Source organism: Equus caballus, chromosome 20 (assembly GCF_041296265.1).
Source record: "Equus caballus isolate H_3958 breed thoroughbred chromosome 20, TB-T2T, whole genome shotgun sequence".
Lineage (NCBI taxonomy): Eukaryota > Metazoa > Chordata > Mammalia > Perissodactyla > Equidae > Equus > Equus caballus.
In genome coordinates, this window is record NC_091703.1 from 53,328,672 (window position 1) to 53,400,760 (window position 72,089).

A 72,089-nucleotide genomic window follows, 5' to 3' on the forward strand; every position below is an offset into this window, starting at 1 on the left:
ATGGTATGTAAGCCTCTGGGTCTAACCATGTCTTTGGGTCTTCTACGAAGTCCTCTGTATGCATACATAATAAAGCCTTTCTCCTGTTAATCTGTCTTTTGTCAGGTTAACCTACAGGGCCCCAGATACTGAACCTAAGAGGGTGGAGGAGAAAGTGTTTCCTCCCCGACATCACCTTCACTTCCTAATAGATCAGATGAGTTGCCCTAAAAATTATTAATTAAAGGGAGATATTTTGGAGAAGATAAAACTTACAGACATAGAATATTATTGTCAAATATTTGGAAGTTTTTTAAAAGGGAGATTGGACTGTCACCAGAAGGTCACACCAAGGCTTGATGAACATCTGGTGTTGACATTCCAGAGGGCAACCGTACAGCAGGAGGCTGTTTGGACTGGACCATCTCCGAAGTCTCTTCCAACTTTGGAATCCCATGAAAACCAAAAACAGTATTGATATTTTAATTAAACCATACCCATAATCTCAGTCTTGGGAGTAGGGGTGTGTGTGAGTGCACACGCATGTGCGTGTTAGTGTGTGCATCTTCTGCTGTCTTCAGTTTTTTTCTCCTTCCTGTGAAAAGCAATCATATGACTCCAAATGCTAAAAATTCTAAGTGTCTTAACTGTATGTTTCCCATGAAGATCCAGGTTAAGAAGAGATTAAATCGGGGGGTGGGGGAAAAGAGGACCAGAGAGAGAGCACTCAAACATACACACTTCTGAGAAGTTTGTCACTTTCACTCCTGCATGGGACTGACCCAGGAGGATAAATCTCAGGTTCTCTTAATTTTTGTGGAAACACTGTGGAATAACAGGATGAAATGGGTTTCCTGTGAGGGAGGTTTCTTCATCTTTGCAGAGGTGAAGGATTGGAGGATGTATTAAGGAGAAGGTGGAGGAAGAGGAAACAAAGAGAAAGGAGAGGGGAAGACACGGAAAGAAGTGTGACCTGTGGGAGTAGAGAGCAAGTGCTCCCGATACAGCAGGGCTCATTCCACTGCTCTCTCTGCTGCATCTGACCCCCAGGGAGATCAAAGGAAGGTGGATGGGAAAGACATCAAGGGAATAATAAAGTCTCTGAGAAGGTTGTTGGCCACGCAGACCCCCAGACTTATTTAAGTGGGAGAGAAAGCTTCCTGTAGATTGCACGTTTGTGTTAGTTACGCAGGTTTTACGCTAAGCAAATAACCTGGAGGAGAACACCACTCCTGACATTCTCATCCTGTGACATCTCTCCCACCCTCCAGGTGCATGAGTCCAGAGCACCCTTTTGTCTAGCACCCAAATTAGTCATTAAGGCAGGGCAGATATCTCTTTATCTTTGCTCCATCAGATTTCAGGAGCTACACGTGTCTTCAGAGATAATCTGGTCCAAGCACCTCTCTGCTGATGATGGAGGTTGGATGGCTTTCCCACAGATAATCTCTGGCAGAGAGGCCCGGCCTGAACCCAGGCCTTCGCACTCCCTCTAGCTCCCATCTGCAAATAAAGGGATCCCTCTTTTCAACTCTCCCAGGGCCATTTTTCTCTTCAACAAAGTGCTGCCACGGGAGAAAAATGATTATAATATTAATAGCCTTACATTGTAGATAAAGCTATACGGCTCACAAGGCATGTTCATATACATTATTGTATTGATTCTCACGACAATGCTCTGAGGAAAAGATAATAAATCTCTCCATTTCACCAATTAGGAAATTGAGACTTAAAGAGAGCACGGAAACAGTCTAAAGCCACACAGCTATGAAATAGCAGAGCTGAAATGCAAACCCAGGGCTTCTGATTCTGGGCCCAGAGAAGGAAAAATAATTTTCCCCAGATGCAGGCTGGAGAATATGTGAAACAAGATGCCCAGGGCATGGTGGAAAGGGGAGGGGCTGTCAGAGGAGCAGACTTGCCAAGAGAGCAGCATCTTCTAAGTGACGTCTGAACTGGAGTCAGGGCACCTGAGCGACTCTGGCTGTTCTCTGAAGATCATGAGAAATGAACCCAGTCTTTGCTTTTCTGATTCCGTACCCATTTCAGCCTTTGCACATTATCTTATACACACTTGTCTGTGTATTCACAAGATAACATTATCTGATCTGGAAACAAGACCAGGCCAGATGGTTTCAATGACGGCTCTTAAGATCTCTTACTCCACCAACTTTTCACTTCCAGTTCTCAAAGATTGTCTAGTGGTGGAAAGTTGCCTCTTCTGCGCTTTCTATATGTTAACGATAGGAAGAATTTTTAAACCGCTTCTTTGAATAGCAGGTACTACCGAAGTTACTGCGTGAGCAGTGCATGGTGTGACATCTTAAAAATAAACTTACAATCTTATTCAGACTAAATTTGACAATTTTCAAAGATAGAGACGAGGATGATACCAAGTGTCAGCAAGGATGTAGGACAAAGGACATGCTTCATACGTACATGTGGGGATAAATATTGGTAATTTAGTGAAATACATCTAAAACTTTAATAATGTTCATATTTTTGATCCAGAAATTACACTTCCAGGAAATTATCCTAAGAAAATATCCTAAATTATCCTAAGCAGGTGCCAACTATTTAGCATATAAACAGATGTATCTGGGAAGAAAAATCCAAGGTACATTTTCTCTCAGAAACTAGATTACAAGTGTGTCTATTTACTTCTTATGGTTATTTTCTAGTGTTTCTCTAATGAAAAGATACTGTTTTCGTAACAAGAAAAAATTATATTTGAGTTTAATTTAAAAAATTTTAAACAGGTTCAGAAGAGTAGAGTAGCATCATAGCACAAGCTTTGTGAGATGACATGAAATAGCAAACACCAATCACTGCCAAATAAGCCTCTTTGCTTTGAGGGCACGGTGCCAAGATGGCTCAGAGAGCATTACCAGCCATGGAAGGTCTTCAGTTTCATCTCTGCACACTGGCACCCACAACCTTGTCATACCAGGCTTACTCAGAGATATAGCTCTGAACACCTCCAGTTCCCCGGAACTCTCTTGGTCCTCTGAAGCCCTTTTAAGGACCAGCACAGTATGGCGGTTAGAACATGGTAGTGAAGAATCGAGATAGCCCTGAGTTTGAATCTAGAATCCACCACCTACTAGCTATGAGACCCTAGGCAAATTACCTAACCTCTCTAAGCCTACTTCCTCTTCTAGACAATTGGGATAATAAAACCCACCTCACGGGATTGTAGGGAAGATTTAATGAGATCATTTTTATGGTGCTTAGCACTTAACAAATGATAGCTAACAGCAAACCACCCCTTCTCACCTGCCCCAATCACTAGGCGCATGAAGAAGTCGTTTCTGGGAGTCAAAGTTTGCTGAGGAGCTTGGAACCTGTATACAGGCATGTGTTGCTTAACAACAGGTATATGTTCTAAGAAATGCATCATTAGGCGATTTCACTGTTGTGCGAACATCATAGAGTATATTTACACAAGCCTAGATGGTGGAGACTACTACATACCTACACTATATGGTACTACTCTTATGGGACCATTGTCACACATGCAGTCTGGCATTGACTGAAGCGTCGTTATGTGGCACACGACTGTACAACCTCCCTATGTTATCTTTAATCTGCTTAGTTTTTATCATCCATCAGAGTTAAATGTGACATGTGAATGCTTGTATTTTTTCTTCAGGATGGATTTTCAGAAATCTGACTTTAAGTTCAAAGTTTCAAAAACATTCTTAGTTCCTAACCTCCTACAGATTATTATTTATCAATCTCCACCTCAAATGCCTAATCTGTAACTTACTGATCCCACTGGATATATAGTGAGGTGTCACATTTAACACTGGTGTTGAAGTTCACCAAAGAAAAACTATAGTAGTTGTATTAGGGTAGTAAGATAATTTTTGTTCTCTGTTTTCCTAAGGAGTCCAAGTTGTACTTTATTAGTCATAATAATACTTTTTAAAAATAGAACCCATGCACATAGTTAAATTCCAACTTTAGGCTATGTTTTTGGAGACTGTCAGGTTTTATTACAGCTGTCATTCAGGACTACATCCACTTAAATAAATAGACCAGCAGCATACCTATACAAGATGGCATGAGCTGACCCGTCTCCATCAAGGTTAAATGTCAGTACTTAAAGACAGGAAGCCTTAGCTTGCTACAAAAAGTAGCTGCTGGGAGAACATTAACAGAATGGTAAGTCTCAGCAGAGGCTTCTATCCTCCTACAGGCTGTGGGAACATCCTCAGGATTTAATAGTAAAAAATATTTAGAAAAAGAATTGAGAATCTTAATTCTCTCCCTTGTGGCAAGACTGAAGAGAATAAGCTAGGATTAGATGCTGGTTAATAATGGACCGGAGAGAAACAAGCACTCATCAATGAGGCATCAGACCTAAAAAAGAAAGTGTGCTAGGTTTATATTTCAGCAAATTAAGATGGAGTTAAACAAAAATTGATTTCGTTCTAAAATTTCTCTAGGAATTAAATAAAATCCCTTAAGATATTGGAATCCTCCCAGAGTTCCACCCACAAAATAAAGCAACACAGACATCACTACTCTCAAAAAGGGACTTAACAAGATGATAGAAGACTCATGCTGGCCTGTGGTCAAGTGGTGCCAGGTCTAACGTGTCTTGTGGGTAGAACTGACACTGGGGATTAAGAGTCATATGTATTACCAGAAGGGACCTCAGAGATCACCTAATTCAACCACCTCCTTTTCCAGGTAAAGAAACCAAGCACTTCCCTCTAAGGAAGTGGCTCACCCAGGCTGGCACGTTAACTCCGCCACGTAACTGTCAGACAAGGAACTCGAACGAACACAGCGCCCTTGCTTCCCAGAGCAGGCTCGCTTCCCTCTGCCAACTTTTGGCTCTCTGGGGAGATTTCCTATACAACTGGTGCAAAACCCTCCACCTCTTCACTTCCCTTCCTGTAAAGCAGAAGCATCGATCCCTGGCTCCAGAGAGGGAAGGAGAGAAGATGGCAGGGAAGAATACACACAGAGCTGTTGTTAGGGCTGAGCAGCCAAGGCAGCCAGCACACAGGTGACGGTCACACCTGCCTTATTGAGTTGGCCAAACCCTTTGAGTAGACATCACCTCAGAAAAAGTCTGGAATTATTAGGACAACTGGTACAGTTTGAAAACTCAGGGAAAATGAGAAGGGGATAAGCTATGGATTCTTGGGTTTCTGGGAGCCTTTCTCCTCTGTATCTTCCTCTTCCATGTTGTCCTAAGGACCTGACCTCACAGAGCTGTGATGAGGATTGAGGTAACACTGCCCACATTGGCAGATCTCAGGCCTGGGGAGAAGGCTGAAGAACCCACTGCCACAGCTGGAGGTAAGTGTCCTCCCTGTGAGAAGAGCTTGATTCAGAGTCACACTGAGTGAGGACAGGAATGGCAGGGAAGGGACCAGAGTTCAAGAACTCAACAAAGGGGAAATCATTTTAAATGGCTTTGATCAAAGGATTTTTTGTAAACATTTATCAAAATGAATCTTAAATCTGCTCTTAATGGCCTATGCACAGACCCACTTAACCCAGAAACCAGCACAAAAACACCAGATAGTAAAGTGAATAGTCCACTAGTAAAAGAGATTCACTTACAAAGCTCAGAGGGAATCCCAGAGAGGCAGAAGGTGGCAGGGCCCATGCCTTAGGGACAGAGACACTGGTGGCATCCATTATTGTGATCTGGTTCAGTCGTGTAGACACAGATGCTGGCAGGCACCATTTGAAATCCCTCCTTTAGTATGTTAACACAGGGGTCTGCCCCACCCACTAGAGTGCCCAAGGCAACCAATCTCAGCCAGGCAGCAGGTGTTCTGCCCCAGGGACAAGTCCTGCCCTCCAGCAAGCCTACAATGGGGGTATGTGGGCCTGCAGCAGACACGGGGGCCTACGGCGGACATATGGGCCAATGGCAGACACGTGAGACCACAGCTAATTTGCGCTGCTGGCTATCACAGGGTTGAGGTGGGGGGGGGATTGGACTGCAGCAATTGTGTGCCTCCAGGCCTAGAAGCCAGCCACACTGGGGACTTGACTCACCAGCAAAACTGCAGTAGTTGTGTGCTACTGACCTCACAGCCAGCCATGCCAGGGGCTTGCCACATCCATTAACGTGTCCATAGCAGCCACACATGGTCAAGCCTAACAACCAGTAGGCCCAGGGGCCAGCCTAGCCTACCTATGTGCCCACAGCAATAGCAACGTGACAAATAAATGGCAAGCAATAGGATATTGGAGTATATGAGGAAACCATTTGGTATAAACCTAATTTGGCCTGACTTTGTTTTTCCAAAAGGGCCTGACATGGCCACTGAGCATGCATTGTATATCTGCTTTAAGCATTTGCTATGTCCCAAAGACAAGAACAAATGGCTTTAAGATAAAGGTGCAACTTCCCCCTCATTGGCATTTCCTTAAGGATAAGCATCTTTCCCTAGACAAGGAATTGATTGCTGCACTCACCTGTGACCACCCAGCTCAAGACAACAGACCTCCTACCTGATGTGTCCATCAATTGCTGTGCTGACAGAGCAGTCTCGTGACTATTGTAAAAGGGACATTTCAATCATATGTGAAACATGCTCTTTGAGGGTATATAACCACTCTGTACACCCCACTTCTTTGGTGCAGGCCCTGGGCTATATAGTCCTCACATTTGGTTCAGAATAAACTCACTCCAATTTTGACTTACAGATTTGTTATGGATTATTTGCAATGACAAACATCACAACAATAGAAGGGCACACACAGCCCACACAGGAGACACCCCAGGAGCATTTGGTATAGGTGATGAGAGGAGAGCAAGCTGCTGGGCCCTATAAGACATCTCTTACATAATGTCACATTTCCAAGATCAGGGAACATAGCTTATCTACCTAGTTTAAAGAAGTAGGCAAAATGAGGAGACAGAAGAATATGTTTCAAATAAAGTAACAGGACCAATCCTCAGAAAAAGAAGTGAACAAAACAGAGATAAACAATCTACCTAATAAAGAATACAAACTAATAGTTATAAGGATGCTCACTGATCTGGGGAGAATAGATGAACACAGTGAGAATGTCTACAAAGAATTAGAAAATATAACAAAGAACCAATGAGAGCTGAAAAATACAATAATGGAAATGAAAAATTCACTAGAGGGAATCAACCTCTGGTTGATTGACAGAGAAGAGATCAGTAATCTGGATGAAAGAGTAAAGGAAATCACCCAAGCTGAACAGAAAAAAGAATTAAAGAGGACAGTCTAAGCGACGTCTGGGACAACATCAAGAATACTAACATACACAATATAGATATCCCAGGAGAAGAGAGAGACAAAGTGGCAGAAAACTTATTTGAAGAAATAATAGCTGAAAACTTCCCTAACCTGGGGAAGGAAACAGATACCTAGGTACAGGAAGCACAGAGAACACCAAACAAGATAAACCCAAAGAGGCCCAAACCAACATACATTATAATTAAAATGTCAAGAATTAAAGATAGAGAGAGACTCAACAGCTGCAAGAGAAAAGAACAAGTTACATACAAAGGAAATCCCATAAGGCTATCAGCTGACTTTCTAACAGAAACCTTACAGGCTAGAAGGGAGTGGCATGATATACTCAAAGTGCTGAAAGGAAAAAACCTACATCCAAGAATACTCTACTTGGCAATGTTATCATTCAGAATCAAAGAAGAAATAAAGAGCTTTCCAAACAAACAAAAACTAAAGGAGTTCATCACCACTAAACCAGCCTTACAAGAAATGTTAAAGGGATTTATTTAACTGGAAAAGGCCACAAATAGAAATTTTAAAATTGTCAAAGAAAAAATATCACTAGTAAAGTAAACAGGTAGTGGGTCAACCACCTATAAAGCTAGTATGAAGGTTAACAAACAAAAGTACTAAAATCATCTATGTCTATAAGAGGTTAAGGGATACACAAAAATAAAAAAGGTAAAATATGATATTTAAAAAACCCATAAAAATTGGTGAGGAGGAGAAAAGTGTAGAGCTTTTAGTAAGAGGTTAAACTTAAGAAATCATCAACTTACTATAGATTGCTATTTCATAGGTTATTATATATAAACCTCACAGTAACCACAAACCAAAAACATACAGTAAATACACAGAAAATAGAAAGGAATACAAACATAACACTAAAGCAAGCCATCGAATCAAAAAGGGAAAAGCAAGAGAAGAACAAAGGAACAGAGAAGTACAAAACATCCAGAAAAAAAGTAACAAAATGGCATAAGTACATACTCATCAATAGTTACTTTAAATGTCAAAGGACTAAATGCTCCAGTCAAAAGACATAGGGTGGCTGAATGGATTAAAAAAACAGGACCTACACAAATGCTATATACAAGAGACACACTTCAGATCTAAAGACACTCACAAACTGAAAATGAAGAGATGGAAAAAGATACTCCATGCAAACGGAAATGAAAAGAAAGCTGGGGTAGCAATACTCATATCAGACAAAATCAATTTTAAGACAAAAACTATAAAAGGGACAAAGAAAAGCATTACATAATGATAAAGGGAACAACACAACACAACAAGAATCAACATTCCAACACAGGAGCACCTAAACACATAAAGCAAATATTAACAGACATAAAAGGAGACACTGACAGTAACACAATAGTAGCGGTCTCTAACACTCCATTTACATCCATGAATAGATGGTCCAGACAGAAGATCAATAAGGAAACATTGGCCTTAAATGACACATCAGACCAGATGGACTTAATATACAGAACATTCCATCCAAAAACCACAGAATACACATTCTTTTCAAATGCACATGGAACATTCTCCAAAACAGATCACATATTGGGCCACAAAACAAGTCTGAATAAATTTAAGATTGAAATAATATCAAACATCTTTTCTGGGGCTGGGCCAGTGACGCAGCAGTTAAGTGCATACCTTCCGCTTCAGCAGCCCGGGGTTCACTGGTTCAGATCCCGGGTGTGGACATGCACCGCTTGGCAAGCCATGCTGTGGTAGGCGTCCCACATATAAAGTAGAGGAAGATGGGCATGGATGTTAGCTCAGGGCCAGTATTCCTCAGCAAAAAAATAGGAGGATTGGCAGCAGTTAGCTCAGGGCTAATCTTCCTCAAAAAAAAAAAATCTTCTCTGATCACAATGATATGAAACTAGAAATCAACTACAAGAAGAAAACTGGAAAAGTCACAAATATATGGAGATTAAACAAAATGCTACTGGACAACTATTGGATCAATGAAGAAATCAAAGGAGAAATCAAAAAATACCTGGAGAGAAATGAAAATGAAAATATGACATACCAAAATCTGTGGTATACAGCAAAAGTGGAACGAAGAGGGAAGTTTATAGCAATACAGGCCTACCTCAACAAACAGGAAAAATCTCAAATAAACAATCTAGCAATACATTTAAAAGAACTAGAGTAAGAAGAACAAATGAAGCCCAAAATCAGTACAAGGAAGGAAATAATGAAAGTCAGAAAAAAATAAATGAAATAAAGACAAAAATAAAACAGTAGAAAAGATCAATGAAACTAAGAGCTGGTTCTTTGAAAAGATAAACAAAATTGACAAACCTTTGGCTAGACTCACCAAGAAAAAATGAGAGAAGGCTCAAATAAAATCAGAAACAAAAGAAGAGAAATTACAATGGACATCTCAGAAATACAAAGGATTATAAGAGAATACTATAAAAAGCTATACACCAACAAATTGGATAATCTAGAAGAAATGGATAAATTCTTAGAATCATACAACCTTCCATAACTGAATCAAGAAGAAATAGAGAATCTGAATAGACCATTCACAAGTACAGAGATTGAAACAGTAATCAAAAACCTCCCAGAAAACAAAAGTCCAGGACCAGATGGCTTCTCTGGAGAATTATACCAAACATTCAAATACATATCCTTCTCAAACTCTCCCAAAAAAACTGAAGAGGAGGGGATCCTTCTTAACTCATTCTACAAGGCCAACATTACCCCATTAGCAAACCAGACAAGGACAAACATAAAAAAAGAAAACTACAGACCAATATCACTGATGAACGTAGATACAAAAATCCTCAACAAAATACTAGCAAATCAAATACAACAATACATTTAAAAGATCATATACCACGATCAAGTGGGATGTATTCCAAAGATGCAGGGATGGTTCAACATCCACAAATCAATCAACATGATACACCACGTCAACAAATGAAGAATAAAAATCACATGATCATCTCAACAGATGAAGGGAAAGCATTCAACAAGATACAGCATCCATTTATAATAAAAACTCTCAATAAAATGGGTATAGAAGAAAAGTACCTCAACATGAGAAAGGCCATATGTGACAAACCCACAGCTAAAATCATAGCAAATGGTGAAAAACTGAAAGGTGTTCCTCTAAGAACAGAAATCAGGCAAGGATGACCACTTTCACCACTCTTAGTTAACAAAGTATTGGAAGTCCTAGCCAGAGCAATTAGGCAAGAAAAAGAAATAAAAGAGATCCAAACTGGAAAGAAAGTAAAACTGCCACTATTTGCAGATGACATGATTTTATATACAGAAAACTCTAAAGACTTCACCAAAAAACTATTATAAATAATAAATAAACACAGTAAAGTTGCAGGATACAAAATCAACATACAAAAATCCATTGTTTCTATACACTAACAATAAAATAGAAAATCAAGAATACAACCCCATTTACAATCACAAAAATAAGAATAAAATCTAGGAGTAAATTTAACCAAAGACATGAAAGACCTGTACACTGAAAACTATAAAACGTTGTTGAAAGAAATTGAAGAAGGCACAGAGAAATGGAAGGATATTCCATGCTCATGGATTGGCAGAATTAACATAGTTAAAATGTCTATACTTTCTAAAGCAGTTCACATTCAATGTACTTCCTATCAAAGTTCCAATGACGTTTTTCACATAAATAGAATAAAGAATCCTAAAATTTATTTGGAACAATAAAAGACCCCAAAGAGCCACAGTAATCTTGAGAAAAACAAACAAAGCTGGAGGTATCACAAATCCTGAGTTCAAAATATACTACAAAGCTATAGTAATCAAAACAGCATAGTACTGGCAAAAAAACAGACACGCAGATCAATGGAACACAATCGAGAGCCCAGAAATAAACCGACACACGTATGGACAGCTAGTTTTCAACAGAGAAGGCAACAATATACAATTAAGAAAGGAAAGTCTCTTCAACAGTGTCAAGAAAACTGGACAGTCACATGCAAAAAAAGGAAGGTAAACCATTATCTTATACTATACACAAAAATTAACTCAAAATGGATGAAAGGCTTGAATGTAAACCCTGAAACCATAAAATTCCTAGAAAAAAACATAGGCGGTACACTTTTTTTTTTTTTAAAGATTTTATTTTTCCTTTTTCTCCCAAAGCCCCTCCAGTACATAGTTGTATATTTTTAGTTGTGGGTCCTTTTAGTTGTGGCATGTGGGACACCACCTCAGCATGTCTTGATGAGCAGTGCCATGTCCGTGCCCAGGATTCAAACCAGCAAAACCCTGGGCTGCTGAAGCAGAGGGCACAAATTCAACCACTCGGCCACATGGCCAGCCCCCTAGGCTGTACACTCTTTGACATGAGTCTTGGCAGTATGATTTTGAATATCATGTCTCCTCAGGCAACAGAAACAAAAGAAAAAATAAATAAACGGGACTACATCAAACTAAAGAGCTTCTGCAAGACAAAGGAAACCATCAACAAAACAAAAAGACAACCTAACAACTGGGAGAATATATTTGCAAATCATGTATATGATAAGGGGTTAATAACCAAAATATACAAAGAACACATACATCTCAACAACAAAAAAACTAACAACCAGGGGCCAGCCCAGTGGAGCAGCGGTTAAGTTTACACGTTCCACTTTGGTGGCCCGGGGTTCACTGGTTTGGATCCCGGGTGCAGACATGGCACCGCTTGGCAAGCCATGTTGTGGTAGGAGTCCTGCAAATAAAGTAGAAGAAGATGGCCATGGATGTTAGGTCAGGGCCAGTCTTCCTCAGCAGAAAGAGGAGGATTGGCAGCAGATGTTAGCTCAGGGCTAATCTTCTCCTTCAAAAAAAACCAAAACCAACAACCAGATTAAAAAATGGACAAAGGATGTGAAGAGACATTTTTCCGAAGATATATGGATGGCCAACAGGGACATGAAAAGATGTTTTCAACATAACTAACAGCTAGAGAAATGCAAATCAAAACTACAATGAGATATCACCTCATGCCCATCAGAATGGCTTTTATCAAAAAGACAAGAAATAATGAGTGTTGGAGAGGGTGTGGAGAAAAGGCAACCCTCATACACAGCTGGTGGGAATGTACACTGGTTCGGCCACTACGGAAAACAGTATGGAGATTCCTCAAAATAGTAAGAATAGAACTACTGTATAATCCAGCTATTCCATTCCTGGGCATTTATCCAAAGAACACAAAAACACTAATTCAGAAAAATATATGCACCTCTCTATTCATTGCAGCATTATTCACAATAGGCAAGACTTGGAAAAGACATTAAGTGTCCATCAATGGATGAATGGATAAAGAAGCTGTGGTGTATAAATATACACACACAATAGAATACTACGCAGCCATAAAAAAGATGAAATCTCACCGAATTTGTGACAACATGGATGGAACTTGAGGGCACTGTGCTAAGTGAAATAGTCAGATGGAGAAAGCCAAACATTGTAGTATTTCACTCATAAGTGGAAGATATTAAAAAAAAAATTAATAGACACAGAGAATAGATTGGTGGTTACCAGAGAGGAAGGAGGGGGAGGGAGGGCAAAAGAGGTAACTAGGTAAATGGGTATGGTGACAGACGGTCTAAGATTTCCCCTGGTGAACACAATGTAATCAACACAGAAATCAAAATATAATAATGTACACCTGAAATTTATATAATGTTACAAATCAGTTATCTCAATAAAAATAAATTAACTTTTTAAAAATGAATCGTTTGGGGGGCTGGCCCCGTGGCCCAGTGGTTAAGTTCGCGTGCTCCGCTGCAGGCGCCCCAGTGTTTCATTGGTTCGAATCCTGGGCGTGGACACGGCACTGCTCATCAAACCACGCTGAGGCAGCGTCCCACATGCCACAACTAGAAGGACCCACAACGAAGAATATACAGCTATGCACCGGGGGGCTTTGGGGAGAAAAAGGAAAACATAAAATCTTTAAAAAAAGAAAAATTAATCGTTTGGCTTTAGTGAAACTCGGAATTGCAGTAAGAATGGAGGTATCAGGGAGTAGTTTCCATGCCAGCAAGCACTTACCACCTGCTGTTATGTCTCACAAACGCCCTATAAGGCAGTAACTATCCCCCTTCTACAGATGCAGTAACAAGAAGCTCATCACTTAACCGAAGTGATTTGGTGACAGAGACTCAATTCCCGTGACACTTACCAAACTGTCTTTTTTGAAAACTCTCCTTTCATACTGACATTTCATGTATCCAGGAGAGTAAGGAAGAAGGTAGCAATATTTTTCAAGGTACGATTTCTGTCTCTAAGCCCCACAAATTATTTTGACTATTTCAGATGGCAAACCTAAATGTAAACAGACTTCTCCTGCGGAATGGAGCATGCTTGCTTTTTTTCTGGTGAATCCAGGTCGTCAGTGTAATGTTGGCACCGTATGGCAACAGCGATGGCCTCAGGGGCAACCGACCTGCAGATCCCTCAGCCCCTGCCTGCTCTGTCTCTTTCAGGCTCCTGCAGCAGCAACAGTGGACCTCGACAGTGAGTTAAGAACCTATTCTTGAAACGCTTACCAACTTCTTTCACGTTGCTCTAAGCTGGGAAACTACATACACACGTTTTTAAAAACTCAGTGTAAAGATTCTTTGAGTTCCCAAGAGTAAGTTAAAACAGTATCTATTGTGGCTGCTGAATACACTGTCTTCTGCCTTCTCATTAGTTTGCAAAGTCAAGCTGTCAACGTGGTAGACTTGATACTCCAAGTATTACCAAAACGCTGGGTGCACCTAGTTCGTTTCCCACTCTGCCTCAACTTCCTTAGGAGTGAAGGATAGAAAGCAAGAGTCTTACTGACAGAACCTTCAGTCTTTTGGAACAGATTGAGGAGACCCCTAAAAACCCCTAGCTTTTCTTCATACTAATACCCCTCAGCAACTTCCACCCTTCCCTCCCAATACTCTCATGGCCCCCTCAACTCCTCGAGCTCTTATTTTGCATGCCCTCATTTGGTATCTAATTATACTTCATATTTTTAGAATCTTCACTGATACGAGACACACTATCCTCAACCTGTAGACCTCAAGAGCATAAAGTCCTACTTTTGCAGCCACTGCTGCACCCAGGAAAACATCAGACTCATTGCCAGTGCTCAGTGGTTTTTGGACGGGGGAGTTTTGTTTTTGTTTTTGGTGAGGAAGATTAGCTTTAACACCCATTGCCAATTTTTTTTTTTTTTTTGGCTTGAGGAAGATTAGCCCTGAGCTAACATCTGTGCCAATCTTCCTCTACTTTGTATGTGGGATGCCTCCACAACACGGGTGACCAGTGGTGTAGGTCCATGCCTGGGATCTGAACCCATGAACCCAGGTCACCAAAGAGGAACGTGCAGAACTTTAACCACTTGGCCATGGGGCCGGCCCACCAGTGCTCAATTAATGTCAAGTTCGTCTTTCTAGTACTCCTGCCCTCTCCTTTGGAACTATGCTTTCTAGATCACTTCCAATAGACTCAGACTGCACATTTGTGAAAATAAGTCACAAAGATGAAACTGAACTCCCCAACGATTCTGCCTTCCCTTCAAAAAACCCAAACTACGCTTATGATGAGGAACCACAGTAAATCTGCCTCATGGCTTCAAGACGACGGGCTCCTCCCAGCAAAAGGGAAGAAAGAAGTACCTCCCCAATCTTACAGGTGAGGACCGGCACAGTCTCTTAGTTTCAGAGCAGCTTCCAACCCATGTGGCCCAGGCCCCCCTCAAAGTCGTGTGTATTTTGTTCTTCTTCTTATTTAAGTGGCTTAAACCTTCTTCAGAAGCTATTCAACCCCTACAACGGTAGAAGAGAACGACTGGCCTGGCCGTCTAGAAACTTCTGCGCAAACCAACTAACAAATCCCCAATGGCTGGCCACCCAGGTGTAAGGTTTCACAAAAATCCTCTAAGGGGATCTCTTTATGGGTAAAACTCACAGGACTTTGAAGGGTCTCATATATCAGGTATTATTTCTCCATGAAAGGGCTTTGATTCAGGCTCAGAAACGCCAGGCAGTTAATTCTCCTGGACTTTCACTCCCTGCCCTCCTGTGGCCACATAGCTACTTCAAATCGGCAGCCTTTGGTTTGCACAATTTTAACTGATAAATGCTGGTGTCACTGAGGAAGAAAACTGCCTAAAGAGAAGACCGAACCCCCCGAGAGCATGGCAGCCTGCTGCCACCTTGTGGTGGCTTGGTGCAAACGTGGGAGCAGCGAATACAAGGCAGACCTTTCAAGCAACACAAAATGGAACGCGTCTGTGAAACCACATAGTGTTAAGGCCACGTCTATAGCATAAAAATGGGTAAGTTTATTCAATGTCTTGGATATTCAGGTCAAAAGTATGCATTAGTCTTAACTGATGCTACTGCACATAAGCTTTTTTGGCCTCCATGACTTGCCTCAGAGCTTCTCTCCAGCAGCATAAAACAATCCAAAGCCTATTCTGGACCAAAGTGCTCGGGAGGAAGAAAACAGCCAACGAACACAGAAAGGATAAACAGAAACCAAGGTGCCCCCGAAATTAATCAGAAGTCATATGTTATTTACAGCAAACAATGGTTTGGTTTGTTTGGGGATGGGAAGCAGGCAGTGTGATCCAGTCTCTTGCAATGAAGAAGCAATAGTCTTGGTCCTTCCTACTTTCTTCTCTTTACCTCACGGCAGCTTTCATTGCCCATTCCCAAGGCTTCCACCGACTCCTGATCGGCGTCATCACATGTCTCCCAACTCCAGTTCAATTAAACACTCTTATTCAGGGAATAAAGGCAAAGACTTGGGGGCAGGGCGTATGCGGTGGGGGAAGAAACACGGGAGAAACCTTCTTGGCTCAACTCCAAAGTGCAGAGATGAGGCCTCCTCAGATGAGGAAGACAATGCCCTCAGAGACCATGACCTGGTTGTCATCCTGCATCTTGCTCAGCGCAGCCTGGATCTCCGCTGAAGAGAAGGGCTCTTCTTTGTTCTGGTTGATGGATTCTGTGAGGCGATTCATGCCCACTGACTGTGCGTGAGCTTCCTGGAACACCTCCAAGAGGGCCACCTTGAATGCCTTCAACCTGACCCAGAAAGGAAAAACAGAGGAGGAGGAGTAAACAAACCCGATGCTTTCAGGCAAAATCTACTCTGGGAGAATGCAAGGTCTTAATACAGTGTAGGTGTCCCCTATATTCACACACAAATACACACACAGACACACCGCCCTGCCTCTGACGGCTGCTCCATGCCCAAGTTTCCCCTTTTGAAGCTAAACTGTTGTATTATAGAGTTTCCTGCACATTGGAAATAATAGCATTTTAAAAATCAGAGGACTTTGAGGGTGTGAGAATTGGCATTCCCATACACTGTTGGTAGAAACGTAAACTGGGATGGCGTCTTCGGGAGGCAGTCTACCAACACGTACTAAAATTTTAAAGTATAGGGGCTGGCCCCATGGCCGAGTGGTTAAGTTCGCACATTCTGCTGCAGGGGGCCCAGTGTTTCCTTGGTTCGAATCCTGGGCGCGGACATGGCACTGCTCATCAAACCACGCTGAGGCAGTGTCCCACATGCCTCAACTAGAACGACCCACAACGAAGAATACACAGCTGTGGGGGGGGCGGGGGGGGCTTTGAGGAGAAAAAGTAAGAAAATAAAATCTTTAAAAAAAAAAAACAACATTCAAAGTATATCCTGTGACCCAGAGAGTCCATTTCTAGAAATTAGCTTTACAGCTACACTTGCATCAAGTGCACAATGATAAATATAAGAATGTTTTCCAGAAAATAGCAGATTTACGGAAACTAAATGACCATCATACAAACCATCAACAAACTTTTACGCATCCATACTATGGAAACCCTGCAGTCCTCAACGAGAGAGCCAAGTGAGCTGACTCCAAAAGCGCTTGCAGAGAGAGTTCAATGGTTGTCTCCAGGGGGTAGAATTACAATTAATTTTCATGTTTTTTCCTAAATACTTTTTAATGTTTTCAAATGTCTTCAGTTAACACATCATGTTGTATGTGTATTTTAGGTATTACAGGAAAAAAAGCAAACCTTAGCCACGGAGTTTCTTTGGTGCCCAGTAAACATAAAATTTATAGATAAACTGTTTCTGAAACTTTGGTAGGAAAAATTCTTCATCTCAAAACAAACGACAATAATTTAATAAGAGAAAAAAATATATATATATATATATAAAATCTCCTACTGAGAAGAACTGAAGGTTACAGTGAGACACCAGCTTTGCCCTTGCTCTAAGCCTCTTCTCCTGACCTCACAAGGAGGTCATATGTAAAATGTCCACAGAGAGAATTATTTATAAAGCAAATGGTAAAACGTAAACAACTGGGGATCCTGGGTAAAGACCATACAAGAATTCTTTATGCTATTTCTATAACCTTTTTTAAATTTGAAATTACAATCAGAATAAGAAATGTTTTAAAATCCCCGGGCCTCCAGTTTGGAGCTCCGTGAATAAGCAGCTTGTTCATACCCTCTCCCTGGGAAGAAGGCCTGGCCCCAGCAGCACGTGGAACGCCCTTCCCTCCTCACCTGGACTCGCTCAGCTCCACCTTCTGGGGCTCCTTGGTCTCCTGGGAGTCCACCGTCTTTGGAGTGTGCACTTGAGAGGATAAACGGTTGCAGAGAGTGGGAAGACAAGGTGAAGCCATTTGCACGAACACCAGAAACTGATCTTCTCCACTCCCCAGCCCTCGTGACCCGCTCAACACTCATTCCCTAGGGCTCTCATGGGGCCAGGCAGGACAATTAGGATCAAGGACTTGAGTCAGGCAGGAGACCTTCCACAGACGTTACCTAGAAAGCTTACATCAGGCTTGGCAAAGAGTACAGTGCACTAAGGAGAAAGCAAACAACCGAGCAGAGCTCATTCTCCCAAGTTTTCACCGTGGGTTTCCCCTGAGGTTCTCTTGTGACAAACGTCTTGGACGCAGGGCCCCAAGCAGGGAGCCAAAAGCGGGCCCGCCAGCACGCAGTGCACAGAGCAACTACAAAAGTCAGGAGCCAAAGGAACCACTCCCTTGTCAAGAGGGGATGCTCACTCACCTTGAGGCATTTCCTCCTCTGTGTCACTGAAGTCATAGGGGTCATAGGAGTCCCCATCTTTGGCATCTGAGTGACGAGTCTTCCTCCTAAAATACCCACAGCAGTTAGGAGAAAGGCTCTGGGGAGACCCATCCTGTGCCTCCAACCACAGAAAAAAGAGATTAGAACCATCTGCAATCAAAGTGAAATACCAGGCCGAGGCCCATACAAGCTTACTTCTTCTCAAACAGACCGAAAGTCTCTAGACCAGAACACAAACAGGCCCTGCATCCCAAGGCTCTTTCTCCTCACCACCCACCACTGTAAATTCAACCACAGGCCTGAGAGGGAAAACTGCCTTGAGGAAAGGATTCTGAAATGTATCTTCAAAACCTCTGAGTGGGTTCCTGCTCCTGCTACTTAGCATTTCTTTAGCAGGAGAGAGGTCAAATGCACCCAATGGAGGGGCGCGCTCACTCTCCCCTCTGCCTGGGTCACCTTCACTCACACACCCTGCAGGTCTGGACAGACACCTTTTCCCGAAAGAACCAGATGTTACCCAGCAGCGCTTGATCCACCCTCCACCTCTCTCCCCAGCCCTAACTGGAAGTCTGTTTATCTCACTTCTCTTTGCCCCACCTTACCTCTTCCTCCTCTGCTCTTGGTCCTCCTGGCTTTTCTCCTCTTCATCTTCCGTCTCCGATTCATCCTCATTTCGCTTCTTACGTTTCTTCTCCTTCTCCAGAACCTAGGACCAAGCCAAGTATGGGTAGGCAGCGAGGTCACTGACCCCAGGGAACTGAGTTACAGCCCTTCTGCACCATCAGCACAAATGCCTCCCACGGGTCTAACGACTCACTTAGCCTCTCTTGTCCCCGAGTCCCAGGACCAGGGGCAGGGGGATAGGCTGCCACTCATCTCTAAAAATGCTGGGAAGTCTCAGTCTTTCACATAGTAGGTACTCAATTGAGTGTTTACTGAATAAAGAAAGGAATAAAAAAAAAATTCCAGCCTATAATGGTTAAGGGGAAAACAATTCATTTCCTTGTAAATTAGGTGTTTAATTGAAATTTAAGACAACCCCCTTCCTAGCAAAGAGAAAATGCCAGGAAAAGCTTAGCAGACCCAAAACTAAACACCAATGGGCTATAATTTACCAGATTGGTGAGAGGGTGGGCAACGAGGAAAAGGGAGTCAAGACGTCAAGGCTTGGTGTCTTAAATGACAGAGATGCAATGTCACAAGTAGAAACAGGGAAACAGGATGAGAAGCAAGTTTGAGAGGTCAAGTTTTGACGTGAGTTTTTGAGGTGCTAACGGGACATCTGGAGAGACTGCCAAAGGGAAAGGTACAGAGGCAAAAGGAAGATTGTCAAGGTCAATCCTTTGGAAACACCTACTTTTTCAAGGGCAAAGGAAGCAGGAATAGAAAGAGAAGCAGTTGACTGAAGGTCAACACGTCAATTAAACCAGAATCTCTGGGGCCTCTAGGAGCTCTGGCATCAGTATTTTAAAGCTTTCCAGCTGGTTCTCACGTGCAGCCAGGATTGAGAGCCACAGGTGCCACAGGTCCCAGAGAAAGGAGAGAAGCCGACTGCACAGTGGCAGACATGCTACCGTCTGTGGATGGGCCGAACGCTGTGAGGCCTGAGCACCAACGGTGTACTCAGAAGAGCCTCTCACGCCCAAGCATCTGAATCCTCACCTTCTTGAAGTAGGCGTACTGGACCAACTCCACAGCTTCCTCGGCGTCCTGCAGGTCCACCGTCTTGCTCATGCGAGCCTTGGCATGGGCTGTGGCTAAGCGAATCAGAGTTTCCAGCGTCCGGGCTGTAACTGGAGATGTCTGGGGGTTAGAGAACAAGGGCAGATTATATTTCCAGAATGCGCTAGGCAAGCCCATCACTCCAGCTGCCCGGAAAAGGGAATAAACACCACCAGGAAAGAAAGGATTCCAGAGCTCTGTGTTCTCTAGAAACACCACAGAAAATCCAGAAAGATAAAAACGATCAAATACGTGTGAGAGTGTTGAGGGAGGGAGCAGCAGGTGACAGGGAAAAAGAAAATGAGGCAACTTGCAGCTAGAAAGATAAAAGGCTAGAAAGAGTACAACAGTGAAGGAAGAAAAATCATTCTTTATCACAGGCCTACAATGCACCGAGAACACTGCTTTTATATTCCCGTGTCATTTAACGCTCTTAAAAACTTAGAGAAGTTTTAGACATGAGGAAAATGAGACTCAAAAGAGCTCCATGGAATTTGTCCAAGGTCACACTAAGGGAGGGGTGTGAAAGGGGTCATCTGAGGACAAATCTTGAAAATCTGGGTAAACTCACTTAGGTCAAGAAGAGGAGCACAACTCTGACATGTTCTTATCAAGTGGTTCTCACGGGGGGGCCGGGGGGGCAGGTATAGACCAAACTGGGGCACTTTCATCTTTTCCTATGCTCTTGTCTGAATGGCATCCCCGGCCTAATGAATCAGGATGTCTGTGTTCAGACCACGCATCTGCACTTTTCAAGTTTCTGGTGATTCTGACGTGCCATCTTAATTAAGCATCCCTGACATCATCCAAGCTTCTCATCTATGGATAAAGAAACTGTGACCTGACAGGTGAAAGGATCTGTGCAAGGCCCTAAAGTTAGCTGAAGACCTGGGATCAGAACAGGGGGCTAGTTCCTTCCACCACACCTCCCCGTCTCCCACTGCATGACACTTCAGTGATGTTATCTGCTAACTAAAAAAATTCACCAAATCATTTAATAATTTAGAAAGCTATCTGGAAAAGAAAAAAAAAAGATTAAAAAGATGGCAACAGTTGTTAGCTCAGGTGCCAATCTTTAAAAAAAAAAAGAAAGCTATCTGAGTTTGGAAGTTATACACTCCATTATAAACTCCGGTTTTTGAATCACCTAAAAAGCTAGTGAAATCCTAGCCTGCACTAGCAAAACGAGAGAATCCAAATGGAGGATTTACCAAGCCCACTAAGACCACAACTAAAACAGTGTACTGAGTTCAGTGGGAGCCTTTGACACACTGGAACACGTTCACGAGAGGAGAAACAGTGAAAAAGAAAGGGGGAAGTTTAATCTGAAGAAGACAAGTCATACACAATCTCCAGAAAACAAAATTAAGACCCACGGATAGAAGTCATGGGAAAGCAGGTTTAAGCGCAATACACAGAAGAAAATTCTAACATTTCCATGCAGTGATGTAACAGGCATACTGTCACTGGAGGGTCAAGAACTCCAAGCTGGAATTTCAGAAGGTAGAATTCCTGTCCTGAGTGTGAGCCTGGAGTAGGTGATCTGGGACCAGGTCTAAATCCAAAAGCCTGTGTCTCTGTCACAGAGGAGGGCTTTGGACTTGGGTCTGTCTGCTGTGAACTGTATACGAACTATGCTGCCTCAAAAGATTCAGATAAACCCATGAGCAGCTACACTAGGTTTCTAGAAATAGCTTTGGATAACCATCACAGCTGCCCAACTCCTAACCATCTGTCAAAGTGCAGCCCAAACATCACACTCTCTGGAAATCGTTTCCTGACATTCACACCCGCTTCTGGAAAGTCTAAAGGAAAAATTAATGGCTTCTTTATCTGTGCTCCAATAGTCTTTCACATTCAGTCCTTTTTAGGTACACCATGGTACATATTTACAAATATGTATGTCTGATCTTTCCATCTACCTTTCTGCCTCCCCGTTCCCGATCTGAGCTCTTTGAGGACAGCTCTTATTTTAACACTGCATGTAAAAACAGGGGGCCAGCCTGGTGGTGCAGCGGTTAAGTTTGCACGTTCCGCTTTGGCAGCCTGGGGTTCACCAGTTTGGATCCCGGGTGCGGACATGGCACCACTTGGCACGCCATGCTGTGGTAGGCGTCCCACATATAAAGTAGAGGAGGATGGGCATGGATGTTAGCTCACGGCCAGTCTTCCTCAGCAAAAAGAGGAGGATTGGCAGCAGTTAGCTCAGGGCTAATCTTCCTCAAAAAAAAAAAAAAGAGACTAGTCCAGTTCCCAGAAGTCACTAATATGTTTGCTGAATGAATTACAGCTTCTGGAGGCCAATGTCTTTTGAAGTAATCAGACACATGTTATCTCTGGGGTTCTCATTTCATTTTCCTTTGCAAAAGGAAATGATTAAAATTGTGTTAACAGGAAGCCCTTCGAACCAGAACGAAAAGGTAAGCAATCACTCTGTGAAAATGCCTTCAGCGCTCTCAGATGGTAGAGACTCCTTCCCCAGCCATATACCTAAGGGACTCCCAGGTCCATCCTCCCTCTGGGGACTCACCCTGGCGGTGTCCGAGCTCATGCTGTCTTGGCTGCGCAGGCGGGAGTACTCTTCTGCAATGTAAGCAGCTGACTCCTGTGTTAGGATGGGCTTGATGATTTTGGCCACGTGGATGTACTTCTTCATGAAAGCTGCATTCACCATCTTCTCCCTGGACCCATACACAGTGAATTCCACTTCCCTGCCACACCTCAGCCCCTGCCTGGGGAGTAGCTTTGCCTCTCCTCAGAGAAGTCAAGGTCAAGAAGCAAAGCAGAGAGACAGCCTAGAACCCATTTTCATAAATCCCATTTAGAAGGCCATGTAGAAGGCCCTTTCACATATTTTTAAATAATTCTACAGGCATTACTTAGGTATTATTTGTGAGGTAGGGAGTTTAGGTATTATTTGCCCTATTTTATAGGTGGGAAAAGTATGGCTCAGAGAAGCTAAAATGGACTCGAATTCAGTTTTCTGACTCCAGATTCTGTGTTCTTAAACTAACAGGTCTGAAGATTATGCTATGCTTCTTACCGTACCACAGCCAAAAAGAGGTCCAGGATCTCACATTTCATGCTGTGAGCACCTAATCACAAGTCCCCTTTTTCCAAATCCACTTGCAAAGCCTCCAATGCTTGCTGTCTACTGACCCTTCACCATAAACTCAACACAAATAGCTATGTGACTTATGTAGTCCTTCCTATGTGAGGGTGACATCACACACCCACCATCAGTTAGGCATGTCGTCATGTTCTATTTTAGGAAAAGATCAGAACCTAAGCTTAATCACCCACAAACATTTACAAGGCAACTGGCCAGGAAAAAGGGGGTATCTGTGGATCCAGGAAATACAACAGACCCGCAAGGTGATTCCAAGCATGACCTTTGCCGGGGCAGCATATATATGCACACTCTAATATGACACAACATTATATATACACGTGCTCTAATATGACACATTATATTATATATACACGTGCTCTAACATGACACATTATATATACACACACGCTCTAACAGGACACATTATATACATACACACATGCTCTAACATGACACATTATATACACACATGCTCTAACATGACACAACATGTATACACACATGCTCCAACACGACACAACATGTATATGCACATGCTCTAACATGACACAACATGTATACGTGTATGTTCTAGCATGTCGCCACATATACACATGCTCTAACGTGGCACAACATGTGTACACACGTGCTCTAACATGACACAACATGTATACACACATGCTCTAACATGACACAGCATATATACACACATGCTCTAACATGACACAATATATATACACGCATGCTCTAACGTGACACAAATCGCAGGTTCCTGCAAGGGAAAGGTATGAGGAATGCTCACTTTTTCTTCTTGGTCCCATGCAGAAGGTTGTCATGCTTCTCATAAATCTGGGTGTCCTGCTGGTCTTCCTGGCTAAAGTTGGGATCGTCTGTAGCCAGGATATCCACAGCACTACCCAAAGGCATAGCTAGAAAACCCAAGTCGAGAGAAAGGCAGAGTAAGAAAGAGCTTAACCCAGGGGAAATTGCTTCTTCTATAGCAAAGGAAGGGAAGAGAGACAAGACTCACAAAGCAAGGACCCAGAAGGAAAGAGACTTGTGGAGCACACAAATAAGGAAAGTGGAACCACCTGCCACACAGAAGATGCTCAAAGGTGTTCCCAGACCCAGAAATAGACAAAAGACACACCTTAGGATACCCTCTAGTGAGCAAGAAGAGGAGGTGGCCAGGTAGACAAAGGCATCTTCAACATCAACCCAGACACTAAAATGCCCACCAGCTGGGTTAAGCCAGAGATAACAGCCCTTCCTTACTCTTCTCATGGCCTCACCATCGCCATCCTGCTCCCCAGGTGCCCTGTAACGGTGCATCCTAAGGACATGGTCCGAGATCTCCCGATCCTGCTCAGGGTCCATCTGATCCAGCATGATGAAGAGCAAGTCAAATCGGGAGAGCAGGGAGTCCTGCAGCCCGATGTTCTCCATAGGGGTCTTGTACTGATCATACTGGGAAACATAAAATAGGAAAAGTAGAGGGATATCAATAGGAAGAAAGGACAAGGAGGCTGGAAGGATTCTGGGAGTGAGAATGGAAGACTAGACCTTAAAGAAAAAAGACAAGAAGCAGTGAAGTATTTCAAAGCTATTAAAATATTTAATTCATCTCTTCTACCTGCAACCGTTTTCTAACTGAAGCTCAGGTGACCTGAGCGAACTCAGAGCGCTGCTCCTTCTTCCAAACAAACAGAGCCCCACCTCCTTGCTTAGTCGCTGCTAAGAGGACGAGTGAGGGTCTCAAAACCAGCCTCCTCCTTCCCAATGCTCCTTTCATTCCCAAGGCAGCATCAACCCCGAAAGATGATTCCCTCTCCCCTACCTGTTATAAAGGCAAGACAAGCTGGCCACACCAGAAGCACCTGGAAACTTTGGAGTCCCTTACTCAGAAGGTAGTGACTAAGATCTCGACGAAAATGGTCAATACAATACCCATTGTGAGGATGGAAAGAGTTGATAAATATAAAGTATTTGTAAGTATTAGTATTACTATGGTACAGTCGTTGAAGAGGACAATTTGGCAATCTCTTCCAAAATAGAAATGAATACGACTCTTGATCTAGTAATGCCAGTGCTGGGTATATCCCTAAATGTGTAACGAAACACAAATAAGGGGGATGTTCACTGCAGCTTCATCCATAATAGCAGGAGGGATAAGGGGAAAACACCAGTGCCCATCAAACGGAGACCAGCAAAACAAATTACTATAAATCCATACAGTGGAATATAGCTGTTCAAAAGGGAAAACTCATCAAACCTCAAGTGGGATAAATATTAAAGATTACACCAAGCACATCATAGCCACACTAAAAAACAAAGATAAGTAGATGAATTCTTAAGGAAGAGACTGTGTATGTGCTGGTACATGTTTAAGTTTTTGTTTCCTGAAACACTCAAGAGTTGTTAGTGGCTATCTCTTGAGAAAGGAATAGGAGGGAAGGCTTTCAATGTCCATGCTATACCTCTCCGCTCTGTTTACAATCCTCCTACCACGTGCACGTGGTACTTTTACTAATGTCAATACAAGTTACCTGCGTTGTGAGACTGCAGAATATTTTTGTTTTCTTTCTTGTATTTTTAAAAAGTTATCTTAAATGAATAACTTCCCAGGGGATTCTGACGTGTACCAGTGCGTGAGGTGGCCCTAAACCAAGGACAGTAATAAGATGACAAGCTTACTTTTGTCTTTGGCCTGTTATTCCCCTGGGTCACCTAGAATAAACTTCTCAGCCCAGTTACTCAGCAAAACTCAATGAAAGTGAAGACAATGGTTAATGGCCCGATTCTGCTCACCCTGCCATAGACGGGGTTGGCAGCTGCTAAAACACTGCAGCGGGCATTCAGTCGAGCATGGATGCCAGCCTTGGCGATAGTGACTCGACCCTGCTCCATCACTTCGTGGATGGCCGTGCGGTCCATGTCAGACATCTTGTCAAATTCATCGATGCAAACCACACCTCGGTCAGCCAGGACCATGGCCCCCGCTTCCAGACGACGCTCCCCTGGGAAGTGGGGAGATAGAAATGCATGCCACTGTCCAGGTTGTAGGGGACAGAGAGGAGAGATTTCAATTTCCTCCCACACACTTCTCACTATTGCACAAGAGACACAGCGGTCAGCTCCTAGAGACTTAGAGGAAACCCTGGTGGGTCATCTTTTCAAGCTCCAGTCTGAGTCCTCCTTGTTGCACTTTGACCCCAAAGCAGCTAGACTCTGACAAACTTCCTTCAAAGATTTCCTCTCTTCATCCTCATCCTTAAGTGATTTCCCAACTACATCTCTGTCTCTTTTCACAAGTCTTTGGGGACGGCCAGTGGTGCAGCGGTTAAGTCGCACGTTGTGCTTCTCGGCAGCCCGGGTTCGCCAGTTCGGATCCCGGGTGCGGACATGGCACCGCTTGGCACGCCATGCTGTGGTAGGCGTCCCACATATAAAAAGTAGAGGAAGATGGGCACAATGTTAGCTCAGGGCCAGGCTTCCTCAGCAAAAAGAGGAGGACTGGCAGTAGTTAGCTCAGGGCTAATCTTCCCTAAAAAAAAAAAAAAAGACCCTCAAAAAAAAAAAAAAATAGAGGAGGACTGGCAGCAGTTAGCTCAGGGCTAACCTTCCTCAAAAAAAAAAAAAACAAATCTTTGCATCCCTTCCTCAAATTTTTAAAATAGTACAATCTTCATTTTTATTTTCCTTCCAATTTGCTAAGCTTTCTCCTTTGAAACACTTTTAAATAACTCTTTCAAATAGCCTTCTAGGAGACATTCTTGTCAACAGAGGGGCATCCAGAGACTTAAATAATTCACCTAATGCCAGACACTCACTCCTCTATAATCTGGCCCAATCTAACCTCTCAAGTGTATCTTCCTAACATGAGCCGGTGCCAAGTTCAGGGAATTATGCTCCATCTCACTGCTGGACCGTAGCCAAGGACACGCGACCTTTACCTGTTTCCTGGTCCGTGGTGACAGCGGCCGTCAGACCCACTCCAGAGGAGCCGCGGCCAGTGGTGGGGATAGCCCGGGGTGCGGTGCAAAGCACATAGCGCAGAAGCTGAGACTTGGCAACGGACGGGTCTCCTGTAATTGGACAGGGGCAGGCGGACTCACTAGGGACTCCCCGGCCCCCCAACAAGTCCTGCTTTCCCAGCACAGCTCCGAGCATAACAGAAATATACAGTAACTGGGTGTTTATTATCTCCTTCGCTTTTCCTTTACCATTCACAGCAGAATATATTTGAGATCTTATAAATCCGGAAACCCAAAAATGATGATGATAATGAAAAAAAGATTCATTTTAGCCTTTTGCCCTCTGATAGCACTGAAATACAGACAGGTACAGAATACACAAGCTGACAGGTCATACATTCCCACAACCACCCTCCACAAGGGAAGACAAGAGCCTAAAGCAAATCCCCAACACCATACCTATCAGAAGAATATTGATGTCCCCACGGATGTGGCTGCCATTTTCTAAGTCTCGTTCCACCCCTCCCAAGAGCAGGCAGAGGATCGCCTTCTTGACATAGTCATGCCCATGGATACTAGGGGCCAGCGACCTGGCCAGCTGGTCAAAGATATCCTACGGGAGGAATAACCAATGGAGTGAAAAGCCTAATGAGATTCAGCGGGGTGTGGCAGAGCTCCACTTTACACTTTAGCCTAGAGAGAACGCTTAAAGAAACACACAAAGATAGACACTGTTTCTAACTGTAAAATCTTCTTCTCGAAGACAAATTACATTGATCAGACCATTGTCAGAACAGACACAGAGGAAACCTAGACTCTAAAACTTGCTTAGAGGTTGAATATTTAAGAAAAAAAGTGATCCCTGACCAAAATTGAAATCTGTTTCTCTTTATACTCCTCATTGATATAAATCAATAAATTATCTTAATTTTTAAGCCAAAAAAAAGTGTTTCCAGGTTGAAAGCATTTTAGGTTTAATAAGAATGTGTACTGCGTTTCAGCAGTAACTTTTATCACACATGCATATATTTTGTTCCCTTCTAAATGTGGACATTCTATCTTTAAAAAAATCAAAAAACAAATTAGAGAACTAAAACAAAAATCACACACTATTTGGAGCAGCAGCGCACCGCCGAGGTGTCAGTGTGCACTCACTGGCCCAACGACTGATGCTCTAGCTCCTCGTCTGATGTTTGTATTAGGTTCACTTAGCAGCCCAGCAGCAGCACAACAGAAATATTACAGAACAAACAACAAACACAGCCTTTTACTTGCTGACTGGTCCAAACCAGAAGCTAGCACCAAATACTTCAGAGGAAAAACCCTGACCTTCCTCCTGATCCAGCACAAAGACGGCCAGGCCCAAAAATGACCCACATGAATCCATCCCCGCCCTCAAGTTTCTACAGCGGGCCCAGACCTTGGAACGGGTTTTACTGAACTTCTTGATCTTGGCTATATCCTCAGCAGAGAACGAAGGCTGAATGTCCTTGCTCAGGTGCTTCACGTTGCAGGCAAGCAGGACCGTCCTGGGACAGAGAGAGGAGGAAGCCGGCTATTGTCAATTCCTAACATCAGAGCCTTTTTAGGCCGCTAATCTAGAACAGCAAATTGGAAAAGAGGAAAAGAAAGGCTGTTCTGTATTCTGCAACTGATTCTCTCTTAGTCTAGGACATAAATACGCTGATGATGCCTCAGCTGAGGAAGTTCTCATCTCCCCTGACACAGAGCTTCAGACAGGAGTGTGAGTGCGAAGGAGGCGGGAATCCATGAGGGACCCCCAGGTAAGCCAGGAGGCTATAAGCACATCCCCACTAACTCCCACTTTTAGCAGAAGATAGTATCACCAGTTTTATCTGATAGAAAAGAGGTACCCCATCTCCCAGGCAGGTAGAGTGCTCCACCTGTCTAACAGAACTCTCCAGAATATGGCACACTGGAGAAAGAATACTAGCAGAAATGCAAGCTGCCAGCAGTACTCCAAACACCTCAGACTGACCCTTTACCTGAAGGTGCCCGAGGTGTAGCCTCCCTTCTTTCCAGGAAGGCAGCGGTAGGTCCCCACCACCTGGATTCGGTCACCAGGCTTCACTTTATCCACCAGGTCATCATCCAGAATGACGTCCACAGAGCGGGGAAGCTGGCCGGCGGGGGCCTTCTCTGGCATCTCCTGGATGGTGATGGTCTGGTGGTCCTTGTAGACAGAAAGGCCATATTCCGTCTCAAGGGGATTGTTTTCCTCATCCTGGAAAAGGAACGTAGGAAAGCAGAGTTACCTCAGCTCTGTCTTAGAATGTCATTTGTTGTAGGAAACAAATAGCATTTGGAGATGACCTCATGGGATTTTAGTATCCAGGAACAAAAAAAGCCAAATATCTCCTCCAGCTTTTTCCATCCCTATCTGTTCTAGAAACAAACCACCTAATGGAAGGGGCAATCTACAGTCTGAAGGGACCATGGCTAGATTAACAAGTAAATTCAGATTCTTACTCCCCCTTCTACAGCCGACTATATGCTTACACTATGATGTGGTATTTCCACTCCTAGGTAATATCCAACAGAAACGTTCACCCAAAGCCATGGACTATGTTCACAGCAGCACAACTGCTAACAGCCCCAAATTAGAACACATCCAAATGCCATCAACAGGATGGTTAAATCAATGTGGTACATTCATACAAATGAATACTATATAGCAGCCAAAATGTATGAAGCACACCTACACACAACATGCATGAATCTCACAAACAAAAGCCAACAGAGTATTTAGATAAAACATAAAAACAGGCAAAAGTAATCCACGCTGTTAGATATCAGGATAGGGTTACTCTTGGGCAGTGTGGGCCCTGAAGAGGGACTTCTGAGTACTGATGGGGTTCTGCTCCCTGGTTTGGATGCTGATTTTACAGGTATATTCAGCTTGTGAAATTTCATCAAGCTGTAAACTGATGTGAGCTTTCCTGTATGTGTACCAAACTTTAGTAAAAAGATATTCAAACTTTTACTTCCTTGCCGTTTTAATTTTCTAAAAACACAACAGGTATCACTTATTGAGTGCTTACCACGTGCAAGGCACTGAGCTGTTATTTCTTCAAACAGCCTCAGGTAATCATTACAACAACTCGGTAAAGCAGGTATTTTTCACATTTTACACATAAAGAAACGGAGGCTGGGAGAGGTTACCAAGGTCACACAGCAAGCAGCAGAGCCAGGATCGAGGCTGATGGAACCTCAAAGCCCGTGCTCTTAAGCACCACACAGATGACCTCCAGAGACCTGGTCCCACATAGCTCTGGGCTCAGGCAAAGAAGCATGACCACAGTAATCAGAGAAGAGTACTCCCTGAGTACTTCCCCGAGAAGAAATTTTAGAAAGTAGGACTCTCGATGAAAAAGAGAGTAGGGTGACTTAGAGAATGCAAATGGCCTGGAAGTAGAAATACATGGGCCCTAGTCCTTAAGGCCAGCACTAAGTGGGACCATAAGCAAGGCATTTAACCTCTTGGAATCTCAGCATTTCATGTGGAGGGAGACTAAACGATTCTAACGTAAGTTCCAGTTATAATTCCAAGATACTCATTCTTGTTTGAGTTGTTTATATGTCAAGATTCCTCCAACAGCTGATAAAATTGAAGACAAGGACCGGGTCTTATTTATATCTGCGTCCTCCATAGCGCCCAACAATTCTCTGGATACAGTAGCTCTCAATTAAAATTTGATGGTGGGGACAGGTGTTCTTTGATAGAATGAGTTCAGACATTAAGCAGTCTATTAATCACCCTTTTTTGCCTGTTAAGTAAAGCATCATATTGTCCTCAATTCAGATTAATCTAAACACTAAGAATAAAGCGACTTCCTAGGCCAACCTTCTCTCAAACCCACAGTAAAATACTTGCAAAGATTACACACTAACATGATAGCATGAGTATTTTCTCATATTACTTTAAGTAAATTATAAAATTATACTTTTTACTATAACTTTGCTAAAAAGATCAATGTAGATTAGATGGGTTTTTTTTCCTTTCAACTCTTTAATAATTTTCTAGAGTGCAAATTTATTCTTTTTTAAAAAAGCAAGAATTGTGGACTTTCCATTTTAGACTCTGGCTAGCAATCAATCTTCCCTTTAAATGAACCCTTAATCCTTACTTTTCGCCCTTTCTACTTCTAGAAGACTTCAGATATCACCCAATGACTTGCATCAAAACATTCACCTTTAACCCCAGCCTCCAAAGAGGCCCGATCAATTCATCGCCCTCACCTTGGTGGGATAGACAGAGCTGGAGGGAAAGGCCACCAGGGTGGTGAGATCGGAATATCGGCGCTCTATGGTCTTCTTGGTGGCAGGACAGTAGTGGACACTGCGGACAACTTTGGGACGAACTAGAGAGCCTAAGAATGGAAAACATGCATATAAAGTCATCCCACTAGACAGTGACAGAGGTGGGATCTAACCCAGGCGAACCTACGCTGACTCCAAATACTGTGTTCTTCCAACTAGCTTAAGCTATTTCAATAACACTTGTCATTTATTCATTTTTATATTTCTAACCAGAACATCACCATATCCATGTAAAACTTTAAGTACAACTGATCCCAACTGAGAAACAGTAGGAGTTCAGAGTTAGAATGAGAAGACTGTCAAAAGCCAAGACTCCTCCACTCTCAGCGGAATTCATCATTCTGCTAGCACAGGTGGTCACTCAAGGTTCCCCTAATCACTGTGCCCACTCAGAGCCCCCCCCAGTTTCACCCCGAAACTTCAATGCTCCTCCCTTCTGAAGCCCCAAGCTCCCCAGCTCTACTCTGCCTCTCCTGCTTTCCCACGCCCCCAAGTCTATCCCACCTCCATTCCCTTAGCCCCCACCTTAACCCACTCACACTTAGTGACAATGCCCTCCACACAGACTACACAGCTGAGGAAGCAGGAGGTAAGAGTCCGGGGAGACACGTGCTTGGAGCCAAAGCTGCCCTCCAAGCCTATGTAGAACTCCTCATACTGCTTGGCATAGGTAGCATCAATGGAGGCCACAAAATCCTTTAAGGCCCGCTGGAAGGCGACCAGCTCCTCAAAGGCATTGCTCAGGAGGCTAAATATGGGCAAGAGAAAGAGTAATTAGGCAGAAAGCAGAGCTCAAAAGAACTGACCCTCAGAACAGAAGTGAACATTCTTAGATGAGGAAGGCCAAGGAGTGAAAATCCTAGCTCCTACCTGCCCCTGCCATCCTCCCAGGCTCAGTGAACCACCTCAGAACCAAGGGCCAACTTGAATTCAACTTATCAAAGATGTAGAACTGATACTCAGGTAAACACGGAAGGAGGAGCTCTTGAGAGGAGCTGAAGAAGGACCCTCAAGAGCTCCTCCTTCCATGTTTACCTGAGTATCAGTAACGCCCACCACCTACTTTTGGAAGAAGATAAAAACATAGGAGCAGGTGAGGCAAAGAGTGCTTCTAGGTCAAAAATATCTCATCCAGGGGGCTGGCCCCATGGCCGAGTGGTTAAGTTCGCGCGCTCCGCTTGCAGGCGGCCCAGTGTTTCGTTGGTTCGAATCCTGGGCGCAGACATGGCACTGCTCGTCAGACCACGCTGAGGCAGCGTCCCGCATGCCACAACTAGAAGAACCCACAATGAAGAATACACAACTATGTATCGGGGGGCTTTGGGGAGAAAAAGGAAAAAATAAAATCTTTAAAAAAAAAAAAATATCTCATCCAGGTCCTCTCCAGGGAAGCCCGTTCCAATCTGGGGGAGAGAGAGGGGAGCCATTCTCACCCAGAGCCAGGACATCCCCTTGGAAACCCTTGCCACTCACCGGTTGGCCCTCTTCTCATTTTTCCTGCGCAGGTCATTCACGTTGACAATCAACCGGGCTTGGTTGTCACTGATCAGCTCCCGAACTTTGCTCTGATAAATTCCCTGGTCTTCCTGCAAAATAGCCACCACGTCTAACAACAGCCACAAATTCAAACAATGTTTTTAAACAGAGGCAGCCCTTGCAGCAAGAAAAATAAGTCAATCTCTGCGGTAGAGCTGAACTCCAATTTCTCCCTTATTTTCACTCCCTAGCCTCAGATTCCAAATACACCCTAAGAGGCCAGTATAGGAATGATCAAGACTTCCTCCAGCTCCATGCTATTATTCCTTACGTCATTAACAGCTTTTCTGTATGCAGTCACTTCTCAACCTTTAATGTGGAATTAAAAAGAACTCATAAGAAGGACAGTAAGTAAAAACGTTGTTAAAAATGTAAATTAAACAGGCTTTTAATATTCATATTAAAATGACTTCATTTAAGACTTATGTACAGAATTAAAATATTTTATTTCCCGATCATCTATATGATATGGAAAAGAGTTCTCATAGCCAGACCTAAAGGAGTTGGGAGGCTTAGCTATTTGTTTACAGGCACAGCATTATCATCCCTTCAAGATGCTTCACCAACATTCTATGACTTTCAATTTGGGTTGCGTACAAAGCCCCTTTTTCCTGCATACCAGACACTTTGTGCATCTTACCTGGTAGTGAAAAAGAATGCGGCCAAATGAGGAAGTCTTCCTCCGGGCAGGAAGTCAGTCGCTAAAATCTGGAGACCCTAACACGCGGCGGGTCACTACAGTTCTACAGCCATCCTTCCTCCTCCCTCTCCCCAAATGATGAGAGCAAGAAGCGATTTAAGGGTCAAAGGGGGGCTTTGCCACTTTATGTGTACTTAAAGGAAAGCTGTCGCCCTTCTCGAGCCCCGGCCATCGTTAGTACTTGGGAGAAAGTTACAGGACCGCGCGTACAGAAAGCCACTGACGACCGACTGCCCCGCCGGAAAAGCGACAAGATGGAGGTGGAGGGCTCCTGAGCCGAGCCCCGGCGGTCCTCCCGCTCCCCGCCCAGCTGCTCTCGGCGTGGAGCGGCGTCCCGCATGGCCTCCCTCGGCCCGTCCGCGTCCCCAAGGACCCCAAGCGCCAGAGTCTCGCGACCGGGCGCCCCCCTCACCTCGTCATCCAAGAAGTCCAGGTAATCTCGCTGAGCCTCCCGCAGCTCCACATCGTCCAGCACCACCGTGCCCGCCATGCTCGCCCCCTCGAAACTGCCTCCTCCCGAGTGGCGCGGAGGGTCCCTGGGTGACCCCGCCCCGGCGCGAAAACTTCCGAACTTTTCCCGCCACCAAAGGTTACCCTGAGGAAGGGGCGGGGGCTCTAGGAGCATTTCTACATTCTGATTGGCTGAAACCCCTGACGCCAGAATAGTGAGTATCCAATCGAGAGCTGCTTCTTCTTCGCGTTTTCCGAGGGGCGCCTCGCGGTGGCGGGAAATGTGCCATCCGGGGCCCTCTGTTTCTCCCCTCCCGGCTGCGCCCTCACTGACGGGAAAACTGACCAATGGAGCCAAGCAGAGGCGAGTGGAGCCTGATCATTGGGCAGCCCAAGGCGGGACAGACCGGGAAGGGATGCATTCTGGGAGTCGTAGTCTTGGTTTGGGGTACCCTGACCTGCTGCAGGGCAAATGAACTGCAGCCCCGTGGTTTTATTGAAAACAGACTAAACGTCAGAGAATGGGGGTTCATAATGCAGAGATATGAAAACGTAGAAGCAAATCGATTTTAAAATATATTCAGGGCCGCCCTGGTGGCGCAGCGGTTAAGTTCGCACATTGCGCTTCTCTGCAGCCCGGAGTTCGCTGGTCTGGATTCCCCCGTGCGGACATGGCACCACTTGGCAAGCCATGCTGTGGCAGGAGTCCTATATATACAGTAGAAGAAGATGGGCACGGATGTTAGCTCAGGGCCAGTCTTCCTCAGCAAAAAGAGGAGGATTGGCAGCAGTTAGCTCAGGGCTAATCTTCCTCAAAAAATATGTATATACATATTCAGATCAGGTGTGCTAGATAGGTTTCTCAAGCAACTGTCCTCAAGTGGCATCCAGGGGAGAAAAATGAATTTTGAGAATCTGTAGGGTGGAAAATAGACTCGTAGCATCTTTGGGAAAGGTTATTTAGTTCAGCGACCTGTTTGCTCTCTGAATACCGTCCCCTGAAGTACCCTATAAAAATATCAGGCTACGGAGGAGAGTGAAGTGAAAGGAAAATTTTCGGCATGTACCCCGCCCCCTAGAGATGGACTCCTGTGTTGTACAAAGTTTTGGACAAAATTATTGCACCATCTGACTTGCAGACGGGTAAGTTAAAGGCTTTCTCGACTTAGAGGAAGATCACAGAATCTTTTTTAAAAATTTAGTTGATTGAAAGATAAACACAAGGAGAAACAAAAAAAGTGTTTAGAGCCACTTTTAAGTATCAATGAGTAATTAAGATATAGCAAATCTGAAATTATAAATAATTAAAAGAGCAGTTGCATGTCCAAGGTTTTTTTTGTTGCTTGTGTTTATCTTTTGTGGTTTGTTTATATTTTTTAGGGTTTTTTTGAGGTATAATTTATATACAGTAAAATGCACAAATCTTAAGTGTGCAGCTCAATGAATGTTTATGTATACACCCATGTAACCACACAGTGCACAGTAAAGAACAGTCTCGTTGCCCCAGCATGTGTTTTTAATTTTACTGAACAGGAAGCTAAAATACCAGATTGCCGGATAGTAGACACCTGGTAATTCTACATCAGAAATTTCGGCCAACTAATTATTAGTTTATGTTCGAAGGTCTCCAGGACTCACTGTGCTTTGGTAAGTATTCTAAGAATAATATGCCTAAACAAATTATATATGCCATCTATTTGTATGTGTATATATTTTTTTAGTTATTATACAGTTTACAGTTACTATGTTTTGTGTCATCCTAGTGGGCAGATAAAAAAAAAGAAAAATTCTAGAATAAGGACCCTGTTTGCAATTATAAGAGAAAATTACTTATTAATTGTGCCTTTATCACTTGATTGTAACTATCATTTTATGAATATATTGAAGGCAAGACCGACAATATTCTCTGCTCTGGAAACAACTTGAAATTAACACTAAAATAACCAAGAAGCTTAGTTCAAACAAGCAAAGAAAACTCGTCATTTGCAATGGAAAAGCCAAAGGAGTGGGAGTATGGAAACCAAATCTTTGACGCTAACACACTTTTCTCTGGGCTTCAGTTTCCTCATATAAAAGGTGAGGAATTGGAAAACCTGTAATAACCTATCCCACTGTGACATTCCTGAGCCTATGGGAAATTTTTAAACTGTGTAAAGACAATTCCATTCAGAATTAATTATGCTGTGTTCCTCAATAAAGACTTCATTTGCCTTAATGTCATCGTCTTCCGCCATAAAGGACATGCGGATATTTAATTGGTGTTTCTCCCTTCTTTCATTAGGGCATGAGATCTTTGAGGAGAGAAAGGATGTTTCCTTTGGTATCTCCTGCTCCTCCAAACTGCAAAGAGAATAATCCATCAGATTGCTGCTATAAGAAAATTAGCCGGGGGGGGGGGGGGGGGGGGGGGGGGGGGGGGCCGGGCCATGTGGCCAAATGGTTAGGTTCGCATGCTCCACTTCGAGGCCCAGATTTCTGTGGTTCGGATCCTGGACATGGACATGGCACCGCTTGTCAGGCCGTGCTGCAGTGGTGATCCACATAGCACACCAGAAGGACCTACAACTAGAATATACCACCATGTACTGGGGGGCTTTGGGGAAAAGAAGAAGGGGAAGAAAAAAAAAGAAGATTGGCAATAAATGTTAGCTCAGGTACCAATCTTTAAAAAATAAGAAAGAAAGTTAGGGACGTTTGTACTATCTCATTACAGAGTCCAGCCGAGCTTAGCCAATGGCTCTCCTCTGCTTCTTACTCACAATGAAGAAGCACAGGTAACCTGGTGAACTCGTGTACCTATGGTTTACATTTGTGCTCACATTCTTGCTTCCCCTCTGAATCCATTTTCTCTCCACCCTAGCCCTCGATGGACCTAAGCCAATCTCCAAGGCTAAATAAACACTAAGGGGCTCCCTGGAGAGCACAAGTATGCAGGAAGACAGTGGAAAACAGAGACTGCAAAGTCCGTGATGCTTCCACTTTTCTGTGTCCTCAAGAACCAAACAGTACCCAAAGGCAGCACAGTTCAATGAAAAAATAGTTAATAAATATTCCTTATGCTTACTAAATGATATAAATATCCTTGTTCAAATCAATGAACAATATTATATGTTGCAAAAATTTCAGACAAGACCCTGTGATTAATAACTAGCTTTAGACACTCAGGCAAGTGTCATAATCCGTTATGGTCCTTTGACATTCCCTCAAAGGCCACAAAAGCTTGGGTGTCAAAAACTCCATACAGCTCTAGGTGCCAGAGCAGCTTAAGGAATAACCTGCAGGCCCAGGCTTGCCCTGGCCAAGCAGGTCTGTTCTATTCTGTGCTATGGACTAGTCAGAATCTTCTCCTGATGCTGTAGTTCAGGGTCACGAGCACCAAGACAAGCCGACCTCTTTTCTCTTTCTGGCGGCTCTACTTGCCAATTGTGTGACTGTGAACAACTTTCTTAACCAGCCTCTACTTCAGTTTCCTCACCTTTATAATTAGGATAGAAGTAGTGTCTAATTCAAAGAATGGCTTGAGTATTCAGTGAGGTCATAATGGATGTAAAACATTGAGAAAAGTGCCTGGCATGTAGTAAGCACTAAGTAAATGTTCCAGTGGTGGTGGTATTAGTGGTTGGAGAGGGGTCAAGAGATGCTGGAGAGAAAGGGGAGGAAGCACCTTGGTGCATTCTGGAACAATTCAGACAACCAAATTCAAGCCCCCTCTCCACTCCCACCAAAAGCTTCCAATAGAACCAATCCAGACACTTATTTGAGTGAGACCTGTGTGCTGCAAATCCAATTGGCTAAAGGAGTAATACATTCATAGGCAGGATATTGTTTGGCTCCAATTTGACTAGTGTTGCAAGCCATCAGAGGTGTTTGCTCCATGTTTAAGGAACATTATGGAAACCAAATGGTCCCCGGAGTTAGCCAGTGTGCCTTGTGAAGACAAGAGAGTCCCATAGCCTCTGCCCCCATCTTTTGCTTCCTGGCATCCTTTGGGTTAGAAATGCTACAAAGAGCAGGAAAATCCAGAAGCCAGAAAGCATGGATGATCCTGTTTTGCCTGTTAAATTTGACAACACCGTTGGGCCTGCCAACAATTTCTGATTCATTGTCATTTGCCAAGGTTAATTTCAGCAGTCGCGTTTCTTAGTCACTGAAAAGTCATCCCCATTCTTAGCTGCACAAATCTCACTGAGGCTGTTTGAAGAGCTTTGCTTCTGTACTTAGAACCACAGATTTGCAGGAGGAAATTACCAAAAACTTACTGAGTAAATATGAATGTGGTATATGAGATTCTCTAATAATAACTCCACTCTGTAAATCTGTCTAGATTTAAGTGTGCATTTTAAAAAACATAGCCCCTTAACTCTTTAAATTGTGCCAATGTAATGAAATGATGAAGAGATGTAGCCTTATCCATCAACCAATCAAATATTAGTTAAGCATCTGTATACCTAAGTCTGTCCTTGACCAGAGACTCTAGATCAACACTGCCCCATAGAAATATAATACAAGACATATATAATTTAAAATGTTCTCGTACCTACATTTTAAAAAGTAAAAAAGAAAAAGGTGAAATTAATTTAATATTTTATTTAACCCAATATATCCAAAATATCATTTCAACATGTAAGCAATATTTAAAAAAAATATTAATGGATATTTTACCTTTTTTTGTACTGTCTTAAAAATCTAGAATGTTTTTTTACACTAGCCCACATCTCGATTCAGACTGGCCACGTTTCAAGTGCACAATCACTGCATGTGCCTCGTGGCTACCATGTTAGACAGTGCAGCCTTAGAGTATAAAAATCTATCTCTTGCAATAGTTTATGATTTAACATGAAATCATAGCAACCATTGATTGAACATGTACTGTATGCCAGACACGATGCTATGCACTTTGCCATATAATCTCATGTAATCTTTATAGTACCTTGTGATGTGGTTATTTTTAATCTTATTTTACAGGTGAGAAGAATAAAGCTTAAAAGATCCCAGAATCCCACACCAGTAAGCGACAGAGGCAGCCACATGGTCTATAGCCATATAAAACCATATGGAATAGCATTTAAGAACAAGTGAGTATGTTAATATCCAAATGCAGAATCTGACCCATAAGACTCAGTAGAGGTTACTTAAATATTAAGTGAACAGATATTTTATATTTTAGAATAATTGATTTGAAAAGACAGTGTATTGTATTTTTACCTTAGTGCATTGCAGTTTTTCTTACTCATTTTACCATTTGAAGTATAGAGGGACATTTCTCTGGACATGATGAATGCCTTCTGCTAGTTTACAGATGGGGTAGCATCTGTATGTGTCTGGTAACATTTGCTTATTCATTCATTTAATCAATTATGTGTGAGCTATGTATGAGACAGTAAATTAGATATTATTTATAATCGGTTTCTCTTCGATATTATCCTTCAAGTAAACTGTACATCATCATTTAGAAGTTTCAAAATATTTAAAATGCCTGTCTTGATCAGCCAACAGGGCTCTGAGATGCTGATACTTACTCACACTAAAATAATACTGCCTTGTAATTTATTATATTATATGCAAGGTATTTAGTGGGATACAAAGATCAAAAGTTTACAATCTAGTATGGAAAATAAGGTACAAACACAAATAACCATGAGAAAAGGGAACATGTGTTCTAGGCTTGGTACAAAGAGCCATATGCATTAAAAATGGCAGATATAAATTTGCACAGGAGTGAGGAGGGAAAGCTAAAGAAAGGGGGTAGTATTTGATTGGAGGATCAAAAGGTGGGCCATATTTCCTCTAGGGGAGATCTGGCAGCAATGACATTCCAAGCAAAATGTCAAGGCAGCAGTGACCAAGTCCTTGGGAGAGACGAACGTGGCTGGAATGCAGGGTCAGTGGGAAAGGTGGGTGCAGGGTGGAACTGGAAGCAGTGAGTACATTGGGCCTGACTATAAGGACACTGACCAGCAGAGTCAGAAGACTGTGCTTGATTTACTGGGCAAAAGGGAGCCATTGATGGCTTTGAGCAAAGGAGAGACAGTGTCAAAGTTGTGCTTCAGGAAGATTAATCTGGCCAGAGGATGTGTAGAATGGATTCTTTAAATCAGATAAAAAGAAATGAGGCCTGGAAAGGGGGTTCAAAGAAGGGAGAGATGCAAAGGATGGGAGTGAGACATTTCAGAAGAAATACAGATACAGACAGATGTAAAAGCTATTTGGGTGGAAGTAGGAATGAGGGAGAGAGCCGGATAAAAATTACATAGATGTAGTATAACCACATGGGCCTCACACACAGTGCCCCCAGGGCTTACAAAATGCACGTAGATGTTAATGCTCTCTTTTTAGATCGTAATTTAGGATGAACAATTTTGCAGTTAAGACACAGAAAAAAAGAAATTTAAGACATAACTAAGTCTCCCCAAACACCAGTAGTCAGGAGAGGAATACAACTTTGGCATTTAGTTCCAAAACTTTGTCTAGGACAGTACGGAAAAGGAAGGAAAATTACATTTTGTTGAATTTTAAAACAAAGTATATATACACTATACCTCAATAAAGCAAAGTGCATAGAAATTCTGCCTCAATCAAGTCTATTCTAAGAATCTAAGCAAAGAAAATAAATCATAAAAGCACCATGGCTGCATCTGGTCAGCTGGCGGGGGTGGGGAGGGCGGGGGGACCAGGGGGTGAGGGCGGAAGAGCCAGTGCTTGTTGAAGTAAACTGAATATTGATTTTTTTGATTTTCATTGGCTCCATGCCATTTGACTGAGAAGCTACAGTTCCTGTCCACAGCATTCACAATCAGTTTGATAGACCAGAAGCCAGGGTTTGGGAAGACTGAATCTCCTTGCCTCCTGTACTCCCTGAACTTTTGACAACATAGGAGCAGAATTTGAAAGATGCTTGTGAGGCACCTTGGGATACAAGCTGCAGAAATGGTTGTATTGATCACTCCCTTGCCGTTTTTAGAAATATGCAAAGATCACCTCCTCTGTTCCTCACCCCAGCTCACACCCACAGTTCACTTCCAGCACCTTCCTACATTCTACTAGCTCACCTGTGGGAATTTTTAGATAAAAAGAAATACCAGCTTTCATACCCTTCTTCCAGCCCTCCAAGATTCTGTTGGTTTTAGAGAGTGTAGAAAATTGTGAACACTCTAATTTTATATTTTAAGTGCTACAAAGATCAAACAAAAATCTCTGAGAAGCAGGGCAGTTCAGTGTTTACCTCATCTCCCCAGCCTTTCACTGGATTCTTTGATGAGCCTCCAAAAAATATCTCTGATCTGAAACCAAACCCAGATGGATATTTTTCCTGGCCTGTGTTCCCCATTAGCCACCTGCTTCTCTCTGCTAATACAGGAAGGGGATGTGAGAAAACGGAAGGTGTTGGCTCAGAGCCCTGGAGGTCTGGGGAAGGTGGCTTTTAAAATAATCATTCTTTATTCACTGCCATGCTCCAATGCCACCTTCATTAATTGGAAATGCAAAGTATGCCCACAGTGTTTATTAAAAAGTAAATGAATATCAGGGTGCATACTAGAATTTCCAAGCTGGAAGTCACCTAAGAGGCCATTTAGTCTAAAGCTCCATTTCATAATCTAGACAACTCAAGACTAAGACTCAAGACCAGAGAAATTCAGTTAGATCCTAAAATCAATATGTTTAAAATAATGAGGTTGTTTAAAAGAAAAAAAAAAACATAAAGAAATACTCAGGACACCACTAGACCCTGAAAGAAAGGTAGATTGGAGCAAATCAAACTTTTAGAATTGAAAAATACTGTTACTGAAAGAATAAGTTAATGGGCTGGTTAAAAGCAAATTAGACACCTTTTAAAAAAGAACTAGAAATGGAGCTGAGGAAATTGCCATAATGCAGCAGAGTGGGGAAAATGAAAAACACAAAGAGAAGTTAAGAGACATGAACGGTAGAATGAAAAGTTTCAAATATATCTAATGGGAATTCCAGATGGAGAAAAATAAAGGAAATAAAAGAAATAGTAGCCAAGAATTTTCCAGAATTGATCAAAGACAAGAATCCTCAGATTAAAGAATCACAGTGAATCCTAAGCAAGGAATATAAAATTAAACCTTCACTTAGATGCACTGTCATGAAACTCAAAGCACCAAGAATATGGGAAAAATATTGAAAGCAATCCAAAAGAAAAGAGGAACAAAATTTTAGACTGACAGCACATTTCTCAACTGCAACAACAAAGGGCATAAAACAATGAACAATATTTTCAAAGGCCCAAAGAAAATAACTGACAACCTAGAATTCTATACCTTGCTAAACTATTATTAAAGATTTAGGGCAAAATAAAGACTTTCAGAATAGCACTCCAGATCTCTGTTGAACGGACTCTGTATTTATTGTTAGGGCTGCCATAACAAAATACCACAGGCTGGGGGCTTAAGCAACAGAAATTTCTCTCTCACAGTCCTGGAAGCTGGAAGTCTCAGATCAAGGTCCGGCAGGGTTCAGTTTTTGGAGAGAGCTCTCTTCCTCTTCTAATAAGGCCACCAGTCCTACTGGATTAGGGTCCCACCTTATGACCTCATTTAACTTAATTACTTCCTAAAGACCCTTTCTCCAGATACAGTCACATTTAGGGATTAGGGCCTCTACATGTGAATTTGGCGGGGACACAATTCAGTCCATAGCAGACTCCTGAAGGATACATTTCAGGAAGCAGGATATTGAATACAGAAGTAAGGAAAAAACAATGGTGAGCAAAGAAATTGATAAACACAATGCTAAATCTAGAAAATATCAATACTAACAATAATGACTAATTTAGAGGGGGTAAAAACTAGATGGAAATAACTAGCATTTTCTAATAGTACTTTCAACAGTGATGGAAATGTTCTATATCTGCTCTGTCCAATATGGTAGCCATTAGCCACATGTGGCTAGTGGCTACCTTATTAAACAGCACAGCATTAGACAATAACATGGCAAATGGCTAGAGCAGATCAAAGTTAAATATTCTAAGATCTTTATTTGAAAGGAGAATGGACATTTTGAAGGCAGTTATTCATGTTAAAAATTTAAGGATAAAGACTAGAAAAATTGAAATATAATGTATCATTTCCAAAGTAGAAGAGGGAAAAGAGGAATAAAGAAAACACTCTGAATACACAGAAGACAGGAAAAGAGGTGAGAAAAAGAAATCAGAGAAAAGCATGGTAAATAGAAAGCTTAAGAAATATGATAGAAATAAATAAGAAATAAACTGGTTTATTCTTAAAATGGATTACAGAAGTAGAATGGAGCCTCACATTTCAAGAGAATACTGAGTGAAAAAATCAGGTAGCAAAAGATATGTACAGTATTAAACCTTTTATGTAAACTTTCAAACATATAAACTATTATTATTTATTTTTATTAACACATAAATGTATCAACTATAAGAATATGCCTGAGAATGAATGACACAACCCGACTTCAGGATAGTGATTTCTTCTGGGGGAGGAGCAAAAGAAGGGGAGTAGATCTTTAGTTGAATTTAAATCTTTTTAAGAAAAGATTTGAAGCAAATATAACAAAATGTTAACATATAAAATCTGGGTGGTGAGTACTTGGACTTCAAACTATATTGTCTGAAATTGATTGTAGTTTCAAACTATTATCTTTCATAAATAAAAATTCAAATATAAAAGAAACACATTAGGCCAAACCATCCATCCAGATACTTTCCTCTTTTCTCTGTGTTGGACTATTTCTCTCTGACTGGTTTAGATCTTAGGATTTGAACCTGATTTCTTGTCACTTAGGAAACTTTTGTCCACAAAGTGATCATCTAACATATGAGTCTTCCTCACAGCAGAGGACTAAGGAGCTGGACAGCCCAATTCCATTGGGAAGTTCTGTTCCCCTTGGACAGGGGTCAGCTACTCATTTAGAACCCTGTGTTCTATTAGTGGGACGAGTGAGCGCTCTTGGATGCCACTGGATGGCTGTGAGGAAGGGAAGAAAGAAGAGGGAGAAGAAAAGGAAAAGAGTAGGGAGGAAAGGGAGAGAAGGAGGAAGAGTTACGGTAGAGGGCTACCAATTGACTTTGCTTACATTAGATCCCTGTAGAAGAAAATGGGATGGAATGACCTCATGTCATTGCTTTGACATTTTTCTATCAATGCCCCTTTTTATTGTATTCCAATTACTGTTTACCTATCTGTTTTCCCCACTGGACCATGTCTTATTCCACTTCTTACCCCGAGTGCTTAGCACAATGCCTGATAGAGTAGGCTGTAATGAATGGCTGTTGAGTTAACATTGAATACGCCCATTCAGATCTTAAATGATTTCCTGACCTCTTGTGTAAGCCTGCCCAGCCTTTCCCGTTTGCTTTACTGCCTTCTTGGGTCCTTTTTCAGGCCCTCAAAATTTGAAACCTTTAAGTCTTTTCTATCTCCAGCTCTGAGCTGGGATGCTCAGAAGAGCTTCTAGGTGACCCACAGAGTGTTTTGACAGAAAGACAAGGGAGAGAGACTTGGGACAGTGTCTAGAAATGGGGACTTCCTGGGGGGTGCCCAGGAGTGCCGCAGAATCCTGAACCTGACTTTTACTTCATGGGAGCCGTGGTGGGGAGCCATGGTCAAGAGGGTAGAGGAGAGGGATATGGCTGTTCCTGACACCTGGTCATGTCCTTCCTCCCCTGTGTCCCAGGCTGAAGTGCGGGGCCCCCAACGACCTTCTCACACCTAGCCCTGGCCTTCCAAAGCCAGCCCTGGGCTTCATGATAACAGTCCTCTCTTTTCAAGAGAAGTCAGCTGGTGCTTACGGTTGTGGGTGGTACCATCTTAACCTAGACAGCAGTCTGGCCCCGCAAGATATTTCTGTCAACAGTACTGTGGGAACCAGTCTGTTCTGTTCAGTTGCCATTGAAGGGATTTCCCAAGAAAGATGTCTGTGTAAATGGTCTGTTGGGGAATGACCGACCCTGCCTTGAGGCTGCTTGCTCATTGGCCAGCCCGCGTGCTAGTACCCACTGGCGTTTCAGCAGTGAGCTGTTCAGGAGCTGTTCACGCTGAAGTGGAGGCAAGTAAGCAGGAAGGTACAGGTACGTGTGGGCAGAGCCACCTGTGGCTTACTGAGCAGAAGCCTGCCCTGCTTCAAGAGGGGACAAGACAACAGGTGCATACTTACCTCTCCCTGTCAACAGATTGGGGTGGCTATGGCTGGCCAAGGAAATTCCTCACCTGACAGCCAGTCTTGGTGGGTCCTGGGCAGGTCTTGGGTCTCCGGGTGGATGAACCCACAACTCTGATTCTGTCCCTCGCTGCCGTAGGCTCTAACTTGAGCAAAGCAGGGCAGAACCCAAGGGCCTGGGACATTAACAAGGTCTACTATCTTGGAACCTCCACAGCATCATCTGTTGTACCAGGCACATCCCTGACAATCTCCAGCAGCTAAAGAAGCACAAAAAGCAGCAGGCACAGTAAATTCTGCGGCACTGGGGGCTTCTCTGGGGGTCCTTCCTCGATAACATTGTTCCTCACCTATTGCTGTTCCAGCCACTCTGCAGTAAAGGCTGCAACCAAGTGAGGGCCTTTCCCATTAAGCTGCCCTAGCTGTGGTCCACCCTGACCCTCCCATCACCCACTAAGGATTGCAAAGAAAGAAGAGGAATCCCAGGCTTACTGCTTCACAGCATCCAGACTGCTCCAATAGGGACGCTGTGCACCAGGAAGGAGCCGGGAACTGTGAACTCCCATGCGGCACAAAGGACTTGCCTGAACACTGTGCCAAGAGACTTGACCAAATTTTAGGCTGGCTTCTGCCTGCATTAGGCTGTGTCCCTAAAGGTGACCCCAGCCCCTGTGCTGAGTCTTTGCCCAAGAAAACACAGCTCTGCCAAACTGCAAAATGTACTTTGTCCCAAACCACATTGCCAAAGCCTTTCTGGTCAGTTTCCACTCACCCCCCCCCTCTATAATTTTCCATGTTCCCATAGCCCCCTTTTTCGTTCCCCAGAGTCTTCCCAGCGCTATCTTGTTCCTTTTCATCCCCCTGTAGTCCCTTTTAGTTACTTCTAAGGGGCTAAGTCCCTTTAGCACCTTAAAAAACCTCAGTCACTCAGTCTTAGTTGGCGTTGAGCTCAGTTTCTTTCTTTCTTTCTTTCTTTTTTTTTTTTTTTTTTTTTTGAGGAAGAATAGCCCTGAGCTAACTGCTGCCAATCCTCCTCTTTTTGCTGAGGAAGACTGGCCCTGAGCTAACATCCATGCCCATCTTCCTCTACTTTATACGTGGGACGCCTACCACAGCATGGTGTGCCAAGCGGTGCTATGTCCGCACCCGGGGTCTGAACCAGCAAACCCCAGGCCACCGAAGCAGAACATGTGCACTTAACTGCTGCCCCACCGGACCAGCCCCTGAGCTCAGTTTCTTTTGGAGTCCCTCTTCCCTACTGCAGTAGTCTGAGTAAAATCTGTCTTGCCACCTTTAACAAGTGTCCAGTGCTGTTTCTCTTTGACAGGACCAGTCCAGGACATCCACTGATGGCCTCAGCCCTCACACTCCCAGGCCAGGAGTCAGCACCACAGGCACCACAGCAAGATCCATGTGGGATCCACTGGGCTCCAGCAGAGATCCAGCACCTGCTCATCAACATGGAGGAGCCTGCCACCAAGAGGTGCCTGAAGACAATTCACTGCAACACTTCAGTCCATGAAGATGTGGCCACACACCTTCAGGAGCTGGGATATGTCCAGCATGCATACTAGTGCTGTACCAAGTTCAAGGCCCTCAAGGTGACCTATAGGAAGACCCACATGGCCATCCTGCACTCTCGGGTGCAGCCCCAGGGCTGCCCCTTCTACAGAGTGATGGCTCAGGTGCTGCAGATGACTGGCAGCAGCAGCCCAGGCAATCTCAGGGAGCAGACCTGGCCATGAGATCGCGACCACCACCACCAGCTGATCCAGGGAAGGACAAAAGTAACGAGGAGAAAGATGGATGAGCAGAAGAATACTCTCCCCAGCAGCAGGAGCAGCAGGAGGCACCAGAACCAGAGATGGAGATAGAGACAGAGTATCAGTTTAAGCTGGAAGTGGAAGCATTAGAGCTGTCCAGTGACCTCAGTCCTGAAAACCCAACTGGTACCCAAACCAGCAAGACAACTGAGAAGGAGATTAGCCAGGATGCCCAAGGGACTGGGGCGCATAGTTGGGCAAATGTGTTCTACCAAAGCCCTGATGCCAGGGGACTGGGTAGAGAAGGAAGCCATAAGTGATACAACCAAAGTCGAGATCCCCTCAAAGGAGCTGGAGCTCCTGAAAATTTAGGAAAGCATTTCACTGCAGGTGTTAGAGTCAGCAGACACTGCCAGTTAATGCTAAGGCTGACACTAGAACCCAAGCCCAGGGATCCTTCCACTGGCTAAGAACTGCCCCTTGCCTTGAATGTAGTTGATAACTGGTCATCATGGTAATTTTTTTCAGTGTTAAAACCGGGGCCTAGAAAGAATAGGATGAGGAGAGCAGCTAGAATTTCTTTTTTCTCCAACAGAAGTCTAGGGAAGGGCAAAGTCTCCAGACAGAAACCATCCTCAGAGAGAGAAACTCTATCACCAGCCTCAAAGGCTCTCGGGGTGTCTACGGTGTCCCCCTGGAGCACAGGTCCAGCTCAGAGCCTGGACCCTCAGGTGCCACCAGATTGTTGCTGCCATGATTGCAGCTGAGATGGCAGAGAACAGGTGCCTGCTCAGCCAATCAGCCCGGGAATCAGCTGCCCGGCTGCAGCATCACCTACACCAGCACAATGTCCACCTGGCAGCCCTGGCGCAGGTAGCCAGAGACAGTTAGGCCCAGCCCCAGGAGGTGGTGGTCATTCTTCAGGACATTGCAGATGATGTCCATGAGGGGGCAGCCCTCCTAAGGTCATCCCTGGGCCACCTGAGTCAGGAATGAGACCTGTTGACCACAGCCTGTGCCATACCCAGCTACTCCAGGACTTGGGGAGATTTCTTCTCTGAGATTTGGATTCTTGCTTCTCTTTTCTCCTCTTTCTTTTAGGAGAAATTTGAAAATTAAGTGGAGGAAAGGGGTAGATGACAAAATGAACAAAAGGCAAGGGAACTTAGGATTTTAATAAAAGATCTTGAGATGAAGGCAGCTAGTGTTTGGGGTTTTTTCCTTATGTTTCATTCTGTGTCAGCCCTGCAGCAAAGGACAGACAAGCCTCTGGATCAGGGTTTCTAATGATTATAATCAGGCCTTAGCCAAGAGAGGCCATGGTGGAAAGGCCTAGGTCTGTCCTTTCGTTACCCTCAAGTCTCTTTTGTTGTCATTCATACACTGAACAGACAGTTGAAGGTCTCCTTTATGCCCAGGCATTATATTAAGTACACAGTATGGTATTGTGATAAAAATGCACATTGTATTTGGAAAACTGTATGGGAGTTTAAAAAAATTAAAAATAGAACTACCATATGATGCAGCAATCCCGCTTCTGGGTATATATCCAAAAGAATTGAAAGCAGGATATCAAAGAGATATTTGCATACCCATCTTCATTGCAGTATTATTCACAGTAGCCAAGAGGTAGAAGCAACATAATGTCCATGATGGGTGATTGGATAAACAGAATGTGGTCTATCCACAATGGAATACTATGCAGCCTTGAAAAGGAACGAAATCCTGTCATGTGCTACAACATGGATGAAACTTGAGGACATTGTGCTAAATGAAATAAGCAGTCACCAAAGGACAAATACTGTATGATTCTACTTATATGAGGTATCTAAAGTAGTCAAATTCGTAGATACAGAAAGTAGAACCATGGTTACCCAGGGCTGGGGGATAAGGGGATAAAGGGGAGTTATTCTTTAATGGGTAAAAAGTTTCAGTTCTCCAAGATATAAAGGTTCTGGAGATGTGTTTCACAACAATGTAAATATACTTGACACTACAGAACTTTACACTTAAAATGGTTAAGATGGGAAATTTTATGATATTTTTTATCATGATAGAAAGAATTCACATCATCCTTGCCCTCATGGACCTTATAATTTAAAGGGGAAGATAGTCATTGAATAAAGCTGCAAATAAATGATCAGTTCTGTAAAGAAAATGAACAGGAAGAGAATCAGGTGAGCCTAGGGATCAGACCTACTTGATGTGATCCAGGAAGGTCTCTCTGATTGTGGCCTAACTTAGGTATTGGTAGGCTTCTCAGAGAAAGCCAAGCTCCCCAAGCCCTTGTCCAAATGTAGAGCAGTCCTGGAAATGAGTCTCGACTGAGTCAACTGCAGCCCCCTGCTCTGGGCACTGAGTAATAATGGCGGTGGGAGTGAGCCTCCTTATACCAGCCAACACCCCAACTCTTCTCCTCCCTGGACTCCCGGAAGCACAGAGTGGGCTGAGGGTGACACTTGCCTACACCAGAGCATTGTTGTCTGTGTGTGTGGTATTTGTGGTAAGCCTTTGTGTGTGAATTTTTTTAGTCTTTATAAGCATGAACACTGCCTATTTTAGGCCTTAGGGTCTCAAAGCATCCTTGATATGTCATTTAACAGTTATTGTACAGAGAGTAGGAGCTACACACACACACTTACCTCATAAATGCTCATCTCCAACTCATCCTTGGAGGTAGGTGTTGTAGTGGATCTTTTCAAACTCCCAGAAAGGACATGTCCTTCTTCAGGGAAGGAAGAGGGTTACCTCTGAGGTCCTCTCACCAAATGATGGTGAAGCCATTTGTGAGGCTTCTCTCCTTCTGTACATTTGACTGTCTCAACCTCTGCTCAACTGCTCAGCTCCCCTGTCAGCCCAGGGCTTTGCTGTAGCCAGGACACAGGCCTATGCGTAGGCACCTGCCTTCTGTTGTTCCAGAAGGAGAAGAATGGCAGGGGACAGGAGAAGCAGGGCCCCTTCCCGCTTACTTTCCACTGCCACCCAGCTGATAAGTCTCCACCCAGGAACTGAGACCAACTCTGATCATCATTCAAACTTGTCCGAGGCCTCAGAGGGTGCTGCTGGGTCTATAATGAGCAAGCACAAGGCCAACATTTTCACACTAGAAGTGAGGCACTGCTAGAGCCAGCAGCAGACTAGGTGATTTTAGTAAGCCTCTCTCATGTTACAGAGAAAGAAGTTGAGACCTGGAGAGATTTCAGGACCTTGGGGTCCTAGGTGATGGACTCCGCAGTCCAGAACTTTTCCAAGTGTTTATTGTTGTTAATGCCCTTGAGTTGATTCCAACTCCTTCCAAGTCCTAGTGACCCTGTGTAGAACACAGTGGAACCCTGCCTGGTCCTTTTGCATCATCCTGTCACCTTCCTGCACTATATCAGACAATGCTCCACTGCTATTCACAGGGTTTTCATGACCAATTTTTTCAGAAGTGGGTGGTCAGGTCCTTCTTCCTAGTCCGTCTCAGTCTGGAAGCTCTGCTGAAACCTGTACACCTGTGACCCTGCTGGCATTTGAAATCCTGGTGGCACAGCTTTCAGCATCACAGCAACACGCAGCTGGCACAGTATGACAACCAGCAGGCAGCAGGTGGCATGGTTCCCTGACCAGGAAATGAACCCGTGCCGGTGGCCCTGAGAGCACGGAATCTTAACCACTATACCACCAAGCTGGCTTTTCCAAGTTTGGCATTCACCCAAAGCTTACCTTAATCTCAGCAGACCCCCACCCCCCATCAGGCCGGCATTTATCCTTTGGTAGCGTGCAGGGCCAGTGAAAGGTGGGCCTGAGGTGAGGTTTTAATCTTCTGATCCAAGGTCTGGGTGCCACACCTTCTCCACTGGTCACTGATTCCAGCTGCTTAGGATTCTTGAGGCCCTGAAACCAGCCTTTCTCTCACCTCAAGCCTGAAACAGCTGAGTAACAAGGCTTATTCCTCTTTCTCCTCACCCCCAAATCAGCAAATAATTCAACACCTGCCCTATCTCAACAGTGTGGCTTAACCAAAATAAAGGCTACCTCTCTGCCTTATCACCCTTAACCTTCAAAAGCGTTTATAAATTACCTACCACCTCCCCCCAGGTGACCCATAAATCTTAAAAGGAGATTAAAAAAACTAACCAGAACTTTTTTTTAACTACACTTTTTTTTTTTTATTAATGTTATGATAGATTACAACCTTGTGAGATTTTAACTACACTTTTTAACTAGTAGATCTTTCTTATTATGGTATTGATGTGGATTAAGGCTGCCCCAGCTAGAGAAGCCCAAGATGACCTGGCCTGCATGCCAAACTATACGACCCAGTGGACTTTTTTTATGATATGAATTAGGACCGCCCCAGGAAGAGAAGCCCAGGGCATCCTCACCTACATGCCGATCTATATGGCCAGATTCGTATCTAAAGTTATATGACCGCACAATAACCAGACCCCATCTGCACTGAAATCATTTAATGACTTTTTACATCATCTTTTCTTTTCTCCAGTAAAAATAAGTCACGTACCCATGCGTTATAAAATTAGCCCTAACCCTCAACTCGGGGCAGCAGCAGGAGCTCTGACTGCCCGTGGGTCTTGTCCCCACACACCAGCTCTGCCTGCCCATGGGTCCTGTCCCCATGCCAGCGGGGGCAGCAGCAGCTGCTCTGCCTGTCCATGGGCCCTGTCCCCATGCCAGCGGGGGCAGCAGAAGCGGCAGCAGCAGAAGCTCTGACTGCCCATGGGTCCTGTCCCCATGCTATTCCACACTATTCTCTAAATAAAAGAGCACTACTGCCAGATCTTGAGAGTCTAAGAAATCTTTCTTTCGACTCCTCGGCTCACCGACCCCGCATCAGTATAGTCATTCACCCTAAAATCCTCCCCACGCCCTCCCTCCCCCAACACACACACACGCACACGCGCACACACACACACACACCGGTGAGGTTTTTCACTTCCAGGAAATTGTGTAAGAGAAGGAGAGAAATTGGGAGAAGGGAGGGGCAGAGGGTAAACACGGGAACATCCCAGCTGGGTTTGGGATTGTCTGGCTACGTTTCCAAAGATGGAGAAGCCGAGGCTCCTCCTCCAGCCTACAGAATTCCAGTCCACAGTTTGCCTCTCACTCTCGCGAGCTAGGTCCTCAGCTGGGAGTGGTGGAGGGCAGGAGGAAGGCTGCAGAGGCAGGGAAGATACTCCCCTTTAGAAAACTGCTGGTAAGGGCGGGGCAGCCGCAGAAACTACACCTCCCAGAAGTTCCCTCAGCCGACAAGCCAGAGAACGGACAGTTCCATCATCCTACCGGACTACCCTACAATGACCAATCACAAGTAGAAGAGGGTGGGTGCTTAGGGAGGCGGAGCTTTCTGGGTATTCTGATGAGGTACCCTCCACCCCCGTACCCACACAGGGCTGTCCCATTCGTCTCCAGCTTTCGTATGTTACCCCCCACCCCCACCTCTGTCCACTGAAATAAAGAGCCTAGGTGACATTAGTGAAAGAGTTTATTCAATAATCAGCGTGAGGAGTTCGAACACCGGAAAACAGTTCAACAGAGCACTCCGATGGAACTGCTCCGAGGTGTGTGAGCTTGAGTGCTCCGCTTACATCGCTTTCACAAACAGTGCACGTGCAGGGAAAAGGAAAAGAGAAAAACCTTACAACTAGAGTTCAAATATGTTAAAAATAAAAAAAGGATAGAGTACATCTGGGCTTTTCTTTAGATTATACAGTGAAGGTAACATAAACGAGAATTCCTTGATGACATATCAAGCGAGTTCAGAGAAGCTGATATTATCTATGTGTGGAGGGAAGCAAGGACCAGGGTCGTTAACTAGTCTCTCAGTCTCTAAGAAATGCAGCTGGGAAATGTGAGAGCAAGGTACCACATTACATTTTCCTGTTGCGGGTAGGTCCACAGGGCGTCTTCAGTCATGAGGTGTGGGGTTGCAAGGTCATCTGGCTCAGGCTCAAGACGGCCTGCATGGCTGCTTCACAGCACAGCGTGGATTTTATTGGACTGACTTAAAGCCTATGCAGTTTGCTTGCTAGATTTGCCTGTTAGAGCAGGGAGAGGTGCCCCAAAAATCTGTCCACACCTTCTAGCTGGTCCTTCTGTCCCCAGCTTCCTCCCTTTCTCCCCCTATAATTCATTCCTCTGTACTACTAAGGGTTATCTTTTTAAAAAGCCAAAGTGATCATGTCACCCGTGATGCTTAATTCCATCAGTGATTTCTTTCGGCTCAAATGAAGCAGCTCACTCCCCCTAGCATGGGACACAGGCCCCTGCCTGCCTCTGCAGCGCCAACTTCCCCCTCACCCTGGCCTCCAGCTTGCAGATATTCCTGCAGTGCTCCCAAAGGACCACACTGCTTCCACTCCTGCACCTTCTGCAGGTCCCGCTTCCTGGAGCTCATTCCACCAAGCCTGTCCTTGACCCCTCAGCTCAAGGGTCAACTCTCACAGATCTACTCAATTTGGTACCGTTTTTCTAGATAGCCACATGCCCAGCACTTATCTCATTACAACAGCTCTGTTACTATTTTAACTGTTGGTTTGCTTGGCGTCCCCCCACCCCCACCCCCAGGAATTCTTGAAGACAAGGACTGTATCTTTCTCACCTTTGTACAACTAGTGTTGTATGTAGCAGGCACATAAAATGTTTAGTGAATGCACAATCTCAACAGCATATATATTGCCCAGGAAGGAGAGGCTGGGAGATGACTTCACGCCTTGAAGGATTCCTGGGCAGCTTCCACATACCTATACCCTCTCCCAGTTGTTAAACACTTTATCTGACCTTGGGAACATGGGATCATTGACTGTCAGAGATGGAAGGGACTTCAGAGCTCAAGAGAAGCAGGATGGAGGAGGGAATGTCAGAACAGGAGCAAAGATCAGAAAGAAGAGAAGATGCTATAAAGCTGGTTTTGAAGATGGAGAAAGGAGCCACAATCTGAGGAATGTAAGTGATGTCCACAAGCTTAAAAAGGCAAGGAACAGGAGCTGGCCCGGTGGTGCAGCTGTTAAGTGCACACGTTCCTCTTCAGAGGCCCAGGGTTAGCTGGTTTGCATCCCAGGTGTGGACGTGGCACCGCTTGGCAAGCCATGCTGTGGTAGGCATCCCACATATAAAGTAGAGGAGGATGGGCATGGATGTTAGCTCAGGGCCAGTCTTCCTCAGCAAAAAGAGGAAGATTGGCAGCAGATGTTAGCTCAGGGCTAATCTTCCTAAAAAAAAATAAAAAGGCAAGGAACAAATTCTCCCCTACAGCCTTTAGAAGGAACATGGCCCTGCCTACCCCTTGACGTTAGCACCCTGAGACTGACTTTGGACTTCTGACCTCCAGAACTGTAAGATAATAAACTTGCCTTGTTTTAAGCCACTCAGTTTGTGATGATTTGTTACAGCAGTAATAGGAAATGACTACAGATTACTATTATTTGAACAGGGGTGGTTCAGAGAAGGGCACAGGTGTGTGTCCAAGTGCAAAGGTGGATGTGTATAAAAATGTATATGCCTTTATGGGTGATAAAAGCCACACTCACATTTAAAGTGAGCAGATGAGTACACCTGCCACTGTAAACAGCCTGGGCTCTAACGCAGCCACCTCCGTGTAACAAGTTTCTTACAGGCCCGTTTGACAGTGTCGACAATTTGTTCCCTGTGTGCTGGGGAATAACCAGCCGGCATGCCCTTTCCAAGCACTTTATAAAAAGATACAGCAATTTGGAGTGTTCCAACTATTAACAACAGAGCTTCAGTCTTAGAAAGGGGGAGGGGAGGGTTCACATGGAAGGAAGAAAGACAGCCTGGCATAGAAATTCACATGAAAAGGCAGGATGGATAGTGATCACCCTGAGTTGGCTGGGCCTGGAATGCCAGGCGCCAATGGATGGCTTGGTGTACCTGGAACCCCAGCTGCCTTTGCACTCATCCTTTGCATGCTGCGCTGCAGGCTGCTTCTGCTCCATGCCGTGGCGAGGGTGGAGCCTTTGGTCCCACTCCAGCAGAAGACTTTGTCTCAGTCAATACACGGACTGTGGAGCAGGCAGCAGCCAGGGACCACCTCACAGATGTGCTCTGCCCAACACAGTGCCTTACCCGGGAGGCCCTGCCACCGGCCTCTCTCCTGCTTAAAGGCCTGCACAACAATGTCCCAGAGAGCCAAGAGCCGCTCGTTGAAATGCAGCTCTTCAGGGGTCACAGGTTGGTGGTATGGGGCTATCAGCCACCAATGGAGATGATACACTCCATCACCCACAAGGACAGGCCCTTGGCACACCCCCCCTGTTTCTTTTTGGATGGGGGTAAGAGAGTGCCTGCATCTCCCCTTTGGCAAAGCCAACCTGACTCCAACACGTGTAAATTATGGCTGGATTCTGGGCAGCCAACACTTGGCTAGAGCAAAGGTCAGGACCAGCCCAGCTGGAAGAGTTACTGAAAAGTACTGACAACAGTCCAGATAGTTCTTTTCCTGCCCTTTGGGGCAGGATGCTTCCATATGTGTGCCTCCAATAGCCCCAGCACACATCGGGAAGCCATATTTGGTCTGGAACATCTCCATGACCTCCTCTAGGTCAGACTGGCTTTCCTGGAAAGGTACCACAGACAGCATCCCCAACCTCGTGGAAGGCACGCCCAGCACTAGATCCGCCTATCCCAAAGAGCTTGGCCACACAGTGCACTGGGGAGGCCAGCCGATACAGTCCAATAGCTATTTTCTGAGGCACAGAGAGAGGCAATATTAGATGGATGGCTTCCCTTTGAAGAAGCAGAGCCAGCTTTTTGCAGATAGAGTAAAATGTCTCCTGAGACATCTGGAAGGCTTGCCTCCATCTGTAGGGGCTAAGTCTACCTGCTCGGAGGTCCTGCCAAAGGTGAGACAGTGTGGGCAGAGCCTTGGTCCTATGGCTCTTCTTCCAAGTGAGCAGGACACAGCAAGCGTCTGTGTCTCTAAGCAGAGAGTGGATGACTGCTTGGGCCCTCCAGGTATGGAAGATGGCCGGATGCAAGCGGACCTGCATGGCCAGGGTCAGGGCAGCCGCCTTCTCAGCCTCCTCACTCTCACCCACAAGCACGGCAGCAGTGGCTCCCATTTGCAGGGCGGCTTGTGCAAGAAGCTGCATCCCCTCCTGAGCTAGCTCCGCAGAGCATGCTTTGGTGTCGAGAGTGCCACTGAGCTGAGTCAGGCAGGGTAACATGTGGGTGTGTATGCCTTTCCTAATGACGGTCAGTGAAATTCTTATCCCTCAGGTAGGTGTGGGCACCAGGAAGCTCAGAGTTGAGTTAGCTGATGAATATCAGGCCTGCCATCATGAACCAGCTGAGGGTATGAATGCAATTACATTTATGTAACCACATGTCAGCATTTTCCGTCCATTTTCCTACAGACTCAGTCAGCAATACAAGAGCCAGGATAAAATGGCTCAGAGCAATGAAGACGAGGCTCTCAGTGTGGATTTCAGCTTGCCTTCTTTTCTTCAGACAGACTTTCTCTCCTTGATGACTCCTCTAAAGGACTCAGTTTCTCCCAACCTTCTGACTGTCTTCACTCAGCAAACACATAGGGGAAATTCTAGGAAGTCCACACACACACTAAAATCAAGGAAAGCCAAACTACTTCACCAGTTTTACTTGCCCTGATCATCTGGTGCCCCCACAAAGAAGCACGTGAAAAGATGGTTAGTTAGGGTTTTTTTGCAGGGGTGGGGGGACAAAAAGGCAAGATCCTTTTCGATCTCAAGCTCCTGGATTTTAGTTAAAATTTTCACTCTGGATTTCAACTTCTTTCTTATCAAGGAGGACCCACGCTACAGGAGTGCAAAAGAAGGACAGATCAATTATTCCTTTGAGTTTTCAGAATGAATAACTACAAGAAAGAACAGACTTAACATCAGCACTGGATGTTTCCAGATCTGAGAGTGCTGGCATGGCCAAGTCAGTTAGAATGCCCTTATGAGCTGCTTAATGCCAGAACTAAAAGGCGGCAAAGGACTTCTCCACACAGCCCCGCAATGCCTTTCCTGATGTTTTTTTCCCAATGAAAATCTACTCCCATAATATTATGTGCCCTTTAGGCTGCTCTTTCTCTAAGAGCTGGTGTCCATCCTAGGCAGAACTAGGAGTCAGAAGATGTGTTCATATCCTAGCCCCATAGGCTGTGTGACTTTAGAAAAGTCACCTTCCCTCTCTGTTTTTCAAGTGTTCTCTGTGTAAAACAAATAGGTTTGACTCACTTAACCCTAAGGTCCTTTGCTGCTCTAACATCCTCGGGTTAATTTAAAAGGCTAGATCCCACAGGATGTCAGCTGAGAAGATGGCTGAAACTCCACGTCTCAGAGCTTGTTTGCAAGGTAGTCTAATAAATAGAATGCGTTAAACATTATGAACTCAACAATGCATTCCATACATGTTTATTGAGACGCCTTATGTGCCAGGAACTATGATAGGCCCAGGGGATAAAGTGAGATAGCCATCATAGACAATCGATTTCATGTTGGTTATTGGATCAGCAACTTAGAGAAAGGATATGCCGTATGTAGTTACCTCTTTCTAGGTAGCTGTTTGTAACTGGAAAGTCTGTGCTTGCTATGCGTGGCTGACTCTTGACTTGGGCAGGACTGAATATTCTGGCACTTAGGCCTTTAACGATTTCGATGAATCCTTTCATGTAGTAATTAATTTCCTAAAACTCTATCTTGGTGGGAAAGAATTTATTAGTGACTGTCACAACCTTGGGGCTGACCGTATCCCCACTGTAATAGCATATTCCCTGCCTACTGTCTGGAAGATTACTCCTACTAACCTTTTTGGCATCTTCCACTTGGAAATGACAACTTGGCCAACCCCCGCTCATCAAGAGGCAACATTCTGCTTCCTTTGCCTTGTGATTTCCTTTGATGTAAGACATCCTCATGATCAGTCTTTAGTAATACCTCCTTGGCACATGTTCACAACTCCGTGCCTAGTGCGTCTGCTTCCTCCTTCGTTATTACCAACTCAAGTTACCATCTTAGATGTCGGCTCTTTTCACGAATCATTTAAAGTTTCTATAAGCGGCCCTAGACTGGCCTCACTGGACTCCACCAGGAGAGATGGAGGGGAAAGGAGTTTCCAGCTGCTTTTCTCCTCATCCCATTGCCAGCCTAAGAGCAAGTGCTTCTGCTGCTAATAAGCCACTTCGTATTTATTAATTGGTTGGTGGAAAAAGGGAGAAAAATGAGGGTTCTCCCCTGCACCCCACACACCTTAATAAAAAAAAGCGGAGAAAAGGATGAAAACAGTTTAAAAACTTTATTTTTCCCATTTATTTTTGAAGCTTCTCTCACAGAAACGGGTCCCGGGATGACCTTTACTAACTGCTCTCAATCCTTCCGTGCTCCCAAAGGTTTGCTCTCCCTCCCCGCCCCACCCACGTGACCCACCCCGCCCTGTCCCTCCCCGCCCCCCCACCCCCCGTCTGGGGGTTTCTAAAGAAAAAGGTGTTTTGTTAAACTTGGAAACCTGCACAGAGTCCTTGCAGCGCAGACGCAGACGAAAGGCGAACTGACCTAAAACGCCGCCCGCATCGTACATCCTGCTTCACCGGGAGAAAGGCTTCTGCTCGCCGAACTGGAACTGCGGTACCCGGAGCCGGAGGAGGACCCGCCCTCCTCTGCCCCGCCCCCACGCTCCTGCGGGTCCCTGGGCCGGAGATGCGCGAGGCGTCCTCCCCCAGCCCGGGCGCATCCTGCATCCCGGACCGCCCGACAGCCCGCCGGGCCAAGCTTGGACGGAGACTCCGCGCCCGCGGGCGAAGCCAGGAGCCCGGCGCGTCCCCCACTGCCGGGCCGCCCTGCCATCCGCTGGCCCTGCCCTCCGCTCGCCCTCCTCCCGCTCCCTGCTCCCCTCCCTCTCGCTCTTTTCTTCCTCTTCCTCCTCCTCTCTTCCTCCAAGCCTCCTTTAGGTACTGTATTTTTTTTATTGAGGTATAATTGACGTATTATATTAGTTTCAAGTGTACAACATAATGAGTCAATATTTGTATATATTGCAAAATGATCACCACATAAGTCTAGTTAACATCCATCAGCACACAGTTACAAGAATTTCTCTCGTGATGAGAGCTTTTAAGATCTACTGTCTTAGCAACTTTCACATATGCAATACAGTGTTATCAACTACAGTCGCCATGCTGTACATTATACCCCCATGACTCACGTATTTTATAACTGGAAGTTTGTACCTTTTGACCCCCTTCACGCCCAGCCTCCGACAACCAACGATCTGTTCTCTGTATCTCTGAATTTGGTGGTTGTTTTAGATTCCACATATAAGAGAGATCATATGGTATTTGTCTGTCTCTGTCTGACTTATTTCACTTAGCAATGAATGAATGCCTCCTTTAGGTACTTATTTTAAGTAACTTTTTTTTTTTTAAATTTTCAGCTTATGGAAAGTTTCAAAAAGAGTCACAGGAACTCCAGTCTGCCATTTACCCAAATTCACGGGTTGTTTCCTTTTGCCGCATTTGGCGCACTTTAACTCAGTGGCACGGCCCCTCTCCCACTCCCCAGACCCCCCCAAAGGATCTCTCCCAGCCATCCATTGAGGTACCTACACTTTCAGGGATGGAAAGTTGACTGGAAGTTGAAGCGTATTAAACTGAGAATACCCTCCTGAGGAGGTAACAGGTGACGGGGGGTAACATTCTTAGACCTTAGAGACCTTGCTGCTATTAACGCTTCATCAAACTTAGTCCAAGCTGACTCGTAGCTGAAAGCAGATCCTTGCAACAAAGGAGCCTTGGTCTGCAGGGCCAGGACTGGCTATGGGTGTCACCTGGCAGGGACCACCTCAGTGGGATTCTGCAGTTTAGGAACTTAGCTCCACCAAGGGAAAGCTAGAATGAACAAGATGGAGAAAAGCAAGGAACAAATAAAAAAGCACTCAAACTGAAAAACAAACAAAAACCCAAACAAAACAAAACCTGCAAGTTCTGGCTTCCCACTTCCTCTCTGTGCAGTAAAGATTTCCACCGGTGATTACAAAACTAAATTCACGGAAGTGATAGTCCTTGAGAAGTTGGTCTCTAGAGGACTTGGACTGATGGAGAAATAAACACTTAAATTCAACCTGTAACAAGATTACTCTAGCTTTGTCAGCATGGTTCTAGTCCTGTTGCGTCTACACCCAGCTGTGTGGCTTCCAGAGTCTGTTTCCTCCTCTGTAAGGAGGGTGTGAACTGGCAGGCTGTTTGCACCTGGAACACTGAACCCTCTGAGAGGCCCAGCTCATGGCCTGTGGGCTGAATCCTGCCTGTAGACCTGTTTTGTTTTAATTTCTTTAAATTAGTGCTAACATTAAAATATTAGGAAATTTTTTATAAAACTCTGAATTTCCAGTTTGGGGGGAAAAAAGAAGATTCATACTTTCCATCAACACTGGCCCTATATTTCTCACATATCAGCAAAAGATAGTTATAAGATAGTTTAGATACAGTCCTTGCCAAGCCAGATTCTCACATGCTATCGGCCAGGTCCCTCTGGGCATTTGAGTGCGGGCTCTGCCCTGTCTCCAGTCGAACTCCTGGTAAGGCTCCTTTCCAGAAGGCTGCCCCTCATCTTCTCCATTTAGTCTCCTCTCATACCTTAAAGGGCCTCTCTGGGGCCTGGGTCTGCCTCCTCCAAGCATGAGAAAATATTTTGAGAAGCTGAGTTGAGCCCTCAATAAATTTTCCATAAAATCTTTGGAAACCGATTGACCAGAAAAGGAAGTGAGTTTGGCCACAGAAAACTAGACAAATGCCTCATCAACACAAATAAAAAGGAGCTGATAAAAGAATATCAAAAGATCTGTGAAAGGACATGGTTGTGATTAACATTGGGATCCTGTGTTTCTTTGTTTCTTCTCTAGCCCCATGCTTCTTAATAGTTTATTGAAAAATAATAACAGCTATATTTATTGAATACGTACTGTACGCAGGGCAGTCCTATGAGGTTAATAGTGTTATTATTCCACTTTATGGATGAGGACGCTGAGCCTTAGATAGGTCAAGTTACTTCCACAGGTCACAGAGCTAGTGAGCTGGTAGAACTGGGATTTGAACCCAAGATCTGATTCCGGAGTGGGAACTCTGGTGTCTGTGCCTTTCCAGGTGGATTAGGAACACCTTAGGGTCGAGGAACTGAGGCTACCCTTTTGTATCTCTCCAGATAGATACGGGTGCTCGAAACTATTGACAGAAGGAAAGAAAAGAAGGAAGGAAGGGTAGAAGGAAGGAAGGAAGAGAGAAAAGAAGGAAGGAAGAAGAGAAGGAGGGAGGGAGAAAGAAAGAGAAAGAAAGAATACCGGTGGGGAGAGAGGTAGCATGATTTTCCAGAGTATGTAATGCTGCCCTATGTTTCAATGATTTTCTAGTTCTGATTTGTTCCCCGGTAAATAGCTACACTTATTTCCAGTCCCAATCTCAATGGTACCTCCTCTATGACTCCTTTTCTGACTCCAATGTTAAGTGGCTCTCCACATTGCACCTAGGTCATGCCTCCATTCTTGCGCTTTTCACACCTCCTGTAATTTTATGTGCCTGTCTCCCTCAGTAGGCTCTGAGCCCTTTGAAGACAACGTCTCTCGGCTGCTGCCTGGTGCCTAATGTGGGCACCAAGTCTGTAAATCAGTGAATGGCCTTGTTTTGGACCCTGATCACATATTAACAAATAATATCCTTCTATCTTTTCCCTACTCGGCACGTGCTTTTTGTATGGTTTGAAGTGAAATTTGGGAAGCCTACGTAGGAGTAATGATGGATCTCCCCATTTTATATTCGTTCATTCTGAACCCACAAAGTCATAGAGAATAGGAAAAAGATAGACAGAGGGCTGCAAGACCAAGGAGGCTTCAAAGTGGTATATGCCACAACTTCTACAGGTAGCCTGTTTATTCGTTCAACAACTGTTAAGCACCCACTGTGTGCTGGGGCTGTGCTCACCAATGGTGTATAGCAGTAAGCAAAAAAAGTCAAGATTTCTTTTCTCTAAAACTTATATGCTAGTGGGGAGAGAGAATATAAAACAAGTAAATACATTTTTAAAAAATTTTTATTTTAAAAAATGGTGCTATAATCCATAGTTCTGTTTTTAAAAATAGTGCTATGGAAGAAATAAAGCAGGGAACTAGGGTAGAGAGTGGCAGGGCGGGCACTCTGGAATGGGTGATCAGGGAAGGCTTCACTCCCCGGTGGAGGTGACATTTAAGCTGAGACCTGAATGATGAAATGGAGCCAGACCTGAGTATCTGGAGAAGAGTGTTCTTTGCAGAGGGAACGGCCAAGTGCAAAACCACTGATGCCTCTTTGTGCCATTGGTCACAGGATGGCTATCTGGACGCCTTCTAAGACTTGGGTGGTATACTACTTTTAATATAAGTGTTATAGTTCCTAATGTTCAAAGCTGTTTATAATGTGCTGTGCATCTTATCTAACTAACCTAATTACCTTTTCTGTAATTGGCAATCCTTCGCTTCAACAGGGCTGGTACCCTTCCCCAATCCAGTATTTATCCATGCCTTTGATTTTTCTCTTTTGTTCTCTCACCTGAAATGTTCTTTCTCCTCCTTTGTCCTTCAAGGCTTAGTTAAAATTCCGTCTCCTCCATTAAAAATTGCTTCTTCAGTTGAGGCTGTTCAGTACCTGGACTTCGATAGTGGACCGGGAATACTACAAAGGTGATAAAATTGTGTAGAACTTAAGACACACACATGCCAATGAGCACAAGTAAAACGGGAAATCGTAATAAGATGAGTGGATTGTATCAATGTCAATATCCTAGTTTGTACTATTATACTGTAGTTTTGCTAAATATAACCACTGGGGGAAACTGGGCAAAGAGTACAGGGGATCTCTCTCTATTATTTCTTACAACTGCACATAAATCTACAATTGTCTCAATTTTTAAAACCAAATAACAAAAAAAATTTCTATTTTTCATGAAAACAATGACATTTAAAATCCTTTATTAATTTGAAAACAATAGATTTTCACCTTGTTATGACTCCACCGGTCCATAACCCAGTCTACACATTTCTAACTTGCTCATTATAATGAGCTAAATGCATTGTGTAAATAAAAATATACCGGTCTTTTACCTTATCAAAAAGGGAAGTGAGGTTCCTCTGGAATAATTTCTTCTCAGTGAAAACTTGCTAGCACCTGGTAATTACTTCCTTCCCTTTTTTTCTCATGTTCACAAATTGCCCTTCAAGAACTTTGCCCAGGACTGACATCTACAGTTTGCAGAATCAACCTTCTTCCCCTTTCCACAAATTGGAGCAGCGTGTACCCATCCACAGTCTCTTGGCGCCCCTCCCTGGCTCCACCGTCCTGGGAAAAGTACCAACAGTCTTCTCATATGTAAATTCTGTTGGTACCCCAGCTGGAATTTGTCCAAGCTTGGAGACATAAGCTCATTCAAAGCCAGGCGTCCACTCACAATACCCGCCTCATTTTGTGCTTCGCTGTCTGCCCGCTGATATTTGTATGATGAGTATTCAGCTTCAGAAAAGTTGAAGCAGGGAAGCTGGTGCTCTGAGAAAGTCCTGGCTGCAATCCAGATCTGGTCATTCTCTAGCAGTACGACCTCGGGCGAAGCTATCTGATTCTCTGAGCTTTAGTTTGCACATCTGTAAAATGGGAATAATACTAGCTATTATCATTACCAGGTTGTCAGATTGTAGTGAAAATTAAATGAGATAATATTTGTAAGAGTGCTGAGCATGAATGGATAGTGACCACAAAGCAAATGAGATGAGCAGAGCTGCTTCCTCGTAGATGTGTGGATTTATGGGACTTGAGTTGGAAGGTACTAGAGAAGTTGCCTGGTCTCACGTTTCCAGCACAACGTCTGCTCCTGGGCAGCATACCTGTGCCTTCCATGCTCAGTCAACACCTTTAAAAAGGCCTTTTTGCTGGGCCAGGTACTTTAAACCGTCTATCTTATGAATTCTTTCAACAACCCCATAATGCATGCATTTTTATCTCCATTTTACAGCTGTGGAAACTGAGGCTCAGAGATGTTAAGTAACTTATCCAAGTTCACGTGGTTAGTAAATGGGATTCAGCCAGCTCTGTCTGGATCTGAAGCCCCTGCTCTTTTCTGTACTATGACACAGCCTTTTAAAAAAATAATTGTACCTGTTTTTCTCAAGTGTCAGCTCATTCCCTTGCTCCTCTTCTCTGGTCTGAATTATGTCCCCTCAAAATTCCTGGTTGAAGCCCCACCTCCCAGTGTGATGGCCTTTGGACATGGGGCCTCGGGGAGGTAGGTAGGGTTACATGAGGTCACGATGGGACTAGTGCCCTTATAAGAAGAGGCGGCGAGAGCTTGCTCTCCACTCCCTCCCTGCCCCATGCCCACGCAGAGGTCAAGTGGGCACCCAGCAAGATGGCAGCCCACGAGCCAAAGAAGAGGCCTCAGAAGAGGTGGAGCGAAACCTACCTTGTCCACACCTTCATCTTGGATTTCCCAGCCTCCAGAGCTGCAAGTGACAGATTTCTGTTGTCGAAGCCACCCAGTCTGGCATTTTGTTCTGGCAGACGGAACAGCCTCAGACACTTTGATTGTGTCTGTGCCCTCATTTCCCAGTGTGGCCTTTTTCAAATCTGACTCACTAACGAGGGGCCTGTCAGCCTACTCAGGCCCTCCAGCTCTCTGCTTCCTGCCTTCCCATTGTTCATTGTGTCCCCAGGGTTGGGTTTTTGACAGTTTTCTTAACCTCTGCGGACATCTTCCTGTCCAGTGTCTCAGGCCAGGTAATCAGACCTGCGTTTCTTTCCTGAATGGTTTGATGTTGCCTTCATAAAATTTGTCTGCCTGGGTCCTCCATACTTTAAAATGGCATGGTTCCTTCTTACCAAGACTCCTGTTGCTTCAAAGTGATCTGCTAGTCTCTGTTTTGGGGTCTGAGTTAGGCCCAGACTGGCTTCTTATTCCTTTGTTTCCTAGGAGCTCCGGTGTTGGCCAGGCAGGGCAACAGGTTACCAGACAGGGCACTTGGGGCTTCCTGCTCCTCCTGAGGTCCCCTCTCCCCGAATCCCCACAGCATTTGTTGTCTGTTCTACTCAGTGCGGCCCTGGATTGCAGGGCCTTGTTCCTATTATGGAAAATGCTCAGGACCTAAGCACTAGAGTCTAAAAGAATGTTGAGGGCCTACGAAAAAAATTGGTTTAAAAAACCTTGCAAAATTACTGGGGCCGCCCGGTGGTGCAGCAGTTAGGTGCGCACGTTCCACTTCGACGGCCCAGGGTGGGCCGGTTCGGATCCTGGGTGCGGACATGGCACTGCTTGGCAAGCCATGCTGTGGCAGGCGTCCCACATATAAAGTGGAGGAAGATGGGCACAGATGTTAGCTCAGGGCCAGTCTTCCTCGGCAAAAAGAAGAGGATTGGCAGCAGATGTTAGCTCAGATCTGATCTTCCTTAAAAAAAAGAAAATAAAAACACCTTGCAAAATTAAAATTAATATATGTATCTAAATGTCCACAAATTTATGGAAAGCAATTTACTGCACTCAATTCTACTCTTAGTAGCATATAAATAATGCTATATAGTGCATAGTATATATTATAGTAACATATGCATAATGTTTGATGCAAACTGTGGGTTCATTTTAGCATGTGTTGAGTGATGTGGGGGTGGTAGGGCCTCTAAGAGTAAGAGAGCTTGGGACCCACCAGAGCCTAAAGTAGCTCTGTTTGATTATGCATTATTTCATACTTTACTCTAATTTCCCATGTCTCTCTTGATGCCTTAGTAAGATCGTGATTCAATACTTAAATCCTTCAACATATTGGTACTTCTACTATGTGTTAAGTGCTGTGCTCGGTTCTCAGGGTGGGAGTGAGGGGTGATATACAGCAGATAAAATGCGGTCCCTGGGCTTAAGGAGTTCAAGGTCTAGTCGATTAGAAGGAGTTCTTTCCCAACTGTCCTTTGCCTTCCCTGGCCTCTTTCAGTTCCTCAAATTCACTGAACTCCTTCCTTCCCACCTCAGGGCCTTTGCAGATGCTGTTCCTTAGACTATTCTTCCCGCCACCCTTCTTCTGGCTGCCCAACTCCTATCCATTCATTAAACAGACATTTATCTGTTCAAATGTCACTTCCGTGGAGACCTTCTCTGACTACACCCTGCCCTCACCCTCCACCCCATCTGATTTAGGTCCCCTCTGTTATTCTTTTAGAACTTCCTAATGCTTTTTAGGTTTCTCGTTTTGCCTTTGCAGCACTTATCGTTTGAAATTACTTTGTTTGTTTATTTACTTACAGTCTATCTTGCCTCATTTAATTATAAACACTAGGAGCATAGAAACCAGGTCTGTGATGTTTGCTGCTGTATATCCAGTGCCAATCACATTGTCTGACAGATGATAAGTGTTCATTAAGCATTTGCTTATAAATGAGAGAGGAAAGGCACACACTCCTAGAGCAGTTAAATAGCAATGTGAAAATGCCTAGAATTAAAAGGAAATCACAATACTCTGACTGATACTACAATGGTGGATACATGTCATTACACTTTTGTCCAAATCCATAGAAGGTACATCACCAGGAATGAACCCTGATGTAAACTGTGGACTTTGGGTGATAATGATGTGTCAATGTGTGTACATCAGTTATAGTAAATGTGCCACTCTGGCAGGGGTTGTTGATAATGGGGGAGGGTATGCATGTGGGGGGGGACAGAAGGTATATGGAAAATCTCTGTACTCTCTTCTCAATTTTGCTGTGAACCTAAAATTTCTCTAAAAAATTAAAGTCTTAAAAAAAAAGAAAAAGGGGAATCAGAAAAGAGACATGGACCCCTAAGGGAGGCATTGAGAGAGTTTCAAGGAAGAGGCGGGATGGACAGGATTTAGATAGATGGAGAAGAGGGGCCTGGGCCCTCTGAGCTGGGGGAGCAGCACGAGGAGAAGCCGGGTTGTGAAGACAGGTTTGCTGGTCTTGGAACAGTTGAAACACTAGCCTGGCTGCCTGATCCCCTCCTGGAAATGGTGAAACACCCAGTTAGATAGGCGGATTCAGACTGCCTTGTGGAGGGCCCTGAGAGCTGTTCTGAGAGTAACTCGGAGCCATCGAGAACGGCCGTGAGACATGCGGACAGCAGTGGGAGATGGACAGCAGGGTAGACGGTGAACTGGGCAGAGAACAGAGACGGAGTTCAGGGAAATGGCCTAGAGACCCTTGTGCCTAGCCACCCTTGTGATTCTAAGGGCTCTTTGAAAGCAAGGATCCTATTTTTTATTTTTTATATATTTTTTATATTTTTAACTTTTTAATTTAAAATTTAAAATTAATTTAATTAATTAATTTAATTTTTAATTTTTTAATGTTTTTTGGTTTTTATATCCATCACTACACATTATTAATTCTAAGTATTCACTATTTGAACCATGGCTGACACAGATGAGGAAACATAGAGAATCTGACATGAATACACTAAGTAACCTATACTGGAAAAAAGTGTGAAAACACAAGCAATATGTTTCCTTTGAAACTTTGGAACAATTTGAACTAGGGGTTTATTTTATTTTATTTTTTATCTTCAACTATCTGGGGTAATTAGAGCGTGAATTTTTTTCTCTCTAAATCAAGAAATAATTGTTCATAGATGGAATATAGGAGCACAGAGAGAGAAAGTCAGGACAGTGATGCCCATCGTCCTCTGTCTTATATGTGGGACACCTGCCACAGCATGGCTTGATGAGTGGTGCATAGGGCTGTGCGCGGGATCCGAACCAGCGAACCCTGGGCCGACAAAGCAAAGTACACAAACTTAACCAGTGGGCAGTGGGGCCAGCCCCATCTATTTCTCTTTTTATGAGTGAAGTTGAGCATAATTTTATACATTAAGAACCATTTTTATTTTTTCTCTAAATTCTCTGTTCCTGTCATTTTCCCATTTTTTCATTGTGCTTTGGGTCTTTTCCTTATTGCTTTGTAGGGAAATTAACCCTTTGTTATGATAGAAGTTACAAATATTTTGTTTCTTTTCATTTTGGTGGGTCTTGCCAAACAGAATTTTGTTTATTTTTTTATTGTGGTAAAATGTATATAACATAAAATTTACCATTTTAACCATTTTTAAGTTGTGAAAAAACAAAATTCAAACGAGTAAATTTGAAGATCTAATTGGCTTTATCAAATGATTCGTGATTTGGGCAGCATCTCATCCAGCAAAGAGAAGGGTGGTCCAAGCAGTTGTAGAAAACAGAAGGATTTATAGGCAGAAGGAGGTTGGGGTAAGGAAGTTATTAGCAAAAGAAAAGAAAGAATTGTTTCAGGCCAGGACATCTTATTTTAGGGGAAAGAGAAGGCTGGGGTTTTATCATGCAGATTACCTCACCAGCGGTAATCAGTAAATTTCAGATTGACTGTTAAAAAGGTCACATTCCAGGGCTAGATTGAAACTGTAATTAAGCCTTGGTTTGCTGTCATGGGGACAAATGACTCCATTTGAGGCCTGTTATTTCTTTTTTAACAAAGTGTACAATTAAGTACAGTCACCATGTTGTGCAACCATTGTCATTATCCATTTCTAGAACAGAAATCCCAAACAGAAACTCTGTACCTGTTAAATATCAACTCCCCATTCCTCCCGCCCCGTAGCCCTGGTAACCACCATTCCACTTTCTGTCTCTAGGAATTTGACTGCTCTAAGTATCTCATGTAAGTGGAATTGTTACCACCTAAGGGGTGGGCGGGGGGCGGGGGGCGGGGTAGTTGTCTGCTCACTGCGAGACATACCCATAGCCAAGAGGCAGGTTGGTGGGGAGAGAAAGGGTTTTTTATTACAGCTTGTTAGCAAGGGGGAAGATGGCTGACTCGTGTCTGAAAGAACCATCTTACGGAACAAAGACTGCAGGCCAGTTATATATGGGGCTGGTGTCCAGGTGGGGCCTCCATGTGATCTTCAGGGGGAGCAGACATCTCGTCCCAGTTCCTGATAGTTCTTTGTTTTCCTGGATATGCATCAGAGAATGGAGCAACACCCTATACCCTGATCTTTCAGTTGACATTGATGATGTCTATTAGCATAGGCCCTCTGCTCAGGGGTCATCATATTCCTAAGGAACTCAAAAGAACAAAGTTATCAACTTAAAGCAGCTAGGAGGGGCCATAAACTCTACAGAGCATGTCTGGGTTAGTTAATCAGAGACCATTCAATGTTATAATATGGTTTCTTTTCTACAATATGGCTTCCCTTATGTCAATCTTGTGTTGAACTGGTATCAGAATCAGACAGTATTTGTCTTTTTTGCCACTGGCTTATTTCATTTAGCCTAATGTCTTCAAAGTTCATCCATGTTGTAGCATGGGTCAGAATTTCTTTTCTTTTTATTTATTTATCATTTTGAGGAAGATTGGCCCTGAGCTAACATCTGCTGCCAATCCTCCTCTTTTTTGCTGAGGAAGACTGGCCCTGAGCTAACATCTGTGCCCATCTTTCTCTACTTTATATGTGGGATGCCTACCACAGCATGGCATGATTATGGGACAGAGATTTGAGTGCAAGAAGTTTGCTGGGGAGCAGTCTCAGTAATCACACCTATAAGGAGTGAAAGAAGCAAAATTGGGCAGAGGGAGAAGTGGAGTTGGGATGCAGGAGCAACAGAGCTTCAGCCAATTCCCTGAGCTCTGGACCTGGAGGGGCCTTTCGGAGATGTCTTAAATTGAAGGCAGAGGGCCAGGCATTAGTTCTCCCACATTGACCAGTCCATGGATGTGACTGACCCCAGGGCTGTAGCTTTAGATGAAGCAGCTCCCCTTGGCTGAGAGCAATTCCTTGGGAGGAACTCAGCCAGGAGCTTTCAGCAGACAACACTGCCAGCAGCTGGGGGAAACAGTGCTGTGGTCCTGAAGGGGGGATGCGTATGGCCCACTGCAGCATCCTCTACACTGCCTTCCTAACACCACATGTTAACTGATGCGTCTCTTTGTCACCTTTATTACATACAAAATTCTACATGTATTTGGATCCATTCCTGGACTTCTCTATTCTACTCCATTGATCTATTTCTTCATAGATCAGTAGGATACTGTTTTAAAACTTATGGTTTTATAATAGATTTTAATATGTGCTAGGGCTAGTCCCTTCTCTGGTGGTCTAGTGGTTAAAATTTGTTACTCTCTCTGCCACAGCCCAGGTTCATTTCCTGGTCAGGAAACCACACCACCTGTCTGTCGTTGTCATACCGTGGTGGCTGTGTGTTGCTGTGATGCTGAAATCTAGGCCACAAGGATTTCAAAAACCAGCAAAGTCACCCATGAGGGACAGGTTTCAGCTTCCAGACTAAGACAGACTAGGAAGAAAGAACTGGCCACCCACTTCCAAATAAATCAGCCATGAAAACCCTATGAATAGCAGTGGAGCATTATCTGATATAGCGCCGGAAGATGAGAGGGTGATGCAAAAAGCCTGGGCAGGATTCCGCCATGCTGACGACAGGGGCGCTGGGAGTCGGAATTGACTCAACAGTACTAACGACAACAATAATTAGTCCCTTCTTACCAACTTCAAAATATTCCTGGTTATTCTTGCTTGCTTATCTTGCTATATAAACTTTAGATCAGCTTGCTAATTAAATTTGAGGGAGGGATGACTGGATTAAGTACATAGACTAATTTAGAGAGAACAGATATATTTACAACGTTGAGTCATCATCATCTACGAGAATATGCTCTGACTTTGCATTTGTTCAAAGTATCTTCTGGGTTCCTCGCTGGCGTTCTAAAATTTTCTCTATATAGGTATTATGTACCTATTATTAAATTTATACCTAGCTATTTTATCTTTAAAAGATTTTTTGGTAAGGAGGAGTCTTTTCTGTATATTTCTGACTGATTTTTATCTATGAAGGCTGGTTATTTCTGTATATTAATTTTGAATGGAACCACCTTACTATATTCTTTTACTGTTTATAGTAAGTTTTTTAGTTGGCTTTCTTGGGGTTTTCAGATATATAGTTTTATTGCTTTTAGATAATGATATTTTTGCTTTCTCTTTTCCAATTTTTCAGCCTCCAATTTCTTTATTTTGCTTGCTAATCAAATGTACAGGATATTTTGAAATTCTAAAGCACATAATTGACAACAAGAGAAGAGAGCCATTGTATATACTTTTACAGCTGTGGTCGCCACACTGTCTTAAAGTTATAATTACATATTGTAGTTCTAATCTTTTAAGTGGCTGTCTCCATTGTTAAATTATGATCTTCCTTGAGGCAGGAACTGTTTTATTCACTTTTATATCCCCAGCACTCAGCTTAGTGCCTCAATAAATGTTTGTTGAAAAATTAAAGAAAAACTAATAATCCAATCCTAAATAAGTTAAAATAACTATCATTTGCCAAGTGTCTGTTAATGTCAACTGGCATTAATGTCAACGAGCCCTATTTGTCATAAATTTTTTGAGACCATGGAACATAATGTTTTTTGGGTTTTTTTTATTGAGTTCATAAAAGTTTACATCGTTGTGAAATTTTAGTTGTATGTTTTTTCTCGTCTGTCAGCACATAAGTGCTCCCCTTCACCCCCTGTGCCCACCCCACCCCACTTCCCCTGGTGACCACTGAACTGTTTTCTTTGTTCATGTGTTTGTTTATATTCCACATATGAGTGAAATCATCCGGTGTTTGTCTTTCTCAGTCTGGCTTATTTCCCTTAGCTTAATACCCTATGGGTCCATCCATGTTGTTGCAAATGGGATGATTTTGTCTTTTTTGTGGCTGAGTAGTATTACATTGTGTGTGTGTGTGTGTGTGTGTATATATTTATATCTCACATCTTTATCCAATCATCAGTCGATGGGCACTTGGATTGTTTCCATGTCTCGGCTATTGTGAATAGTGCTGCAATGAACCTAGAGGTGCATATGTTACTTTGGATTGTTGATTTCAAGTTGTTTGGGTAGATACCCAGTAGTGGGATAGCTGGGTCATATGGTAGTTCTATTTTTAGCTTTTTGAGGAATCTCCATACTGTTTTCCATAGTGGTTGCATCAGTTTGCATTCTCACCAGCAGTGTATAAGGGTTCCCTTTTATCCACA

The 72,089-nt window shown here is 43.9% G+C and overlaps 1 protein-coding gene and 1 long non-coding RNA gene across 3 annotated transcripts; one reads left to right on the forward strand and one right to left on the reverse strand.

Moving 5' to 3' along the window:
- Positions 1–15,524: 15,524 nt before the first annotated feature.
- MCM3 (minichromosome maintenance complex component 3) lies at positions 15,525–34,462 on the reverse strand. Of its 2 annotated transcripts, XM_001502932.7 has the most exons (17): positions 34,081–34,462; positions 32,906–33,018; positions 31,972–32,180; positions 31,352–31,482; positions 29,098–29,336; positions 28,512–28,620; positions 27,551–27,704; positions 27,071–27,202; positions 25,926–26,134; positions 24,410–24,584; positions 23,920–24,046; positions 22,557–22,707; positions 19,967–20,107; positions 18,907–19,010; positions 18,284–18,369; positions 17,771–17,840; positions 15,525–16,294 (listed from the first exon to the last, which is right to left on the reverse strand). In XM_001502932.7, exons 1-17 carry the CDS (start codon positions 34,291–34,293, stop codon positions 16,096–16,098), a joined length of 2,562 nt encoding a protein of 853 aa, XP_001502982.2. In that variant the 5' UTR covers positions 34,294–34,462; the 3' UTR covers positions 15,525–16,095. The 2 variants fall into 2 exon arrangements, with proteins under 2 accessions (XP_001502982.2, XP_070100832.1); XM_070244731.1 differs by lacking the exon at positions 32,906–33,018 and having other exon boundaries at positions 34,081–34,276.
- An 81-nt stretch (positions 34,463–34,543) lies between these two features.
- LOC102148758 (uncharacterized) lies at positions 34,544–48,558 on the forward strand. The gene is made up of 4 exons (XR_289156.4): positions 34,544–35,261; positions 36,006–36,194; positions 39,084–39,193; positions 46,594–48,558. It is a non-coding gene; the product is annotated as an uncharacterized lncRNA (long non-coding RNA).
- Positions 48,559–72,089: the final 23,531 nt, after the last annotated feature.

Coding starts and splice junctions, on each gene's coding strand:
- MCM3 (XM_001502932.7), bottom strand. CDS start 34,293: ATGCTCCTAGAGCCCCCGCCCCTTCCTCAGGGTAACCTTTGGTGGCGG. Junction 27,705..28,511: donor TCAGTAAAACCCGTTCCAAG/GTCTGGGCCCGC, acceptor TTCCTCCCGTAG/GATATCTTTGACCAGCTGGC. Junction 24,585..25,925: donor CCAACCCCGTCTATGGCAGG/GTGAGCAGAATC, acceptor TATGTTTCCCAG/TATGATCAGTACAAGACCCC.